Source organism: Aquarana catesbeiana, linkage group LG02, assembly GCF_042186555.1.
Source record: "Aquarana catesbeiana isolate 2022-GZ linkage group LG02, ASM4218655v1, whole genome shotgun sequence".
In the NCBI taxonomy this organism is placed as follows: Eukaryota; Metazoa; Chordata; class Amphibia; order Anura; family Ranidae; genus Aquarana; species Aquarana catesbeiana.
In genome coordinates, this window is record NC_133325.1 from 795,041,849 (window position 1) to 795,113,937 (window position 72,089).

General features: G+C 44.9%; 2 protein-coding genes across 2 annotated transcripts; one reads left to right on the forward strand and one right to left on the reverse strand.

Moving 5' to 3' along the window:
* Window positions 1-1,314: 1,314 nt before the first annotated feature.
* LOC141130141 (uncharacterized) lies at window positions 1,315-12,496 on the forward strand. Its single transcript, XM_073618091.1, has 4 exons — window positions 1,315-1,643; window positions 3,004-3,267; window positions 4,738-4,823; window positions 12,164-12,496. Exons 1-4 carry the CDS (start codon window positions 1,319-1,321, stop codon window positions 12,353-12,355), a joined length of 867 nt encoding a protein of 288 aa, XP_073474192.1. The 5' UTR covers window positions 1,315-1,318; the 3' UTR covers window positions 12,356-12,496.
* Window positions 12,497-30,380: 17,884 nt separating this feature from the next.
* On the reverse strand, window positions 30,381-54,446 carry FBXO40 (F-box protein 40). The gene is made up of 4 exons (XM_073618092.1): window positions 54,230-54,446; window positions 41,202-41,278; window positions 32,876-34,777; window positions 30,381-31,214 (listed from the first exon to the last, which is right to left on the reverse strand). The coding sequence occupies exons 2-4, from the start codon at window positions 41,202-41,204 to the stop codon at window positions 31,017-31,019; spliced, it is 2,103 nt and encodes a 700-aa protein (XP_073474193.1). The 5' UTR covers window positions 41,205-41,278; window positions 54,230-54,446; the 3' UTR covers window positions 30,381-31,016.
* Between the last annotated feature and the right edge of the window lie 17,643 nt (window positions 54,447-72,089).

Consider the following 72,089-nt stretch of genomic DNA (forward strand, 5'->3'; position numbering starts at 1 on the left):
TGACACTTACACTACCTACGTGACATCTACAGTGACCTACGTGACACCTACGCGACCTACGTGACACCTACACGACCTACCTGACACCTACACCGACCTACCTGACACCTACACGACCTACGTGACACCTACACCGACCTACCTGACATCTACAGTGACCTACGTGACTATTACACTGACACATACACTCACCCACCTACCTGAAACCTACACTGACCCCCCTTCCTGACACCTACCTGACACATACACTGACACCTACACTGAACCCCCTTCCTGACACCTACCTGCCACATACACTGACACATACACAGACCCCCTTGACTTCTACTTCCTGCACTACTCACCCCCCCTCCCCTCCCCCACACAGCTCGGTGCAGATCCATCCTCCTCCTTACCTCTGCTCTTTGTGGCTTCATCAAACATCGTCAGGGCTCCCCTCAGCACTGGGTGTGCAGAATTGCTTAGGAGTCCCCTCCAGTGCCATCCACCCGCTCCATGATCTCCCCGCTGGGGCCAGGCCAGCGCCATCCACCCGCTCCATGATCTCCCCGCCAGGGCCAGGCCAGCGCCATCCACCCGCTCCATGATCTCCCCGCCAGGACCAGGCCAGCATCATCCACCCGCTCCATTGTGTCCCCGCTGGGCGGGAGGTCAGCTAACAGACACTGCACCTCCAATGCTCCCATCTCCACCAAGCCCCACCCCTCCGCTCCGCTACACACAGCACCACACCAGAGGGACAGGCTGGAGCAAAGGAGTCCCGGAGCGGTGGTGAGTATTTATTGTGTGAGGAGGTGTCACAGCGCAGCGTGGTGCTCAGCGGGACACATGGGGGATAGGTGGCGGCACACAATGGATGTGTTCCTGGCACTGAATGGGGCGAGCGATCAGGAGAGGAGAGCCAGCTCACACACGCCTGGAGCTTCCCCAGGACAGAGGCCGTGGTTGCACCCTAGGCGGCTGCCTACTTCGCCTAGTGGTAGCGCCGGCCCTGGATTTGGGGGTACATTGGATATTGGGCTGTATATACATGTTTATGGGAAACAAGAACGACCCTGTAAAGAAACATGTGGAATACTTACCTTTCTAAATATTTGTTAGGTGAAATGTCAGCTGTCTTGAACATCTGGGGCACTGCTGCTCTCTGATCCCTGCAGATGTGTGCATTAGCCCTCCCAGGTGCTGTGGTACCTCCCAGAGACTGCTGTCTTCTAGTGATATAGTTATCATTGGACGGGATCCCCCCCAATGGGGGATACACCCTCCTACACACTGAAGATAAGAATATTGCTTTTCTTCTCCCCCAGGTCTCCTATGGATGGTCGGGGTCCGGTCTGCCTTTCCAGATACAGTGTATGTGAAGACAGGGTCAGACTTGGGTCTTTGTGACATGAAGTGTCCTCATAGGTCCGGTGTTCTTCAACTCTTCCCACCCTGTCAAATGAGCCTCGCCGAGGTCCATTGTGACAGCCTGAAGGTCGGAGGTCACCCGGAGCCCCGATTCCAGTTGAACATGAGCAGCGGGTGCTGGAAGATGAGAGACCTCAGGAAGGAAGATTCCTGTGAATACATTGTTTGGTATCGCCCACACAATGGCCGGCATCAACTGCGCCATCTGAGCTCCACACACATCTCTGTACTAGGTAATTTACTTTCTTCAAGGGGAATTTGGTAGTAACCTCTATAGTTTATCTACTGTAGCTGAGCAACTCCAGGCAAATTGTAATGATCAGCCTTGAACGTTCATCATCTGACCGTTGCTACTAAGCACTGCAGCTCAGACCCACATAGTACACACCTACCCTAATCATAGAAGTGTCCAAATAGACTGCTGGACGTTCCGCCTGATAAGTAGATAAATCTGTTTCCTCATATTGCAGCTTACCAGTCAACTGGTAATCCTGCAAATGACTTATTTCCTCTCATAGGTTGGCCATACTTATTCATTTTGTGGTATCTACAGAGCAAGCCATGGTTATCACACAAGGTGTACGAACATGTCTTCTTCTGTTCATCTCCATTAGGTGTAAAGAGGGGGAGGAGGAGTCCTTTTTAAGGCACTGTATATCTATTCTAAGTTGGAGTAGTACTGATTAGCTACTACAACCTAATCATTTTCCCCATTGCTTGGGCATGAGTAATGCAGGGCTTGAGATAGAAGTAGACATGTTCAGAACAAAAAAAATAGTTTAGTTAAATTTAATTTCAAATCAATTTGTTAAGTTACTAATTTCGCTTCTTTGCATTTGTAACTACATTAATTTCATTAATTTAATTTTTAAGTTTTGCTTATTTGTTTTTGACTGGATTAGAATTTTTTCAATGGATTTGGACTTCGAATCGAAAATATCGAATTGATCCAAATTCATTGTGAGGAATAGCTGGTTCTATTCTATTTAAAGCAGGAGTCTTGCAAATTTTTTTTTAAAAAGTCAGCAGCTACAAATATTGTAGCTGCTGACTTTTAAAATGAGGACACTTACCTGTCCAGGGTCCAGCGATGTCGGCACCCGAGACCGAACTGTCCCTTGGTCCTCGGATGCTGCCCCGCCATCTTCGGTAAGGGAATCAGAAAAAGAAGCCTTGTGGCTTCACTTCCCGGTTCCCTACTGTGCATGCGCGAGTCACGCTGCACAATACGAATGGTCCCTGCTGTCTCTGGGACCCGTGTGTGTCCCAGCAGACAGCGCTGGGGGACGGGAAGTGGCGTAGACTCCCGTTGGATTCTATGCCGGAAGTGGGTGCAAATACCTGTCTTAGACAGGTATCTGCACCCCCCTCCCCCCTGAAAGGTGCCAAATGTGAGACCGGAGGGGGGGAGGGTTCCGAAAAGCGGAGGTTCAATTTTTGTGTGAACCTCCGCTTTAAAATTAGAATTTTGGATCATGGTTATATTCTATTTTTTTATATTCTATTTTTTCTATTCTATTCTTTTATTTTCTACTCTATTCTATTAAAATAATCAGAATTGTATACCTATTCTAATTCTCGCAATTATTCCAGATCCGGTTCCCATCTTCAACATCTCCAGTAACTTCAGCCGGTTGGGTGAGGAGATGGCGTTGAGTGTCCAGTTCTCTGGAGAAGAGAGCGCTGTGACCTGGGAGGTGGACGGGGAGCCTCTCCCTGAAAGATACCGGCTGATAGATGACAATAGGACGCTGATTATCCCCAGTGTGCAGAGAGACGACACCGAGAGGAGATTCCGGGTCAGGATCACCAACCCGGTCAGTGAGGAGATCCGGGAATACCGGCTGGAAATTGGAGGTGAGAGGTGCAATTATTGGGGTAATAATCTGATCTGTATAGAGAAAGCATCCTTGAATCGATTTTATGAAAAAAAAAATTAAACCAACATCATCAGCATTGACACAGCCCTCATAAATTCTGACTGTATTATGCTTAACCATTTCAGCCCCGGAAGGATTGACCCCCTTCCTGACCAGAGCACTTTTTGCGATTCAGCACTGCGTCAGTTTAACTGACAATTGCGCGGTTGTGCGACGTGGCACCCAAACAAAATTGACGTCCTTTTTTCCCCACAAATAGAGCTTTGTTTTGATGGTATTTGATCACCTCCGCGGTTTTTAGTTTTTGCGCTATAAACAAAAAAAAGAACGACAATTTTGAAAAAAAAAGCAATATTTTTTTTACTTTTTGCTAAAATATCCCCAAAAAATATATAAAAAGACACATTTCTTCCTCAGTTTAGGCCGATATGTATTCTTCTACATATTTTTGGTAAAAAAAAAAATCGCAATAACCGTATATTGATAAGTTTGCGCAAAAGTTATAGCACCTACAAAATAGGGGATAGCTTTATGGCATTTTTATTATTATTTTTTTTATTAGTAATGGCGGCAATCTGCGATTTTTATTGTGACTGCGACATTGCAGCGGACAGATCGGACACTTTTGACACTATATTGGCACCGGTGACATTTAAACAGCGATCAGTGCTATAAAAATGCATTGATTACTGTGTAAATGTTAATGGCAGGGAAAGGTTTAAACACTAGGGGCGATCAAGGGGTTAAATGTGTTCCCTCAGTGTGTTCTAACTGTAGGGGGATGGGCTCACTAGAACATGACTGGGAGCAGTAGATCCCTGTCATGTTGCTAGGCAGAATAGGAAAATGCCTTGTTTACATCGCATCGCATCTCCCAGTTCTGCCTCTCTGTGTCACGATCGCGGGCCACCGGTGGACATTGAGTCCGTGGGGCACGCTCACGTGCCCACGTACGGGTACGCCCATTTGCGCAGCCGTGCCATTGTGCCAACGTATATAGTCGTGCGCTGGAAGGCAAGCGGTTAATAAAGTGATTTCCTATGATTGTCAGAGCCCTCTAGTGGCCATAATGTGGTATTTTTCCTAAATTTTAGCTATTTCAGGAAAAATACAACATTATAGTCACTATGGCTCCGACGATTATGGGAAATCACTGAATTAAACAAAATACAAACAAAATTTGTGAGGTTTGGGTGAATCCTTGTGACAACAAATTTTAAATAGACGCTTTAGCGTGATTGTGACACCAACTGGTAACATTGTGACATGTTGTCTCTCTTTCTCTGTTCTGCCTTCAATCAGGGATATTACAGGTCAGTGTAGAGTTTATGTATTATTCATGCAGAGACATGCTTTATATTGCATGGTCACGTACTGATACATTGTATATTTGTTGTTGTGTAATCCTGCATACAGATATCTTCTATACATTGTATTTTTTTGACAGAGACTGATTCATTAAATGGAAGATCAAGAGTACCTATCCTTGCTGCTGTGGTCTGTGTTGGGGTGATGACTTACCTTATCTATCAGGTGTGTAATCTTTCCATCTCTTCTATTTAATCACTGTGGTGTCCAGTGGCATCTCCAGCTTTCATATTTAGGGGGGCACAGGGACAAAAGTAAAAGTAAGGGGGCCAACTATAACATGCAATAATATATATATATATATATATAAATAGATATAGATATAGATATAGATATAGATACAGATATATATATATATATATATATATATATATATATATATATATATATATATATATATATATACACACATATATACACAGTGTCTTAATGTATTGGTGGTTGCAGAGAAGTGGAAGGGAGGACAGAGTAGAGCAGCCAGGTGTGGGGGGGGAGGGTGAATGCAGCCAGGTGGAGGGGAGGACAGAGTGGAGAAGCCAGATGGAGGGGAGGACTGAGTGGAGCAGCCAAGTGGAAGGGAAGACCAAGTGGATGCAGCCAGGTGGAGGGGAGGACAGAGTGAATGAAGCCAGGTGGAGGGGAGGACAGAGTGGATGCAGCCAGGTGGAGGGGAGGACAGAGTGAATGAAGCCAGGTGGAGGGGAGGACAGAGTGGATGCAGCCAGGTGGAGGGGAGGACAGAATGGGGCAGCCAGGTGGAAGGGAGGACAGGGTGAAAACAGCCAGGTGGAGGGGAGGACAGGGTGAAAACAGCCAGGTGGAGGGGAGGACAGGGTGAATACAGCCAGGTGGAGGGAAGGACAGGGTGAATGCAGCCAGGTGGAGGGGAGGACAGGGTGAATACAGCCAGGTGGAGGGGAGGACAGGGTGAAAACAGCCAGGTGGAGGGGAGGACAGGGTGAATACAGCCAGGTGGAGGGAAGGACAGGGTGAATGCAGCCAGGTGGAGGGGAGGACAGAGTGGAGCAGCCAGGTGGAGGGGAGGACAGAGTGGAGCGGCCAGGTGAAGGGGAGACAGAGTGGAGCAGCCAGGTGGGGAGGGGGAGGACAGAGTGGAGCAGCCAGGTGGGGGGTAGGACAGAGTAGAAGCAGCCAGGTGGAGGGGTTACACAGTCACACCAGTGATAAGGGCCTGTCCCTCTATGGAAGCCTTCATCCCTGGTCCCCACATATTTTCCATTAGCCCTTAATGTGGCCAATAGGAGCAGGGATTGCTGGGCGGGTGAAAGAGAGCCACTTGGCTCGAGGAAGAGGAGCAGAGGTGGAAATTCCCCGCAGCTGCCACTCTGTCTGTGTTCCTTCACAGAGCCTGTCCGTTTCGGCACCGCTACCCTGTGCCATGGGTCAGCTGCGGCTGATGGAGGTCAGCACCCGCTACCCAAAAAGAGGCATTTTAATTGGGGGGGCACATGAGGGGGCACAGTATAATGTTGTTGGGGCCATGGCCCCCTCTGCCCCCCCAGTGACGCCACTGGTGGTGTCAGCCTATATATGGGGCCTATTGCTGGAAACAGAAGGCTGAATTGGATGAGATTACCATGGAGCACCAAGGTTGTCTTTTTTGGGGTGGGAATGAATGTGATATATATCTGGACCCCACAAGGATGGAACATAAGTCTGGTCGGGGCAGTGACACCGGTACAGATACAGCTGTGTAGGTGACACTCCAAGGCTGTGATTGGGGGAGTAGAAGGGGAAACACCCCTGAGCAAAGTTTGAGAAATGCTGACCAATGGTAATAGCTATTATATGGGAAGATCGGCATTGGGATGTAAGGTCTATAGACAGAAGCAAGTTTGATCTATATGACTGGCCTGCTGCATTCTGAACACAGGAAGTCAGCTGCTTGGCAAGGGGAACATTCAGCGATCGCTTTGCATTTTATCAATAAGTTCAAAGCATTCTCTAATTCAGAGATCCCCCAACCTTTTTGGCACCAGAAACCCATTTACCGGAAGATAGTGGCGCACCGAAATGAAAATTCTTGTGCTGTGACCGAAAATTCAGGATGCACTTGGCCGAAAACCAAAAAAAAAAAGGCATTTAGTTAAAGCAGAGGTCCACCCTAAAAAAAATACATAAACACGCTCCTTAAAATAGATTAAAAAACATTTGAAAAAATCAATGTTTTAATTACCAGAAATGGCTGTTGCTAGGCAGATCGTCCTAATCTGCCACTTCCTACTCCGCGGTGCTTGTCCTCCTCGCGTTGTCTCCTGGAAGATGGGGCGCGATGTCTTCTGGGACATGTGTGTGTCCCAGTAGACAGGCGTCCAGTAACAAAGCGTCGCGTGACTCACACATGCGCAGTAGGAAACGGGCAGTGAAGCTGCAAGACTCCACTGCCTGTTTCCTTTCGTTAGGATGGCGGCACCGGCACCCGATCCGGTGGGCGGATTGGCCTTGTGAGGGGGGGGACATCGCGGGCTTGCTGGACAGGTAAGTGTCCCTATTAAAAGTCAGCAGCTACAGTGTTTGTAGTTGCTGACTTTAAAAAAAAAATACGGCCGGACCTCCGAAATAATGTGGCTGGTGTTTTTGCATTGAAGTCAGTGGGACGCAATATTGCATTGACGACACTAGGGGGCGTTTTTGCATTGAAGTCAATGGGACTTGATTTTACATTAAAGTCACTAGGGGGCATTTTTGCATTGATATCAATAAAACGCTATTTTGCATTGAAGTCGCTAGGGGGCGCTTTTGCATTGAAGTGACTAGGGGGCGCTTTTGCATTGAAGTCACTAGAGGGGGCTTTTACATTGAAGTCACTGGGACGTACTTTTGTATTGAAGTCAATAGGGGGCGTTTTTGTTTTGAAGTCAATAGGATACGATTTTGCATTGAAGTCAATGAGAAGCAGCATTTTTTCTATTGGCAAAACGCAGATAATCCTATTTTCAGACGATAATTTTCGGTAGCCGATATATCGGTGTATCCCTGACAGAAGACAATTGTCCCACGGAAAGGGGGGGCAGTGGTTTGGGTCACTGGGTTGGTGTCAGGATCTGGATGATTCCAGCATTTATTGTGTACTTTATTTCTATACAAGCAAGCAGCAATCCTCTCCTATGAGAATGGAGGACTCCAAGTATTTTTCTGATTACAGTTTGGACACTGTAAGTTGTGGTAGTTCCCTGAATATTGGAATGCTGCCTATACAGCAATGGTGACAGCAAGACCCCGGTCGCCAGTGTGGCCTAACATGGAAGCTGATCTGTGCACACACAACACCTGATTAGGGGCCATGAGCAGTAGATTTCTCATTCCTGTCGAATCTCCGACCTTTATTGCATAATCACATTGGTCCAGCTTGGCACAATGTAAAAACACTATATTGTCAAAAGTATTGTGACACCTGCCTTTATATAACTATAACAGCTTCAACTGGGAAGGCTGTCCACGAGGTTTAGGAGGGTGTCTATGGGAATGTTTGAACATTATTCCAAAAGAGCATTTGTGAGGTCAGACACTGAGGTTGGACCTGGCCTCCCAGTCTCTGCTTTAATTCATCCCAAAGGTGTTCTATTGGGTTGAGGTCAGGACTCCATGCAGGCCAGTCAAATTCCTCCACCCCAAACTCGCTCATCCATGTCTTTATGGAAATTGCTTTGTGCACTGGTGGGCAGTCATGTTGGAACAGGAAGGGGCCATCCCCAAACTGTTCCCACAAAGTTGGGAACATGAAATTGTCGAAAATGTCTTGGTATGCTGACACCTTAAGAGTTCCCTTCACTGGAACTAAGGGGCCAAGCCCAACCCCTAAAAAGCAACCCCACACCATAATCCCCCCTCCACCAAATGATTTGGACCAGTGCACAAAGCAAGGTCCATAAATACATAGATGAGTGAGTTTGGGGTGAAGGAACTTGACTGACCTGCACCTCAACCCAACAGAATACCTTTGGGATGAATTAGAGCGGAGACTGCGAGCCAGGTCTTCCCGCCCAACATTGGTGCCTGACCTCACAAATGCGCTTCAGGTCAAACATTCCCATAGACACACTCCTAAACCTTGTGGACAGCCTTCCCAGAAGAGTTGAAGCTGTTATAGCTGCAAAGGGTGGGCCAACTCAATATTGAACCCTACAGACTAAGACTGGGATGCCATTAAATTTCATGTTCGTGTAAAGGCAAGCGTCCCAATACTTTTAACAAAATACAGCAGTGTATATGCATTCCATACCAGTGGGACCACTCTGGAAACTGACTGTAGTTGGCGCTACTACAGTGATGGCCTTGATCTTCCAGGGTCCTCTGAAATATTTTCGTATAAAGTACACGGCAGTTCCAAAATATTTTCCTTTGTCCTCTCTCCATAAATCCGTGGCAACTTCTACATCAAACTTGGGCGTACTGCTTCGCCTCCCCATGCTTAGTGTCATACTAGGGTTCCTTGACTCTAGTTTTCTTCCTCCATGAGTGCCTTGGGGGTCCTACCCCAGGGGGAAGCTCTACAGATTCCCTATGTCTCATATGCAGCACAGTGGTGTAGTGGATAGCACTTTCATTTAGCAGCAAAAAGGGTCAAGGGTTTGTATCCCAACCATGACACCTCTGCCTGGAGTTTGCATGTTCTCCCTGTGCCTGCGTGGGTTTCCTCCGGTTTTCTTCCACACTCTAAAGACATGCTGGTAGGTTAATCGGATCCTATCTAAATTGACCCTAGTGTACGTATGAATGTGAGTTAGGGACCTTAGGTTGTAAGCTCCTTGAGGGCAGGGACTGATGTGAATGTACAATGTACAGTCAGGTCCATAAATATTGGGACATCGACACAATTCTAATCTTTTTGGCTCTATACACCACCACAATGGATTTGAAATGAAACTAACAAGAGGTGCTTTAACTGCAGACTTTCAGGTTTAATTTGAGGGTATTTACATCCAAATCAGGTGAAGGGTGTAGGAATTACAACAGTTTGTATATGTGCCTCCCACTTTTTAAGGGACCAAAAGTAATGGGACAATTGGCTGCTCAGCTGTTCCATGGCCAGGTGTGTGTTATTCCTTCATTATCCCATTTACAAGGAGCAGATAAAAGGTCCAGAGTTCATTTCAAGTGTGCTATTTGGAATCTGTTGCTGTCAACTCTCAATATGAGATCCAAAGAGCTGTCACTATCAGTGAAGCAAGCCATCATTAGGCTGAAAAAACAAAACAAACCCATCAGAGAGATAGCAAAAACATTAGGTGTGGCCAAATCAACTGTTTGGAACATCCTTAAAAAGAAAGAAAGCACCGGTGAGCTCAGCAACACCAAAAGACCCGGAAGACCACGGAAAACAACTGTGGTGGATGACCGAAAAATTATTTCCCTGGTGAAGAAAACACCCTTTACAACAGTTGGCCAGATCAAGAACACTCTCCAGGAGGTAGGTGTATGTGTGTCAAAGTCAAGAATCAAGAGAAGACTTCACCAGAGTGAATACGAAGGGTTCACCACAAGATGTAAACCATTGGTGAGCCTCAAAAACAGGAAGGCCAGATTAGGGTTTGCCAAACAACATCTAAAAAAGCCTTCACAGTTCTGGAACAACATCCTATGGACAGAGGAGACCAAATCAACTTGTACCAGAGTGATGGGAAGAGAAGAGTATGGAGAAGGAAAGGAACTGCTCATGATCCAAAGCATACCACCTCATCAGTGAAGCATGGTGGTGGTAGTGTCATGGCGTGGGCATGTATGGCTGCCAATGGAACTGGTTCTCTTGTATTTATTGATGATGTGACTGCTGACAAAAGCAGCAGGATGAATTCTGAAGTGTTTCGGGCAATATTATCTGCTCATATTCAGCAAAATGCTCCAGAACTGATTGGACGGCGCTTCACAGTGCAGATGGACAATGACCCGAAGCATACTGTGAAAGCAACCATAGAGTTTTTTAAGGGAAAGAAGTGGAATGTTATGTAATGGCCAAGTCAATCACCTGACCTGAATCCGATTGAGCGTGCATTTCACTTGCTGAAGACAAAACTGAAGGGAAAATGCCCCAAGAACAAGCAGGAACTGAAGACAGTTGCAGTAGAGGCCTGGCAGAGCATTACCAGGGATGAAACCCAGCGTCTGGTGATGTCTATGTGTTCCAGACTTCAGGCTGTAATTAACTGCAAAGGATTTGCAACCAAGTATTAAAAAGTGAAAGTTTGATGGATGATTGTTAATCTGTCCCATTACTTTTGGTCCCTTAAAAAGTGGGAGGCACATATACAAACTGTTGTAATTCCTACACCGTTCACCTGATTTGGATGTAAATACCCTCAAATTAAAGCTGAAAGTCTGCAGTTAAAGCACATCTTCTTTGTTTCATTTCAAATCCATTGTGGTGGTGTATAGAGCCAAAAAGATTAGATTTGTGTCGATGTGCCAATATTTATGGCCCTGACTGTATATGTAAAGCGCTGCGTAAATTGACGGTGCTATATAAGTACCTGAAATAAATAATAAATAAATATGCTGCTGGATTCAGCACTATTTTCCCATAAGACCCCGCTCTCCTTCCCTGCAGGGAAAAATATATAAAGAGGAGGCTCACCCCCCTACAACTCCCAGGGGTGGGGCTTCTGCTTACATACTGAATGGAAGAGAGAGCACAGTGACAAAGTGAGCGCATTCTTAATAATAATATTAATAATAATAATAATAATAATAATACATTTTATTTATAGTACCCTTTACATCAAAAGATCTCAAAGTGCTACAGGTTAAAACAAAAAAGTAAAATAAGCAGTTTATACGATGAAATGAACATCTAAAATAGTCAAAAAGCTTTGCTAAAAAGAAATGTCTTAAGACCTTTTTTTAAAACAGTCCGTAGATTGAAGAGCCCTTAAGGTGTCAGGTAGGGTATTCAACGGGCGCGGGGCAGCTGCACAAAAGGCTCCATCTCCCGTTTGTCCTGAGTCTAGTTCTGGGTATATGAAGAAAGGTTGAGTGAATGGAGCGGAGGGGACGTGTTGTGTTTAGTGGTTTGAGAAGTTCTTTGAGGTGGGGGGGGGCATGTCCATGAATACATTGGTGTGTGAGGAGGGAAACCTTGTACTCAATCCTAGTGGAGATAGGAAGCCAGTGGAGTGAATTAAGAATGGGGGTAATGTGCTCATGTTTTCGCACTCTCATCAGGATCCTTGCTGCAGAGTTTTGGATGTATTGAAGCCTCTGCAGACTCTTTCTAGAAATCCCAATGAGAAGTGCGTTACAGTAGTCCAGTCTGGAGGAGACAAAAGCAGTCACGGGGGTTGAGGTGGGAAGAAGACTTGTCAGTGAAAGTGATTCTACATCTGAGAAAAATCAGGTCTGTCCCCTGTGGGGCAGGGCTGTGTAAATCCTGGAACTGGGTGAACAAAAAGAAAATTCTTTGACAGATAAGACAGCTCCTATAAATCGTCCTTGTAATGGAAGAATAGGGATATCCTGAGTAAGACACCTGATTTGCTTTATATTTTCAGTGCTATCGTAAAAAGGAGAGCCAAGATCATCAAAGTCCTGAGATTCCTGAACATGAACCTCTAGGTGTCACAGTGAATGGTCATGGGCAACCCATCCAGAATGGATCCAAAGCCACCAGAGAGAATGGATTCCAGTCCAGCAAAGAGAATGGATCTGTGTTGGACAAGGAGAATGGATCCCACTCCGTTTAAAGTGATGTTTGTGAACATACTGTATACAAGTTTCTTTATTTTACTTTACGTTGCACTGTCAATACTCATAGATGAGGGGTGGACTATACAGTACAGAGGTCCCCTTAGGTTAACTCAGGTTTGTATCTATGAGCCCCCCTTTTTTAAAGGGGTTGTAAAGGTACATTTAAAAAAAAAAAAAATAACAAACATGTTATACTTACCTTCACTGTGCAGCCCGAACCTGGTCTTCTGGGGTCCCTCGGCGGCTGTTTCAGCTCCTCCTCGCAAGCATTAACCACCTTAATGTGAGCTCCCTTGCATGGTGGTGAGTGCTTGCGGGCGCGCTCCTGTGATACAGCCGGCGGCTATAGCCGCTCACTGTATCACTCGGCCCCGCCCCCCAGCGCGCCGCGTCATTGGATGTGATTGACAGCAGCGCGAGCCAATGGCTGCGCTGCTTCCAATCCATCCACTGTAGCCAATCAGCGGCCAGGGTGAGCGGAGGAATAGCTGTCGGGAACGCGAAGCTGACTTTCGAGGCGTCAGGTAAGTAAAACGGGGGGGCTGGGGGCGGCGGTATTGTCAGAAGTTTTTTCACCTTAATGCATAGAATGCATTAAGGTGAAAAAATGTTTACCTTTACAACCCCTTTAACTTTCTTAATTTCCATTAGAAGCACAGTGGTCCTCACTGTTAACCAATAGGAAGGAGTGTTAGGAAAATTTTAGCAAATAGCTCGTACATCTCCCATGCTAGATTTAAGCTGAATGGACAGCAGCCACCCTAAGTAAGGAAGGATCAGGAAAAAGGTTTGACGGGAGATCTTGCTTTAAATAATAAAATCATGTCCGTGATCTGATCTGAGGACTGGTAATAGAGGCATATAATATAGAACAGCCCTCAAAATTTCCACTCGCCTGCTTGCATTTGGTGAGTGGAAATTAGCTGAGGGCGAGTGAAGAGCCGTATTGGACGGGGGGGGGGGGCAGGTGCTGCCAGCATGCATGGTTGAATGGGAGACGATTCTGCAAACAGCCAGAAAACTGTGGGGAAGGGAGAAGAGAGCAAGAGGAGAGCCGGACGGATCACACAAAGAGGGGAACTCCTTTGTCAACAAAGTCCCGCCTCCTGGACCAGCTCCTATGATAGACAGCACATTGGACCAATGCCGGGAAATTGAAGTAGTGTGATGTCTATAATAGGAGCCTGTCCAGGAGGTGGGACTCTCTGTGTGATCAGGCCAGCTCTGCTCTTCCTCTCCTCTGCCTTCCCCACAGTTTCCTGGCCGATCGGTTAGGGAAGAATCGGCTCCCATTAAGGCTGCGCTGATGGGCACTGGTAGGCTGCGCTGATGGGCACTGGTAGGCTGCGCTGATGGGCAATGGTAGGCTGCATTGATGGGCACTGATGAGGCTGTGTATAAAACAGAACACTGGATTGCGGCACTTAGGACTTTCATGCAACTTACACTTCCAATTATTTATTTCATCAGTATATTTAAAATGCCCAAACTAAAATTGGGAAAATAAACAAAAAATAATACAAGGGCATAAGAGGAAACAAAAAACACCATATTGTTGGTCCGGAAAAAAGAGCCCAGTAGATTGTAACAACATATATCTTCCTCTAATGCAGATTAAACAATAAATGGGGTATCTCCCACAATGAGGGGGGCCTCAAACAACGAGTTCTAATTTTATACTCTACATCAGTGGTCTCCAAACTGTGGCCCTGGGGCCAGATGTGGCCCTTTGCTTGCTTTAATCCGGCCCTTGGGGCACTATTTTTATCTACTGATACCAACAATGGGGCATAATCCCCCCACAGACACCAATGAAAGGGCAGAATTCTTTCCAATTACACCAACGATGGGGCACAACATTTCCCAATAACACCAAATTTTGGGGTACAATTCCTCCCAATGGTACCAACAATGGGGCCCATGAAACCAATGATGCGGTGAAATTCCTCCCACTGACAAAAAAAAAAAAGGCGTTACTCCTCCCACTAATACTAAAGACGGGACATTGTTTATTCCCACTGATGTTGGGACCTTTTCTACTCCCAATGGCCACAGTCCGGCCCCCCTTAAGTCCGAAGGACGGTAAACTGGCCCCTTGTTTCCAAAGTTTGAAGACCCCTGCTCTACATGTTTTGCGGGGTATCCGCTTCTTCAGGAGTTGTATTCATGAGGAATATAATCTAAAAAGGAATATACAAAAAGGGAAACAAAATAATACATAGAGACACAAGTTCAAAACATCCTTCTGATCATAAATAAGTGTAGAAAAAGCATGTATGTATGTATGTGTATATATTATAATATAATTTTAAAGGTTGCTTGAAAGTCAACCATAAATAGTGAGCAGGCCCTCGACAATTCCGAAACAGTACACTGCCAACAAATCATATAAACATGACGTTTATATGGTTTGTTGGCAGTGTACTGTTTGGGAATTGTCAAGGGCCTGCTCACTATTTGTGGTTGACTTTCAAGCAACCTTTAAAATTATATATATATATATATATATATATGCTTTTTTACATTTATATATGATCATAAGGATGTTTTGAACTTGTGTCATTATGTATTATTTGGCTTCCCTTTTTGTATATTCCTTTTGTATATTATATCCCTAATGAATACAACTCCTAAAGAAGCGGATACCCCACGGAACATGTAGCGTATAAGATTGGAACTCATTGTTTGAGGTCCCCTCTCATTGTGGGAGATACCCCATTATTGTTTAATCTGCATTAGAGGAAGATATATTTTATTACAATCTACTGGGCCCTTTTTCTGGACCAACAATTTAGTGTCTTTTATATCTTCTTATGCACTTGTATTATTTTTACCATGATTATTACCATGAATGTCCTATGTGCCTAAATCCAGTGTTCTGTTTTTATATGCAATATTATAGGATGTTGGTACAATTATCTAGCGTATTGGTGTAGCACTACTGTACACCGATGAGGCTGCACTGATGGGCACCGATGAGGCTGCACTGATGGGCACCGATGTGGCTGCACTGATGGGCCCTGATGAGGCTGCACTGATGGGCACCGATGAGGCTGCACTGATGAGGCTGCACTGATGAGCACTGATGAGGCTGTATTGATGAGGCTGCACTGATATGCTGCACTGATGGGCACTGATATGCTGCAGTGATGAGGCTGCACTGATGGGCACTTATAGGCTGCACTGATAAAGTTGTTGTTGTTAATATTTATTTTTGTAACTTAATTCTTCATAAAACATTTAACAGGGTAATTTCATGAGATCATTTATGAAGGAGTGTTTAGGGATGGAATTAGGGGCGGGGCAGGGTAGGAGTTAGGTGGGACAACTGGTGACGAGTAATGCCCCGTACACACGGTCGGATTTTCCGACGGAAAATGTGTGATAGGACCTTGTTGTCGGAAATTCCGACCGTGTGTGGGCTCCATCACACATTTTCCATCAGATTTTCCGACACACAAAGTTTGAGAGCAGGATATAAAATTTTCCAACAACAAAATCCGTTGTCAGAAATTCCGATCGTGTGTACACAAATCCGACGGACAAAGTGCCACGCATGCTCAGAATAAATAAAGAGATGAAAGCTATTGGCCACTGCCCTGTTTATAGTCCCGACGTACGTGTTTTACGTCACCGCGTTCAGAATGATCGGATTTTCTGACAACTTTGTGTGACCGTGTGTATGCAAGACAAGTTTGAGCCAACATCCGTCGGAAAAAATCCTAGGACTTTGTTGTCGGAATGTCCGAACAAAGTCCGACCGTGTGTACGGGCCATAACTCTTAAGTCCTGGCTAATAGCTCAGGACTTGATATTTCGAGCCCTGTTAGAGGAGGTGCAGATTTGCATTATGCGCCTTTTTGTAGCCAGTGAATCGGGCCATAGATGGATCGAAATTCGACGGATTTAGCATGGACTGGCTGCATTTTAATCCATTTACAGCCATTGCCACGCAACATAATCAATCAAAGTTAAATTCTGTCACACGGGACTGTTGGAAAACGTATGTCCATCAGCGGTGATCAGTGTATTCTGACAGCAGAGGAGTCCCTGCTGGCAGAACACAATGGCACAGAGGGGAGGATTCCTCCATCTACATCGCTTGTGTGGATGGGGGAATCCATTCAAGACATCTATGGCTAGTCTAATGCCCCGTACACACGGTCGGATTTTCCGATGGAAAATGTGTGATAGGACCTTGTTGTCGGAAATTCCGACCGTGTGTAGGCTCCATCACACATTTTCCATCGGATTTTCCGACACACAAAGTTTGAGAGCAGGAGATAAAATTTTCCGATAACAAAATCCGTTGTTGGAAATTCCGATCGTGTGTACACAAATCCGACGGACAAAGTGCCACGCATGCTCAGAATAAATAAAGAGATGAAAGCTATTGGCCACTGCCCCGTTTATAGTCCCGACGTACGTGTTTTACGTCACCGCGTTTAGAACGATCGGATTTTCCGACAACTTTGTGTGACCGTGTGTATGCAAGACAAGTTTGAGCCAACATCCGTCTGAAAAAATCCTAGGATTTTGTTGTCGGAATGTCCGAACAAAGTCCGACCGTGTGTACGGGGCATAAGAGTTTTTTGAAATGTTGTTAGCCGCTGTGTGGTGTCATCCTCACCTTGTCCTTCACCCTGAATTCTTGTTTATTATAGCCAGGGTGTAAATGGTAAGATTCAGTAGTAACACCCAATCCTAGATGCTGGCAAATAATATCAAAGAGAATGGAAAGGCTGCTTATTGTATTTAGACCGATAATGGAGAATATTAGTATTAGTGTGCTCCATTCACTGATGCAATTTTCTAAGCCAGTGGGAGGAGGAAATGCCCAAAGCTCGGTGGTCTTTGGGAGTAAAATATGCCCCCTGGATTAAAAATGGCCTAGTGCCTGTGGATAGTGTGAGGAATAGTGCTATTGTTAGTGTTTAACGAGGAGGACATTACAGTGATAAGGTACCTGATAAGGTAAAGCCTGCCAAGTCCCATGTTGTGGATAAGACTGTTTTTGTGCCTTTCACTGATGCTGACAATGTGCCTAAATACAATCAGGCTGCTAATCCTGTGTGCAGCAATGTTGTGCCTGCTGATGCTGCAATGCAGCAAGAGTTACATTTAAAAAATGTCATTTCTATGGAGGAACTACAGGTGTCAGCACAGCCCATTAACCCTTCTTTATCTGAGTCCAAAGCTGTTTGCCCCACTGCTGCTGAAAACTCTACAGCGCAGCATCAGAAGACAGCTGGTATTGCAGCAGTAACTGTGACCATTCCTGATGGGAAATTGAATATTTCTGTGACTGATAACAATCACCCCAGTACCAGTGTGATGGACAATCGTCCTGCTACAGATTCTGCCAATTCAGTTCAAACAGTTGATAATGATAATAATAATAATAATCAGACTAATGTGACATCAGTGTGGGGCCTTGGCCAAGATAAGCCTACCTTTGCTCAGGTGGTCAGCTCTGCTACTGGTAGCTCCGCTCCCAAGCAGGGTTTTCCCCTACAGACTACCACTTTGAGCACCCCAGGATCTGGTCTTGGGTCTCTGGCTTCTGCTGGGGGACCCAGACGTAATGTAGATATTCTGAAATGGGAAGGTGGTGGAATCCCTCCAGCGCGGCGTGCAGTGGTGGATTTGATTTTGGAGATGGGTTTTGGGGCAAATGACCTGTATGCCTTTATACATGTAGCTGGGACATGGGATTATACGGTTAGCTTCACCAGGCCAGAGGGTCTTGACCTGTTCTGGGAGCGATATGAGGCTCGGTGCAGGTTAAGACCTGAATGAGAAGGTCTGGCCCCAGTTGCGGTTTCTCAGAGGTCAACAGTAAGAAAAATCAAAATTATCCTCACTAATGAGATCGTCCCTCTAGAGGTTTGGTTAAGGAACTATGGAGAAGTTTTGACCAAGCCCAATAAAATCCTTGATGAGCGTAACATCTGGACTGGGGGATGGTCAGTAACAGTCAGGTTGGCCAGGGATGGGAATGTTGTCCGTCACCTGTCCTCCTCAGCTTTCATAGGGAGGGATAGGATGACTGTTTTTTACCCTGGTCAGCCGAAGCTGTGTAACCGTTGTGGAGAAAAGGGGCATTTGAGCTCCTCCTGTTCAGCCTTGATGTGTTCAGTGTGTCGGGGTCAGGGTCATATGGCTAAGGACTGCACTAAAATGATCAGGTGCAACCTGTGCCTGCGCCTTGGCCACCCCTACAGCAGATGTCCTGAAGCCTGGCACAATATGGCGAAGGAGGTACTAGATGACTTGTCAAGGCTGGAGAGGTTGGAGGGTGAGGCCCCTGGTGTACCATCCTCCTCTGTGGTGACCGACTGCCTTGGTCCTGCTCAGGATCCCTCTCCTGTTCCTGTGGCCACCCCTCCTGTGTCTGTAAGTATTCCTTATGTATCTGTCTCTGTGTCCCCCCAGCCTACTGTACCCTCTCCTCTTGTGTCAGAACCTTCCAAGTCTGTGCCCCCCGAGTAAGTTCCCCCCAGGAGTCTACCCCTCCTAAGTCTGACTCAAAGGGAGCACCCCCCCCCCACCAGGAGTGGTAGCGTGTACTAAAAAGGTCGCTTCTTCCTCTGTAAAGGAGTCTTCTGTAAAGACTTTAAAGAAAAAAATAAGAGATGAGGGCATCTCTGAAGTTGACCTACAGTACCTGGAGGAGAGAAGGAAGGTTGGGAAGCGGAAGAAGCAGGCGGTGAGGATGGAACGGGCTCCAGTGCCTGTCTCCAACTGTCATAGGTCCTCTAAGTGGGATATTTCCTCATCTGGAGCTTCCAATTCTAAGATGGAATTTGAGGCGGCCTCAAGAAAGAGAGGCTTCTGGTGATGAGCAGCAGAGGGGAGCTAAGAAGCAATCCACCCAATAACCCAAATAGCGGTTCCCCCTCCGTTAAAAGTGGTGACAATAAATGTTGCCAGCATTAAGTCAGTAAGAGCTCGTTCTATGGCCTTCTTTTTGTTCAGCCAATTAGATGCTGAAATTTTATTTTTGCAAGAGACTAGGCTCACCTCCTTGGCAGATATTCATATGGCCAAGAGAGAGTGGAGGTATGGTCCATCTTACTGGTCTCTTGCGGCCGAGCCTTACGGCGGTGTGGCAGTGTTGTTTAAAACCGGCATGGTAACTGTCTGGCGGGTTATTGAGGTGGAGATTGGGAGATGTATGGTCTTAGACATCCTTGTGGGAAGGCAGGACCTGCGCCTAATTAATGTTTATGGGCCGCACACAAAGTGGGACAGGAAATACCTTTTTACAAGGATCAAGCCATTTCTTTTTACATCCCGGCAAGTGGTCTTTGGAGGTGACTTTAATACAGTAACTAGGCTCAAGGACAGGAAGGACTTCAAGGACAGGCTGGGATATGATAGCGTTTTTTTAAATAGTATGGTTAGGGATGCTGGTCTTGTGGATGTGCACATTAAGCACCTCCCGGATGACACTGGGTTCACCTTTCATCGAGGTAATAGTCAGAGTAGAATAGGTAGTTTTTTTTTTTAAGGACACCTCTGCTTTCTCACCCCCAGTGGTGCAGGCAGTAGAGTTCTCTGATCACTGTATGCTATCTGTGGTCCTGAATGCTTCAGACGCCCCTCAGAGGGGCAAGGGCATTTGGAGATTGAATTAGACTCTACTCAAGGAAGAACATGTTAGACAATCCTTTGAGGAATTCTTTCAGGCTCAGGTGACCATCTTGGACTTTTGTAGCAGCAAGGCTGAGTGGTGGGAGCTGACCAAAAAGAGGATCGCTGGATTCTTCAGGGGCCTAGCCAATAGAAAACAGTTTAATAAATACATGACCTACCAACATTTACGGAGGAAGCTGGATATTCTTGTCTTGAGAGGAGGAGATCCTGGGGCAATCTCCGAAGTGAAACTCCTTCTCAGGAAGTGTCAATATGACCGGCATGCCTCTTTGGTTCTGGAGAGGGACTATGGGAAGTACCACTCGCCTGACCCTTACCAGAACGGCAAACAAGGTGTAGCTGTTAAAACGGTCATTGGCCTTAAGGACAGTACAGGTTCCTTGACAAAGCCCAGGTCAGGGATTCTGGAGGTCATGAGGTCCTTTTATGCTGACCTTCTTGGGAGGAAAAGAGCTTGACCGTGACAAGATGGAAAGCTTTTTGGACTCTACTCCAGGTCTAAATGGTGAAGATGTTCCATTGATGAATTTGACAGAGGAGATCACAGTTGAAGAGGTGATGAGGGCAATTGAACAGCTTGCCATCAAAAAGTCACCTGGACCGGATGGCTTGACGGCTGAGTTTTACAAAGCATTTAAGTCTATTGTGACCCCGCATTTGGTAGAGGTTTTTAACAGTTGCTTTGCTGAGGGGGTGCTTTGTCCTTCCATGAGGCACTCGGCTGTGATTCTTCTTTCAAAAGATAAAGATCCTTCGATGATTGAGAATTGGCGCCCCATCAGCCTTCTTAATGTTGATAGAAAGATACTGGCAAAGATATTTTTCTGGCGCCTATCGTCAGTAGCAGAGTCTTTGCTTTCTCGCCATCAGCACTGTTCGGTCCAGGGTAGGAGCACCTTCACAGCGGTTTTAGCTGTCCGGGAGGCCTTGGAGCGGTGCAGGGCTGCAGGCTGGGGAAAATATTTGCTGACATTGGATCAGGCAAAGGCTTTTGATCGTGTTAACCATGAGTACCTGTGCTTGCTCCTTAGTAAGTACGGTCTGCCGGGTGGTTTTGTCAATTGGTTGAAAGTCTTGTATAAGGGGGCAGAAAGCTTTACTCTTGTTAATGGTTGGGTGTTTGCAATCGACCCCTTCATCAGGAGGCTAGAGAGCGGCATGTTGTGTTGGGGTACCAGTGGGGCTCCTGGGTAAGCCACCTTTGAGGGTTGTTGCCTATGCGGACGATGTGTTGGTGATTATCATTGGGACCGATGAAGCAGAGGAAGTGGTATCTCTGATATCACGTTACTCTGAAGCATCAGGCTCCAAGATTAATCAGGAAAAGAGTAAAGTTTTCTGGATGGGAAAGGAAGGTGAGGGGTTTGATCTCCTGGACACCTTTCCAGTGCCCAAGGAAAGAATTAAGATTCTAGGCATTGAATTCGGACCCGGCAATTATGGCCTCAAAAACTAAGAAGGCAGACTGGAAATTGCCAATACTAAGGTGATAAGCTAGAAGAGATGGAAGTTATCTCTGAGGGAAAGGGTTGATCTGATTAAGACTTACCTGATTCCGATCTTCTTGTATGTCAGCTTTGTCTGCATCTTGCCAGTGTCTCTCTATGCTAGGGTCAGTAGTGTGTTCTTCCAGATGCTGTGGGGGAACAGACTGAACCCCATCAAGAGGAATGTCACCTATGTATCCAGGAGGGAGGGTGGCTTAGGTATGGTCAACCCAGTTCTTTTCGCTGCTTTTTCTCAAGTTTAACATGTTGCTTCCATGGGAAGCTCTATGTTCGGAAATTCCGCAGTGAGATGGAGCGTAGCTGTCCTCGGGAGGAGTGTGCAGGTGAGGAGGAGACTATGGACCATTTTCTGCTTCATTGCCCTTTTAACATAGAGGTGTACAAACAGGTGGGATGGGCCCTCGGTGTTCCTTTCCTCTCCAGGATGGGTTATGCTGAGTGGGTGAACGGAGCATTCAATACTGGTGGGGTTTTTTGTTTGGATACACTTTTTCTAGTTAGCTTAGTAGTCCGTTATTTCACCTGGAACGCACGGTGTCAGGTCTGCACTCGGCATAAAATCCTTCCTGTTGAGGTGGTGGTGTATGACATTTTGCATGGGGTGGAGAAGAATCGGGTGCTTGAGAGAGACAAGCGGAGTCGGGGGGCTTGGTTGAAGGAATGGAGGGGTTTCAAGCCTCCCTGACTGCCAGGAGGAATTTTTGATAAATGGCTGCGTACATAGGTTGTGCCTCTTAGGCCCTCTCTGCTGCTTTATGTAAATAGTTTTCTAAAAATGTGTTGGCAATGGATTATGTATATATTGTAAATATTCTGAACATGGATGTGATTCCTTTGATTTCTGTTGAAGTTTTCTACTATGGTTTTGTTTTTTACTTTTGTATAAAATTGGTTGCTTGATTCTTTTCAATAAAAGATCAATAATGCCTCTTTATTAGGGTCAGTGGGAGGAATAGTACCCCAATGGAAGGTTAAAGGCAAGCAATGGATTACTGAACAGAGCCAAGGTCAATACATGTTGTGTTAAGGCATTCCTTTCAGTTGATTTGAAGACAGATAGGCCTGATACATGGTAGGCTATGACAAGAGGATCCTCTAATATCATTGGCTTGGAAAATGTACATACGTTTAAAGTGGTTTCAAGCCCTTTACACAGAGCAACATAAGTACCCAACTAGATCTCCTTGTGCTTTAGGGACCAGAACAATGAACTTTCATTGTTTCGTATTTGGTAAACTTTTCTGAAGGCAGAAGGAGCATTCTATGCATTAAGATTAAAAGCTTCTGTGTGCAGCAGCCCTCCTAATACTTACCTGAGCCCCATCTCTCTCCAGCGGTGTCCAAAAATGTCTCGGCTGTCCGGGACTCTCCCTCCTGATTGGCTGAGACACAGCATTGGTGCCCTTGGCTCCAGCTGCTGTCCATCAAAGTCAGTTAGCCAATTAGGAGAGAGAGGGGGTGGGGCCGAACCAGGGCTCCATATCTGAATGGACACAGGGAGCTGTGACTCGGCTCAGGTGCCCCATTGTAAGTTGCTTGCTGTAGGGGGCACTCAACAGGGGCCAGGAGTGCCAAAGAGGGACCTGAGAAGAGGGGAGGATCCAGGCTGCTCTGTTGCTCTGTGCAAAACCAACTGGACAGAGCAGGTAAGTATAACATGTTTGTTATTTTTAGAGAAAAAAACCTGAGAGTTTACAATCACTTTAACCGCCTCCGGACCAGCCGCCGCAGTTTTACTGCGGCAGGCTGGCTCCCCTGAGCGAAATCACGTTACTGTACGTGGTCTCACGGGGTCAGGATAGCAGGCGCATGCGTGCTTGCTGCACAGCGGGGGGTGCCGATGCTCGTGGCCGATATGACCGGCCACAAGCGATCGTGACCAGGAGACACAGAACAGGGACGAGTGTGTGTAAACACACACTTCCCTGTTCTGACAGGAGTGACAGATCGTGTGTTCCTATTAGCTAGGAACCACGATCTGTCACTTCCTGTAGTTAATCCCCTCCCCCTTCAGTTAGAATCACCTCCCAGGGAACATAGTTGACCCCTTCACCGCCCCCTAGTGTTAACCCCTTCACTGCAGTGACATTTTTACAGTAATCAATGCATTTTTATAGCACTGATCGCTGTATAAATGACCATGGTCCCTAAAATGTGTCAAAATTGTCCGATGTGTCCGCCATAATGTCGCAGTCACGACAAAAATCGCAGATCGTTGCCATTACTAGTAAATAAAAATAATAATAAAAATGCTATAAATCTATCCCCAATTTTGTAGACGCTATAACTTTTGCGCAAACCAATCAATATACGCTTATTGCGTTTTTTTTTAAACCAAAAATATGTAGAAGAATACATATCGGCCTAAACTGAGGAAAAAAATAGTTTTTTTTTATATATTTTCGGGGGATATTTATTATAGCAAAAAGTAAAAAAATAATGCGTTTTTTTTTCAAAATGGACGCTTTTTTTGTTTATAGCGCAAAAAATAAAAACCGCAGAGGCGATCAAATACCACCAAAAGAAAGCTCAGTTTGTGGAAAGAAAAGGACGTCAATTTTGTTTGGGTACAACATCGCACGGCCGCGCAATTGTCAGTTAAAGCGACGCAGTGCCGAATCGCAAAAAGTGTTCTGGTCAGGAAGGGGGTAAAATCTTCCGGGGCTGAAGTGGTTAAGGTTTCATCTCGGGAATTCTACTCTTTGTTGGAAAGTGCCACATATATTTTAATGTACGTTTGTATGTAAAGTCTTAGTTTGATGTTGGATGAGAAGACCTGGCTCACCATCAGCATTACAGTTCACCCCAAAGGTGTTCAAGTAGGGTTGAGGTCAGGGCTCTATGTTGGCCACTCCAGTTCCTTCACACCAAACTGGACATACCATGTCTATATGGAGCTAGGTGTGTTCACAGGGGCACATCATGCTGGAACAGAAAAGGGTCTTCACCAAACTGTTACCACGAGGTTTGAAGTGCAAAATCAACTAAAATATCTTTGTATGCTGTAGTATTAATGGCATCCTCCTGTAGAAACACCTGAACGCCATGATTTGAATGGGGGCTTCATATGATTGGCCATAAATTGTACACTTTGTACCACATTCCCCAATATTGGAGTGCAGGAGATGCTTGCAGTTGACCGAAATGGACAACCGGCAGTTTAAGAGAATGTGGTAGACATGTGCACTGCTGAAAAATGTGTTTGTTTTCGTTTCGTTTGTCTTTTGTTTTTTAGTAAATTCAAAAATTTGTAAATTTGAAAATTCGGAATTCGTAAATTAGAAAAATTTGAAAATTCGTAAATTTGAAATTCCGGAATTCATAAATTCGAAATTCGTAAATTTGTAAATTCATAAATTCGAAAATTCGGATATTCGTAAAAATTCAGATATTCGGAATTAACGAATTTGTCTAAATTCGTTACAAAACAAATTTGGAACTAAACTAACTGCACATGTCTAGAATGTAGTTAAGAAATAATGATGGTGTATATCAGCCAGAAGTACTCGGTTAAATTCAACTGAACTCGTTCTACAATGCAGAAGACTTTTTTGCCGTTTCATTAAGCAACTTTGTAAGCTCTGACTGCCAGGAACATACTCCAGGATTGCTAGTAGCGGGTTGGACCCCTTTTTGCCTTCATTCTTGGTGGGATAGATACAACAAGGTGTTGGAAACATTCCTCAGAGATTTTGCTCCATAGTGACATGATAGCATCATGCATTTTGTTGCAGATTAGTTGACTGCACATCCATGATGCACATCCATGATGCCAATCTCCCGTTCCACCACATCCCAAAGGTGCTCTATTGGATGAGATGTGGTGAGTGTGGAGGCCATTGGAGTACAGGGACCTCATTGTCCAGTGGTGAGATGATTGGAGCTTTGTGACATGGTGCATTATCCTGCTGGAAGGAGCCATCAGAAGATGGGGACACTGTAGTCATAAAGGGATGGACATGGCCAGCAACAATACTCAGGTAGGTCGTGGTGTTTAAACCATGATCAATTGTTACTAAGGGGCCCAAAGTGTGCCAAGAAAATATCCCCCCCACCATTACACCCCCACCACCAGTCTGAACCGGTGATACAAGGCAGGATGGATCCATGCTCCAAATTCTGACCCCACCATCTGAATGTCGCAGCTGAAATCCAGACTCATCAGACCAGGCAACGTTTTTCCAACCGTCTATCATTCATTTTTGCTGAGCCTGTGTGAATTGAAGCCTCAGTTTCCTGTTCTTACCTGACAGGAGTGGCACCCGGTGTGGTCTTCTGCTGCTGTAGCCCATCTGCTTCAAGGTTGGATGTGTTGTGCGTTCAGAGATGGTATTCTGCATACCTTGGGTGTAATGAGTGGTTATTGGAGTTACTGTTGCCTTTCTATCATCTGGAACTAGTCTGCCCATTCTCCTCTGACCTCAACAAGGCATTTTCCTCCACACAACTGCCGCTCACTGGATATTTTCTCTTCTTTCCACCATTCCCTGTAAACCCGAGAGATGGTTGTGTGTGTGAAAATCACAGAAATACTCAGACCAGCCCTGTCTGGCACCAACAACCACGCCACATTCAAAGTCACTTGTATCCTCTTTCTTCCCCCATTATGATGCTCGGTTTGAACTTCAGCAAGTTGTCTTCACCGCGTCTAGATGCCTAAATGCATTGAGTTGCTGCCATGTGATTGGCTGATTAGCAATTTGTGTCAAGCTAATAAAGAAGAGGCCGGTGAGTGTATATGTGTGTATATAAATACACACACACAGCATATACAGTATATATATATATACACTCATTGAAGCTAAAGAAGTTTTGGATGAGCACCAAAACATCTCCAACATCACAGAACGATTCCAGTTGAATGTGATTAGTTACTACCTACTATATTATGACTTGGAGAACCTTTACAAACATGGTTGTTTTTACAATGTATTATCTTTTTATTCTTTTATATGTATTTTTTCAGGATAACATTGTTGTTTATGTTTAAATGTGAGCTGTACCTGGGCTAAAAAAAAGTCCTGCCAAGTCCAGTCTTCAGGTTAGGACCATTGTCCTTGTGGAGCCCCCTTGTATCCCAGGCTCAGGATTTTATTGAAATTGTTACCATGAATTAAGCAAGGAAATGCAGCAAGAAATATTGCACAGCTTCTCTAGCCACTTCCGGACCGCCGCACACCGATGTACGTCCCTACTTTGAGGATGGATATCGTTGTTATGGCAGCAGCTAGCTGCCATAATCCCGGTATCCCTGTGTTCGGCCGGCGGTCCGGTACAAGACAAAAGTGGTCTCTGTGGCGGATTTGCCACAAGATCACTTTTATCGGTGGCGGGAGAGGGCCCCCCCTCCCGCCGCGATCCGGTGCCCTCCGCCGCTTACCGGAGCCACTGGCAGCGGTGGAGGAGATTGCGTCTGTCCCCTGCGCTGACATGGAGATGAGTGAGGGAGAAGATGGCCCCCAGCCGTCTCCAACACACTGCAGGGCGGAAGCGACGTCAAAACGTCACTTCCGCCCATAGCTCTTAAAGGGCCATTTTATTTATTTATTTTTTTTTTAAATGACTTTTTTTTTTTTATAGCATTTTAGTGTAAATATGAGATGTGAGGTCTTTTTGACCTCCAGATCTCATATTTAAGAGGTCCTGTCATGCTTTTTTTTGTATTCCTTGTAATAGGAATAAAAGTGACACTTTTTTTTTTAAACAGTGTAAAAATAAAAAGTAATAGGTAAAATAAATAAGAAAATTTTTTTTTTAAATGCGCCCCATCCCGCCGAGCTCGCGCGCAGAAGCGAACGCATACGTGAGCAGCGCCCGCATATGAAAACGGTGTTCAAACCACACATGTGAGGTATCGCCGCGATCGGTAGAGCAAGAGCAATAATTCTAGCCCTAGACCTCCTCCGTAACGCAAAACATGCAACCGGTAGAATTTTTTAAACGTCGCCTATGGAGATTTTTAAGGGTAAAAGTTTGTCGCCATTCCACGAGCGGGCGCAATTTGGAAGCGTGACATGTTGGGTATCAATTTACTCGCCGTAACATTATCTTTCACAATATAAAAAAAATCGGGCTAACTTTACTGTTGTCTTATTTTTTTAATTGAAAAAAGTGTATTTTTTCAAAAAAAAGTGCGCTTGTAAGACTACTGCGCAAATGCGGTGTGACAGAAAGTATTGCAACGACCACCATTTTATTCTCTAGGATGTTAGAAAAAAAATGTATAATGTTTGGGGGTTCTAAGTAATTTTTTAGCAAAAAAAAAATGTTTTTAACTTGTAAACACCACATCTAAAAAAGAGGCCTGGTCTTAAAGTGGCTAGAGAGCTTTTCATTTGTGTGCATATACCTTGTGATGTGAATAATTCTCGACCAAGAATGTCTGGATGACATAACACAGCATTTTATAAATGGAAAATGTACAACAAGGACACAAACCGTTAAGTGTTCCTGTCTACAGACATTGGATGCATTGGAGTCCAAGACCAAGCATATTCATTTAGATTTGCCAGTGAGGCTTCCCTTGTGTGTATAAGACAGGTACACTTTAATTTTAAATAAAACATTGAGAAAATCAAGGTTCAAAGTTATGATTCTTTATTTTATTTAGCAGAACATTTTCACCCCTTCCCGCCTGCCCCAGCGTCCCTTTAAATAGTTCTGAACACCCAGGAGGTGGGAACGATCAGCGGTCATATGATCACTGCCACGGTGGTGGCATGATTGGAAGCTGCTCCTGCCAGCCACCAATTAGACAAAAAATTCATTTGTTTTCATTTTTGTTTCATTTGTTTTTTTGGTACATTCGAAAATTCACAAATTCAAAAATTCGGAATTCGAAAATTCAGAAATTCAAAAAAGAACAAGCTGACAGGAGAGAGCATAAAGATTAGCTCATCAGTCTTCTACTTCTCCTTTAGGCTGTTTTCCCCACATTCAATTCGCATAGCAGGAGATTGTTACTGGCTCTCTATGGAGCCGTTTCACATACAGTATCTCACAATAGTGAGTACAACCCTTAGTCACATTTTTGTAAATATTTTCTTCTATCTTCTCATGTGACAACACTGAAGAAATGACACTTGTCTACAATGTAAAGTAGTGAGTGTACAGCTTGTAAAGCAGTGTAAATTTGCTGTCCCCTCAAAATAACTCAACACACAGCCATTAATGTCTAAACCGCTGGCAACAAAAGTGAGTACACCCCTAAGTGAAAATGTCAAAATTGGGCCCAATTAGCCATTTTCCCTCTTCGGTGTCATGTGACTCGTTAGTGTTACAAGGTCTCAGGTGTGAAAGGGGAGCAGGTGTGTTAAATTTGGTGTTATCGCTCTCACTCTCTCATACTGGTCACTGGAAGTTTAACATGGCACCTCATGGCAAAGAACTCTCTGAGGATCTGAAAAAAAGAATTGTTGCTCTACACAAAGATGACCTAGGCTATAAGAAGATTGCCAAGACCCTGAAACTAAGCTGCAGCACGGTGGCCAAGACCATACAGAGATATAACAGGACAGGTTCCACTCAGAACAGGCCTCGCCATGGTCCACCAAAGAAGTTGAGTGCACGTGCTCAGCATCATATCCAGAGGTTGTCTTTGGGAAATAGACGTATGAGTACCACCAGCATTGCTGCAGAGGTTGAAGGGGTGGGGGGGGTCAGCCTGTCAGTGTTTAGACCACACACTGCACACTGCATCAAATTGGTCTGCATGGCTGTCATCCCAGAAGGAAGCCTCTTCTAAAGATGATGCACAAGAAAGCCTGCAAACAGTTTGCTGAAGACAAGCAGACTAAGGACATGGATTGATAAATTGGAAGATAAATGTATTTGGTTCAGATGGTGACAAGTGTGTGTGGCGGCAACCAGGTGAGGAGTACAAAGACAATTGTGTCTTGCCTACAGTCAAGCATGGTGGTGGGAGTGTCATGGTCTGGGGCTGCATGAGTGCTGCCGACACTGGGGAGCTACAGTTCATTGAGGGAACCATGAATGACAACAGGGTTTTTTTTTTTCAGAAAATAGGTGCAGGAACTCAACCACGACCCCCCCCCCCCCACACACACACACACACCACTCCCCTCCAAACTGCATTAAATATTGGGAGTGCAGAGTTTAGGGGTGTGCTGCATACAGAGTTCAGGGGTTCTCTACACACAAGGTGCAGAGTTCAGGAGTGCTCTACACAGAGTGCAGAGTTTAGGGTTGTGCTGCATACAGAGTGCAGAGTTCAGGGGTGCGCTACACGCAGAATGCAGCCTTCTTCCACAGCTGCCTCTGTATCCCCCATCCGCATCTCACTTTCACCCTTCTTTAGCTCTGACCTCTGCATGCAACCCCCCTCCACTGCCCCCATCTCCACCCCCCCTTAAAAGATCCACCATCCTCCACATGTCTTACTTTTGTTGCTGTATTAAGCTGAAGCTTCCAGCCGGCTTTAGTACCTCGCCACACACTTTAGCTGGCTCCTCCTCTTTCACTTGCAGGGAGATCCTTCAATGGGGGTGTCGGCATCCACACTCCACCCTTGGCACCTGCATCTTCCTTGTCTTCATCCTGAACTCAGTGGGAGACACTGAGGAGATCAGACCTGTGGGAACCATTGGGAGACAAGCTGTCACTTGTAAACTCAGAAGCCAGACTTCTGTGTTTACAAATGATAGTGGTAAGCGGGGAGCAGTGGGCCTGAGCCAGAGGTGGTGGAACTGAGTTCCACCAAGTTCCAGCTGAAAAAAAGGCCTCAATGGCTGTATGTTGAGTTATTTTGGGGGGACAGCAAATTTACACTGTTATACAAGCTGTACACTCACTACTTTACATTGTAGCAAAGTGTAATTTCTTCAGTGTTGTCACATGAAAAGATAGAAGAAAATATTTTGCAAAAATGTGAGATACTGTACACGTGAACCTTTTGACTATTTCAACTATTTGAGTTTAAACTCTCCGGCATCCACCAAATACTATAATATCAGAATCTTTTAAGTCAATATTCACCCCAACAGAACCTGCTTTTTTTCTAAAATATATGCATACTCCCTAACCACCACACTGTGAGTAGCTCCATGATAAATATCACTTTATTATATGACCTTCCTAAATACATTCTCTGATCTATAATAATTTCTTATACCGTTTCAAAAAAACACACCCAGATCTAATATGTCCTAAAGTATAAACTCAATGTGAAATAATTCTGGTTTTCATTCAGACCTTTGCTACTGTACCACTCTCTGTATACCTTCATTACGGCCTTTGGAGAAATGCCAAGCTGGGGCAACCTGGAACATGCAAGTTCTCTGGAGCCTATATTGCTTACAAAGTGTACTACGACTAGCCTTCTATATATTATATAAATGTCCTCACATTGCCGGGCTTATCAAATCCTAATGAGTGTCAGCTCTGGAGAAAACTGCGTGGTGGTTAGTTTGCTTTAAATTCTCAAACAATCTTTATCCAGATGCTCGTTAATGGTTTAAAACGAGGCCCCCATCTACAGCTTTCTTGGAAGGTTTAGAAGGCTGTTCTTCTTCTCCTCCTTCTGAGAAGCATACAAGCTCGGCAGCTGGAATGGCTCTTTCCTTCTCTCTGGGGAATTGAAAGGACAGGCCTTGAGGTGTTCAGACATGGAAGAGATATCATCGAAGATCCACCGATGGACCGGAGAGAATAGTCTGCTGAAATTCCAGACCTGGAGGAAGACCAGAGAGCAAAGGTGAGGAATTGGGCTGGAGGTCAGCTACAGCCCTAGAACCTTCATTACACACTTTACCAAATGTCATATTAGGACCACCACCAGATCAACACCCTACATCTGTAACTTCCAACATACATTTACAAGCAGCAGTTCCAAAGTGAAGAACAAAAGTTTGCCTTTTCATTCAACTCTTACAATAGCACATCAGATTCCATTCATTCACCCAACTGGGAGAGCTGGGAAATCCTCAGGGTCCGTTGTATGCAATGTATGAGTCTACTTTACATTTGATTCAGGCTTGATTCACACTTCTGTTTTTCGGTGATGTGTGTGTTACTCATTACAATCATTGCTGTGTTGCAGTGCCATTCATTTTGAATGGTACCTTGCTGCACTTAGGAAGGGGTCTCCAAACTTTCTAAACAGAGGGCCAGTTTACTGTCCTTCAGACTTTAGGGGGGCTGGTCTAGGGCCATTGGGAGTAGAAAATGTCTTGGCATCCAGTGGGAGGAATTGTGCCCAATCAATGGTGGCTTCTAAATTTAAAAACATTTGGCGGTGGTAATACACTAGGTATTTGCACCATAGTTATAGTATATAGTCATTGTTACATAGTAGGTGAGGTTAAAAAAGACACAGGTCCATCAAGTCCAACCTATGTGTGTGATTATATGTCAGTATTACATTGTATATCCCTGTATGTTGTGGCCGTTGCTTATCTAATAGATTTTTGAAACTATTGATGCTCCCCGCTGAGACCACCGCCTGTGGAAGGGAATTCCACATCCTTGCCGATCTCACAGTAAAGAACCCTCTACGTAGTTTAAGGTTAAACCTCTTTTCTTCTAATTTTAATGAGTTTTAAACTCCCTTCCACTGAAAAGTTTTATCCCTATTATGGGGTCACCAGTACAGTATTTGTAAATTTAAATCATATCCCCTCTCAAGCGTCTCTTCTCCAGAGAGAATAAGTTCAGTGTTTGTAACTTTTCTTCATAACTAATATCCTCCAGACCCTTTATTAGCTTTGTTGCCCTTCTATGTGCTCGCTCCATTTCCAGCACATCCTTCCTGAGGACTGGTGCCCAGAACTGGAGAGCATACTCCATGCTTTCCACTGGGCATATGACATCATGATCTCCACCTCCTCTCCACTGGGCATATGACATCAAAGTCTCCACCTACTCTCCACTGGGCATATGACATTGTGATCTCCACCTCAGCCAATTAGAGGAAGCCTTGCATTTCTTCACAAAATAAAAGGCTTCCTGTGAATGGTAGTGCATTGCTCAGTCCAACTCGATTTTGATCCAGGAATGGGACAGGAAAGTCCCTGTCCTGCTGCCGGAACACAGTGCTGTATACTTAATGTAGCTGATGGTACATACAATTTTTTCTCTAACAGCCACCAGTTAAGCTTTAAAATTTCTGTCAGGTTTCTTTTTTCAGAAAGTATCTCTCTTGGAGAAATTTCACTTTTTTAACATTTAAGGGTGCCACTTGGGACATGAATTGAGTTAAAATCACCCCAATGAGACACAGACAACAATAAAAATTTTGTAAACCTTCACTACTCCATTCTAAAACAAAACATGTAGGGTTTTTAACCTTTGCCTATCAATCTGATGCTATAACCACTCAAACAAAGCCCTTACCTTTTTTCGACACCTCCATGAACTTCCACCGTGGGAGTAAGTCTTCTTCTCCCAGAGAAGATGGACCATCCCCTTCTCTTGCAATAATGAGGCACAGACATCTCTCATAAGGGAAGAGACTTGGGACAGCTGGCAGAGACTGAAGCTGTCCAAGAACCCAGCAATGTGTTGTAGGAGCTCAAGTGGAAGGTTGGAGAGGGAGTCTTTGCTCTTGCCTCGATTGCTCCTTGAAAGATTGGGTCTTACTCCCTCATACAAACTACAGTCCATCAGTGGCTTCACTGCAAATGTCTTGAGTTGTTTGCTGTAGATGACCTGTGACTTCACTCCCGCAGGACGAAACCGATTTTGCATGAAGGTGCAGCCCAAGTAGGAAAGTGGGCAACGTTGCTGGAACCAGCCACCGAGGCTGGACTGTATGTCACAATGGGCATTTTTAAAATGTGAGGAGAACTCATCTCTACGGAAGAAGAGTTGGCACGAAAAGGTAAAGGATGAATTACTCTTGTTATGTCTGCTACATACACTCTCACTCAGGATATCCAGTTTAAGACCTAAACGTCTCATTTCCTTCTCTGTCATAATATCCAATAAAATAGTTTTTTTAGTGAAGGGATCTTGACCAAAATTATAAGTTTGAGTTCCAAAATCAATGAGCAGCCCATCTAGGGCCTTCATCTGTGATACCTCATGACCTTTAAGCTCCCTTTCAAGGGCACACATCAAGATTGTGTCAATAGTCTTAGATTGTGACAAGTCTTCTTCAGGGAGGCCTAGGTCAGATGTGTCCACCAATTTCTCAGCTCTCTCCTTCCTGGGATTTTCTTCCCCGAGTTTGGCTCTACGGCCACAGTAGCTTGTTGGTACTTTAAAGGTGCACACAGTCTTTACCGTCTGGGCTTCCAGGTTTCCATACACAAAGTCCTTCTCTTTGGGAGTGCATGCCGCCATCTGTCCAAATCGGATTAGCATGCGGCCATGATGCACAATGTACATGTTGTAGCTGCCGCAGTCCATTTCTGTTTTCAGTCTTTCCAAGACCCCCTCTTGCCATGGAGCAAAGCCAGTCTTTTCTGATAGTTCTGTATATCTTCTCTTGCATTCCTCGTCATTTTCGCCCTCATTAGTTGGATTTTTCCCTTCTTTTGCATTGGGATTACCACCTGGTGCTTTGCTGGCTCCAGCTGATGTACTGGTGCTTTGATCTCCTGCTTCCGCTAGATATTCGGCTGCTTTCTTCTCTTTGCTAAAAATAGCCTCCCACTTGGAAAACTTATCAAAATCATGGTTGAGTTGACCCCGAGCTAAAGCTTCTCGCTGAAAGTCAGTCAGGCCATCCAGTTCCACACTGCTATGGTTTGCTACATTAGATGAGAGATCAGTTCCTCCTACAGCACCGGCCTCCTCGTCTTCCTCGGGCCTCTTCAAGTTTATTGTGTTTTGAGGGTCTTCAGAGAGTTCTGGGAAAAGTTCAGCCAGTTTAAGAGATTTAAAGAGAATCTTTTGATCCCGTAGAGATAAGGCCAAGTCCAGGCATTCCTCACTTTCTTCCTCCTTCAGAACATTCTCGTAAAGTGTTTGATCCTGATTTAGATTGGGCCAGCGGTTCCAGTCCATGGAACAGCAAACCACACTAGCTGGGCATATCTTGAGGTGCCTGGCCTGCTTACACCTACTCATGTAGAACGGGCATCCAAAAACTGAATTGAGGCATTGCACCCATTCATTAGGGCATAGCAGCTGATGTTCCTCCTCCTTGCACATATGGAACATGGCACCACAGTGTAAGCGGCAGCTTATCATTACACAGGAAATGCCAGTGTTGATGGGAGCTTGGCATCTTTTGCTAAAGCAGTTCTGGCAGTGCCTGTGCTCACCAGGACGAGGCTTTATCGCCTTTCCCTTTAAAAAAAAAAACACATATTGATAAGTAGTTCAGAGGCTGCCCAACCCCACAACCCCACAACCTCACAAGCACCAGTCCATACACACTGCCTCCAGTAACTCAGTCAGGGCCGTCTTTAATGCAGGGCAAACATGGCACCTGCCCTGAGCCCAATCTTTGTTGGGGGGCCCAAAGCATTGAGCCCAAGCTACCCACGAATTGGGGCCCCAATGGCACTTTGCAGAGTGCACAGAGGACACGGGAGGCTGTATTCCCGTGCTAGCCAGCAGAGAGGGGGCGGGGCCCGGGAGCTCCACTGACGCTCTGACCCCGCCCTATGCATCCTGTATGCTCGGAACAGAGCGGCTGTAGTGAGAGCAGTGATCAGAGTGGGAGTGTCAATGGAGCTTCAAGCCCCACCCGCTCTATACTGGCTGGGGAATACAGAGGTCTGGGGGCTGGGAGCTCCACTGATGCTCTAACCCAGCCCCATGCCTGTATGCTCAGGGTGTAGCAGTAGTAGTGAGAGCAGAGAGTGGAAGCCCCACCCCCGGACCTCTGGCTGTATGCAGAGAGCTCGGCTGGCCAGGTGTGTCCTTACACCCATAAAATGCCTGACTGCTGAAACCCTGAGCTGTTTTATTCAACTGTAAAGCTGTTCATTGCTGAAAGTTCTCTGACCATCTCCTGTAAAATGTCTGCAGTCTCTGATTGTCACCTGTAGCATTTCCGCAGTCTCTTATTGTCACCTGTAGCATGTACGCAGTCTCTTATTGTCACCTGTAGCATGTCCGCAGTCTCCGATTGTCACCTGTAGCATGTCCACAGTCTCTGATTGTCACTTGTAGCATGTCCGCAGTCTCTTATTGTCACCTGTAGCATGTCCACAGTCTCTGATTGTCTCCTGTAGCATGTCAGCAGTCTCTGTTTGTCACCTGAAGCATGTCAGCAGTCTCTGATTGTCACCTGAAGCATGTCCGCAGTCTCTGATTGTCACCTGTAGCATGTCCGCAGTCTCTCATTGTCACCTGTAGCATGTCCGCAGTCTCTCATTGTCACCTGTAGCATTTCTGCAGTCTCTGATTGTCACCTGTAGCATTTCTGCCGTCTCTGATTGTCTCCTGTAGCATCTCCGCAGTCTCTGGTCATCTCCTGCAGTATACTTGCCATCTCTGATGCTCTCCTGCAGAATATTTGCAGTCTCTGATCATCTCCTGTAGTATTTGTATTAATGTGCCGCTTTACTTGCTCAATTATTTGGGATTGCTCCACTTCTCAGTGAGTGGTAATAATGTGGTTTAACCTGTAGCAACCAATCAGTGAACAGTAGTGATCTGCTGTAACCCCTAGCAACCAGTGAGCGCTAATAATGTGCACCAACCTCTAGCAACCAATCGGCAAGCAGAGATTATGCATTGTAACCTCTAGCAACCAGCCAATGAGGGGTAAGGATAGGCTGTAACCTCTGGCAACCAATTGGAATAGCTGTGTGATCTGCTGCAGTAAACTGATTCTGAGTCCACCTGATATTTTTTGTATTTCTCGGGGGGGCCCAAGAAAATGTTTGCCCAGGGCCCAATCAATATTAAAGACGGACCTGAACTCAGTCTAGGGGATGTCTTTTTGATATTTATTGCTTGAAGAACATTAAACAGGAGAGGGGTTAGGGCTTGGGATACTCCAAAACACTGCCAGTAACAGGATAATTTTCCCCAGAATCTCATTCAGGGAATCTGCTGTGGACAGGGGGCGGGGGGGGGGGGGGGGTGTCCAGTATTATGAAACCCTATGATAGCAGTCTAGCAGTCTCAGCCCATAGCTACATCTAACTCTTATATCCAAAACCACACAGTCACCAATCAATTCAGGGTTACTACTTACAAGTCCCCAGGACAGCTGCACACCTTCCAGCTTCCTCTGGACATGATCCAGTGATGAAGACAATCCTTCTCCAGATCAGAGCCATTTTTGGTGGAGTCCCACAGCTGGTGTTTTAATAAATATTGTTCCAGGCTTCAGGACCCCAGCTCTGCCACAGCTGAGACCTTAAATAGCACCAACTCAATCCTTCAATCCTCCTAGGGCAGCAGCCCCAGAAGCGTTGGAACCCTCCCTGTCAAGGAAAGAACAATCTCTCCAGAGCCTCAAACTATTTATCACCTCCCCAACTACCTTCTGCACACTCCTCTCCAAGGATGAGCCAGGGCATGATAAAAATTCAGACTGGTCATTTGAATCTCCCTCCCTATGTTCTGGAAGCTTTTTTCAGAAACATGTGAAAGCAATCAAACTCCCAGCCTGTGAAAACCTGAACAGACCAGGACAAGCAATCACAGCTCCCTTGAGTACAGAAGGACCCCAAAAACTAAATTTACCTAGCATCCTACGCTAGGAGGGTGCTACACAACAAAGATTTTAGATAACATGGATCTAGCATTAGATATTTTTCTTTGTGTGGCGTGCTAGGTAATGTGAGTGTGTGTAATGCCGCGTAGACACGAACGGACTTTACGGCAGACTTGGTCCGGCGGACTTTCTGAATGAACGGACTTGCCTACACACAATCAACCAAAGTCCGACGGATTCGTACGTGATGACGTACAACCGGACTAAAACAAGGAAGTTCATTGCCAGTAGCCAATAGCTGCCCTAGTGTCGGTTTTTGTCTGTCGGACTAGCATACAGACGAGCAGACTTTTCGACCGGACTCGAGTCCGTTGGAAAGATTTGAAACATGTTTCATTTCTAGGTCCGTCCAACTTTTGGGAAAAAAAGTCAGCTGGAATTGTCCGATGGACTCTGATCAAGTCTGCCGTAAAGTCCGCTCATGTGTACGCGGCATAAGACTTCCAGCTGCTGTATGTATTTCAATACTCCCTCTGATGATGCCGTTTCTCCAGAAGGACAGAGCCGTCTTTGTTCAGGCATCATTGAGTTTCACCACTGAGACTGAGATGCCATCTCAGAGATGACACAATCATGCAAATCCTGGTGCCTGTTCAGTTCTTGGTTGTGCTCATAAATATCAATCACATTCATACAGGACACTATGGCTCTAGTGAGACTGCTCCAAAGTTTGGAATCTAGATAAATTAAGTCTAATGAGAACACCAGACCAAGTGTAGCACCCTCCTAGTTAGGCTTCTGGCTAGCCTAGGTAAATTTAGTTCTTTTAGCGGTACTGTAATCAGTTGAGTGTCTTGTGATTATTTTGGGCTGTTGTGTGTCTCACCGGTTGCAGGATTAACTGCTTCCCCCTGACTTTCAGAGGGTTCCGGAATGTAGAGGGCTGGGGGAGTCAAATAAGCATCCTGAATATTTATGTGGTCCCAGCCAATCCTTGAGGGAGGGTGCCCAGTAGGTTGCTGGGAAGGAGCATAAATAGTTTGAGGCCTGAAGCAAATGGGGTTCTTGTCCAAGAGAAGACCCCCAGCCTGAAGGGATGCTGCCCTTCTGGGCAATCAAGCTGTGCTTCTTCATTCGCTCATCGAGGTTCCGGCTGGGTCATCTGGGGGGGCCTATTCTACTGAACTTTGCTGGAGCTGATCGAGGGATTTATTCTTGGGAACCTGGTCTGGAGAGCCCACAGGAGACATGTCTGGCTGATAATGGAAGGAGGCATCCAAATATCAAAGGACATTTGTGAGTGTAGAGATCCCAGTGACTGTGTGCTACTGCTAACCCTCTGGAATTTGGGTCAGCCTATGCATAGGCAGGCCATACACGGTGCAAATTTCTTTCCCACAACCACAATTCCCCCATCAATACAGACAGTGCTGACAGGGGAATCAGCAATTGTCTTTTTCCAGCAGGGGGGTGGTAAGCCAAAGAATCTGACAGGCTTATTGTAAATCGGTTGATCTACTTGCTCATTAACAGGTCTTTAGGAACTGGCTGAGATTCAAACCATGTATGGACTGCCTTAAAAGTGGACATTCCTTATGGTGGGCCTTTGTAGCCCAGTTCATCATTTGCTGCTGCAAGGAATGCGCTAGGAAGTTTGAGAAAGTGAGAAGTGGCCTCAAGTTGTTACTTTGTCCTCCATACTGGGTGCACGGGCACGCCCCCCCTATCCAAACGTCTGGCCCCCTAATCTACATGCGGGGCGTGGTACGCATGGATTCCAATCAGGGTTTTTTTTTAAGCAGGTGATTAGAGCCAGAGGCTCTAATAGGCTTCAAAAAAGGGTGGGCTTGGGACGCAGAGCACTGTGCCCCGAGCCCACCCAGTTGTGTCACTATAGCGAATGAATATTGCTTGTGGGTGACCTGACCGGGGAGGGGTGGCTGTGGGTGCACTTTTTGCCCCCCCCACCCCAGAAATATACCACCAGCCGCTACTGATCCCACAGTTACCTTGCACCTATCCAAGTTCAAGTTTAGACTGTTTAACGAGCCAGAATAGTGACTCTGACTGTGTGCCCGGCTAATAGCAGTCTAACTGGGGAAAGAACCTTGGGACTAAATCAGTAGGCCCTTCAAGGGTGAGCACTACACAAGGAGCTAAGAGTCAAACAAAATCTGTTAATACTGGTGTTATTCCATAACAAGAAGACATAAAACCACCAATGCGTTTTGAGGCTCAGAGATTTCCCCCCCAGGGCTACAAGACAAATACAAGGGTGGTTGTAAGAATATGAAATACTACAATACAAATGACATAATAGACCTGATTTGTGTAGAATTGTGTACTGTTGCAACCACCCTCGCTTGTGTCTTGTAGCCCTGAAGAAGGGGGAGATCATTAAGTCCCAAAATGCATTGGCCGTTTTGTCTTCTTGGGATTAAATATCAGTATTAAAAGATTTTTTTTTTTAGGTTGCTGCTAACTCCATCCTCCACGTTGGCATATGTGCTGAAGGCTAGATGGGAGGAGAATGTGGGAGCAACAGAGGATGAGGAATAGAGTGATGCCCTAGACACATGCAAACTAGTACCCCCCTAAACTTTCTGACCGCCTCACACAGATCTATATACTCCACCGTTCATACCTTACTCCACTTGGAATATCTAGGTACAAACGCGACCAAAATGCTCTTTGCCCCGATGTGTAACCAGAAAGCAGGCACATTCTATCACTTGATTTGGAGCTGTCCTAGGGTACAAGGCTTCTGGACACAAGTTGTACAGTTCCTGCATGATACAATAGGCTCTCCTCTTACACTACACCCCAAACCTTGCCTTCTGGGGAGATGTTCAGAAACAGATATAGATAAATTCACTAAAATCTTCCTAAATAAAAATGATTTTTTTCTGCGTGGAAAGTCCTGGCAAGACAGTGGAATGAGGATTAATTCACCTGACTTCAGTACATGGATAGCAGAAGTGAATAGCAGCTTACCATATAAAAAACTCATATATAAGCATAGAGGCTGTCCGTCAAAATACACTAAAATCTGGGATAGGTGGCTACAAACCTCAGAAACTCTTATGCCCCGTACACACGATCGGACATTGATCGGACATTCCGACAACAAAATCCTAGGATTTTTTCCAATGGATGTTGGCTGAAACTTGTCTTGCATACACACGGTCACGCAAAGTTGTCGGAAAATCCGATCGTTTTAAACGCGGTGACGTAAAACATGTACGTCGGGACTATAAACGGGCCAGTGGCCAATAGCTTTCATCTCTTTATTTATTCTGAGCATGCGTGGCAATTTGTGCGTCGGATTTGTGTACACACGATCGGAATTTCCGACAATGGATTTTGTTGTCGGAAAATTTTATCTCCTGCTCTCCAACTTTGTGTGTCGGAAAATCCGATGGAAAATGTGTGATGGAGCCCACACACGGTCGGAATTTCCGACAACATGCTCCGATCGGACATTTTTCATCGGAAAATCTGACCGTGTGTACGGGGCATAGGTTAGTAAGGTGAACCTTTCTCTTTTTACCTGTGAATTGCCCTCCACCAATCATTTTTGTTATTTAGTGGCGACTCAGTAGTTCTGAGGGCGGGGGCAATGGATTCCCTTAATTTGCATAGATTTCCTCTCACTTCCTGTTTGGCTATGGGCAGGGCTGCTGATAGAAATCATGGGGCCCCATACAGCCTACCTGATGGGGCCCCTTTTAGCCCGACCCCTGGTCCTGCCCCCAGTCCCTCCATCAGCCCCACCCCTGGCCCCGCCCCTATACCGAGAGGCTAGGCTAGGGTAGCTCACAGTGTGCAGTGAAATCAGAGGAAGCCATTTCAGTCCAGAAGAGGAGCCGGTACAACTGTGCAAGACTGGAGGGGAGGTCGGGTTTAAGGATATAAAATCTCCTGAGAGTTGAAATCATCTAAACAATAATAAAAGTATAGGTCGGGGGCCCATCCCAACAATCCCAACAATAACAATTAAAAAGATATGCAAGTTAAATTCTTTTCATTTGTCCGATGTTTTGATTGTCGGGTACATGTTATATTGTATAACTGGGAATCTCCAGTATTACTCACCATTATGAAGAATAGGTCAGTCTGTGCCCAGCGCTCTGATGGTTGGGGGTCGAAGAATTATCCTCCAGTCATTAGTGCTGGGATGAGATAAGAAGAAGTGAATTAGGAAAATCTGACATTAAACAATCACTGTGATTCATAAAAAAATATTTCAGGAAACAATTTTATGTTGCAATTTTAATTAAAGGATCTTGTAGGAAAATAAGACTCTTAAAGAATGTTCTACGGCAGGGGAATCCAAACTCTCTAAACAAAGGGTCCGTTTATTGTCCTTCAGACTTTAGGGGGGCCAGACTGTGGCAGTCTAAAATGTCCAGGCATCAGTTGGAGCAAACAATACCCCATCTTTGGTGTCATTGGTAGGAATTGTGTCCCATAATTGGTGTCATCGGTACGGATTGTGTCCCATCATTGTGTCTTTGAGAGGAATTGTGCCCCATCATTAGTGTTATTTAGAGGAATTGTACCCCATCATTGGTGTTATTGGTAGGGATTGTGTCCCATCATTGGTGTCATTGGCTGGAATTGTGTCCAATCATTGTGTCATTGAGAGGAATTGTGCCCTATCATTAGTGTTATTTAGAGGAATTGTACCCCATCATTGGTGTTATTGGGCCCCATCGTTGGTGTCATTGGTAGGAATTGTGTCCCATCATTGGTGTTATTGAGACAAATTGGGCCCCATCATTGGTGTCATTGGGCCCCATAGTTGATCTAATTGGTAGGAATTGTGCCCCATCATTGGTGTTATTGAGAAGAATTGAGCCCCATCATTGGTGTCATTAGTAGGAATTGTGCCCCATCATTGGTGTTATTGAGAGGAATTGTGCCCCATCATTGGTGTTATTGAGACGAATTGGGCCCCATCATTGGTGTCATTGGGCCCCATAGTTGATCTAATTGGTAGGAATTGTGCCCCATCATTGGTGTTATTGAGAAGAATTGGGCCCCATCATTGGTGTCATTAGTAGGAATTGTGCCCCATCATTGGTGTTATTGAGAGGAATTGTGCCCCATCATTGGTGTTATTCGGCCCCATCCTTGATGTCATTTGTAGGAATTGTGTCCCATCATTGGTGTCATTGTGCCCCATTGTTGGTGTTATTGGTAGGAATTGTGTCCCATCATTGGTGTCATTGGGGCCCAACGTTGGTGTCATTGGTAGGAATTGTGCCCCATCATTGGTGTCATTGGCTGGAATTGTGTCCAATCATTGGTGTCATTGGTAGGAATTGTGTCCCATCATTGGTGTCATTGGTAGGAATTGTGTCCCATCATTAGTGTTATTTAGAGGAATTGTACCCCATCATTGGTGTTATTGGGACCCATCATTGGTGTCATTGATAGGAATTGTGTCCCATCATTGGTGTCATTTGGGGCCTAACGTTGGTGTCATTGGTAGGAATTGTGCCCAATCATTGGTGTTATTGAGAGGAATTGGGCCCCATCATTGGTGTCATTAGGCCCCATCGTTGATGTAATTGGTAGGAATTGTGCCCCATCATTGGTGTCATTGAGACGAATTGGGCCCCATCATTGGTGTCATTGTGCCCCATTGTTGGTTTCATTAGTAGGAATTGTGCCCCATTATTGGTGTTATTGAGAGGAATTGTGCCCCATCATTGGTGTCATTGTGCCTTATTGTTGGTATCATTAATAGGAATTGTGCCCCATCATTGGTGTTTTTGGGCCCCATCGTTGGTGTCATTGGTTGGAATTGTGTCCCATCATTGGTGTTATTGAGAGGAATTGGGCCCCATCGTTGATGTCATTGGTAGGAACTGTGTCCCATCATTGGTGTTATTGGGCCCCATCGTTGGTGTCATTGTGCCCCATTGTTGGTGTCATTGAGAGGAATTGTACCCCATCATTGGTGTTATTGGGCCCCATAGTTGGTGTCATTGGTAGGAATTGTGTCCCATCATTGGTGTCATTGGGCCCCATTGTAGGTGTAATTAGTAGGAATTGTGTCCCATCATTGTGTCATTGAGAGGAATTGTGCCCCATCATTAGTGTTTATTTAGCGGAATTGTATCCCATCATTGGTAGGAATTGTGCCCCATCATTGGTGTTATTGAGAGGAATTGTACCCCATCATTGGTGTCATTGGGCCCCATCGTTGATGTAATTGGTAGGAATTGTGCCCCATCATAGGTGTTATTGAGACTATTGGGCCCCATCATTGGTGTCATTGTGCCCCATTGTTGGTGTCATTAGTAGGAATTGTGTCCCATCATTGGTGTTATTGAGAGGATTTGTGCCCCATCATTGGTGTTATTGGGCCCCATCCTTGATGTCATTTGTAGGAATTGTGTCCCATCATTGGTGTCATTGTGCCCCATTGTTGGTGTCATTGGTAGCAATTGTGTCCCATCATTGGTGTCATTGTGCCCCATTGTTGGTGTCATTGGTAGGAATTGTGTCCCATCATTGGTGTCATTGGGGCCCAACATTGGTGTCATTGGTAGGAATTGTGCCCCATCATTGGTGTTATTGAGAGGATATGGGCCCCATCATTGATGTCATTGGTAGGAATTGTGTCCCATCGTTTGTGTCATTAGGCCCCATTGTTGGTGTCATTAGTAGGAATTGTGCCCCATCGTTGGTGTTATTGGGAGGAATGGTACCCCATCATTGGTGTTATTGGGCCCCATAGTTGGTGTCATTGGTAGGAATTGTGTCCCATCGTTTGTGTCATTAGGCCCCATCATTGGTGTTATTGAGAGGAATTGGGCCCCATCATTGGTGTCATTGGGCACCACTTTTGGTGTCATTGGTAGGAATTGTGCCCCATCATTGGTGTTATTGAGAGGAATTGGGCCCCATCATTGGTGTCATTGGGCCCCATCATTGGTGTCATTGGTAGGAATTGGGCCCCATCATTGGTGTCATTGGTAGGAATTGTGTCCCATCATTGGTGTCATTAGGCCCCATTGTTTGTGTCATTGGTAGGAATTGTGCCCCATTATTGGTGTCATTGGGAGGAGTTGTGCCCCATCATTGGTGTCAGTGCATGAAATAGTGCCCCTAGGGCCAGATAAAAGCAAGCGAAGGGCCATATCCGGCCCCTGGGCTGCAGTTTGGAGACCTCTGTTATGGGCTTTCTTCAACCCTAACTATATGAGTGTTTAGTAGCTTCTGGAGCCATTAATCCCCTGATCAGGGGGTACCTACAGATCATGGGGTCCCATAACAAAATTTTGAGGCCCCCCCATGACTTCTCTCTGTGGCATCTGGCACTGACATCTGTGACAACAGGTAGGAGGATAACTGTCAACACAACATTCAGAGCTTCTCATTCTACAAAACTAAATGTATTTTTGTTCTGTGCAAATGCCGGTAAAATCAAATATCATTTCTCTGCTTTCTCACAAAGTTCGATGTTCTTCTATTATAAGAAGGATGTGAATCTGGAAATCGCACATTATGGCTATTAGATGGAACAGACGATCGTAGGAAATAAGTACTGGTTGTCGGCTCCATCTAGTGGTTATAATGCGTTATTTCCTGAATTTATTTATTACAGGTATTTATTTATTACAAGTGCTTTACATATACAGTATATTGTACATTCACATCAGTCCCTGACCTCAAGGAGCTTACAATCTAATGTCCCTAACTCACATTCATGCACATACTAAGGACAATATGGACAGAAGCCAATTAACCTCCCAGCATGTCTTTGGAGTGTGGGAGGAAACCGGAGTACCCGGAGGAAACCCACACAGGCGCGGGGAGAACATGCAAACTCCAGGCAGGTGGCGCTGTGGTTGGGATTGGAACTGATTCCCATTATTCTTATGAATGAATAACATCCAACCACATGAGAAACATTCGATTTCACCGACATTTGCACAGAACGAATGTACATGTAGATGCGCAGGATGAAAAGTTCTGCACATTTTATTTATAAATATATTTTTATTGTATTTGTCTGACAAAAAAAAAAGAAGGCCGTCTGCAGTACATCTCTGTAATGCAGTCACATGTCCTCAGATTTTATCCCTGTATATTTATTAGGCCAAACAGCAGCAAATAAGAGATGCTCATTGTTCGGGTTTACTTTAAAGTGTTTGTAAAGCCAAAATCTATTTTCTCCGGATGTTCGGCACCATTATATACGGTTATCATTAGTAAATCATTTTCTTGTGAATCTGTTGCACAGTTTGTTGTCAGTATTGTCACTTCCTGTTTTAGGCTGACAACATTAAAAGTGGTTTTAAACCCTCACATATACCCAGTGAAGGGACCGGCCTCAGGTGATACACAGAGATGATACAAAACCTCCTACATAAGTTGTACCTGTTTATCTACATCATTCTCCTTTCTACATTCATTTAAAGTGCAGAACTTATAAAGTTTGTCTGGGCTTTCAGAAAAAAGGGGGCAATTCGTTTAGTTCCAAATTCATTTTTTTGACAAATTCGTTAATCTTGAAATTTCAAATTTCTGCAATTCAAAATTTCCAAATTTCTGAAAATCCAAATTTCGGAAAATTTTAAATTTCGGAAATTCGGAATTCGGAAATTGGAAAATTGGAAATTTTGGAAATTGGAACATTTCGAGAATTGGAAAATTCGAATTTAGGAATTGAAAACTTCGGAAGTTTGGAAATTTGGAAATTTGGAAATTTGAAAATTCGAAATTTAGGAAATTTGAAAATTCTAAAATGAGAATGAAAATCTGAAAACTCAAAAACCCGAAAATGTGAAATAATAACTAGCTAATAATAACTATTAAATTATAGGTATTGGAATTTCCTTTCAAATGTGGCTGTTAATGAACGTAATAAGTACAAATTTATCCAAAGTTATGAATTATCTGAAATAACAAATGCCGTATCTAAACGAAAGGAACGTAACGATCTAATAATAATAAATAACAATAATAAAACCTTTTTATTATTATTATTATTAATTTGTTCCATTCCATTTGTTTACATGTGGCATTCTTTATTTCAGATAATTCGTAACTTCAGATAAATTCGTATTCGTTACAGTCTCTAACAGCCAAATTTAATTCCAATACCTATAATTTAATAGTTATTAATATTAGTTATTATTTCGAATTTTACTGATTTTCTTTCTTTTTTTCAGATCTTCGAATTTTCGGATTTTCTAATTTTTGAATTTCCAAATTTTTGAATTTTCGAAAAAAGCAACAAAAATGAATGAAACGAAAACAAACAATTTTTTGGTCAGTGCACATGTCTAGCTGCTATTACACTCTGCAGAGCTCAGTGGGGAGAACTCTGAGAGCTGATTGGAGGGAAGGGACACTCCCCCCTTCACACAGCACACAGGAACAGAGCTGAGGCTGTCAATCAGCTGGAGCTCCTCCCCTGTCACCATTTTTCTCTGGGTGTCAGGAAAACTTGTCAGGAGTGACTCATGCTGATAGCAGAGGAAGGAGGCAGCAGACAGAAATTACATTTAGTGCTCTGGAGTGAGTCAAGTACACACTATAGAGGGATATGCTTTGTTCATATTTCATGCCTGAGGTTTACACCCACTTAAAAGTGATTGTAAAGTCTTGTTTAAAAAATAAAAATAAAAAAAATATAAACAAGTTCTACTTACCTCCTCTGTACAGTTGGATTTGCACAGGGCAGCCCAGATCCTCCTCTTCTCGGGTCCCTCCCTCCTGTCGAGTGCTCCCACAGCAAGTAGCTTGCATTGGGGCACCCGAGTCGAGCTGCAGCTTCCTGTGTCCATTCAGACATGGAGCTGCCGTTCGGCCCCACTACCTCTCTCTCTCCTGATTGGCTAACTGACTTTGATTGACAGCCGTGGGAGCCAATGACGCTGCTGCTGTGTCTCAGCCAATCAGGAGGGAGAGTCCCGGATGGCCGGGGGACTCGTGGACATCGCTGGACAGAAATGGGGCTCAGGTAAGTATTAGGGGGGCTGAGGGGGGGCTGCTGCCCACAGAAGGCTTTTTATCGCAATGATCCTTCTGCCTTTACACCCACTGTAAGTCACTGCCTTGCAAAAAGTAGCAGTGTTGTCAGCCTGTCATGTGAACTTACTTGGTTGGCCATTCGTCTGCTTATCCAGTAGATCTGGAAGGCACTGCTAATTACAAAGCAGCATCTTAGGGGTGTATTAATCAAAACTACATATAAATAAATTCTGAATGAATGGGGCAAAATCAAATATTCTCAGGTTATACTCTCGAAAGATAACTGTTATTCACTGAAAAAAATTGTGTGAATAGGGAAAATACTGCATTATGGCCACTGTGAAGGGCTGAAGAGCACAATTATTTACTGTATTACTCCTGTATTGCCATCTAGTGGCCATAATGTGGTATTTTTCCAATTCACACTCTTTTTTTTTTTTTTTTCATTGATCGATATTCGATCTGTATAGAATATAGCCTGAGAACATTTGATTTTGCCCCATTCACACAGAACAAATTTACATGCAGATTCAATGGACAAACAGCTATGTGAATTGTTTTATGAATACACCCCTTAGTGTTGTCAGCCTGCAACAGGAAGTGTTGTTACTGGCAGAATCTCCAGGATCTTAACCTCTTCCCGCCCGCCGGCCATCAAATGATGGCTGGGCGGCGCGGCTCTTGTTCTGAGTGGACGTCATATGATGGCCTCCCAGAACAGGCGTTCTTGCACGCAGCGCGGCGTTTGCTTGGACACGGCGCAACCCCTATCTGTGTAAAGAGCCGCGGCTCTTTAACCACTTCAATACCAGGCACTTAGACACCTTCCCGCCCAGGCCAATTTTCACCTTTCAGCGCTGTCGCAATTTGAATGACAATTGCGCGGTCATGCTACACTGTACCCAAACACATTTTTTAGCATTTTGTTCCCACAAATAGAGCTTTCTTTTGGTGGTATTTGATCACCTCTGCGGTTTTTATTTTTTGCGCAACAAATAAAAAAAGACCGAAAATTTCGAAAAAAAAACACGTTTTTCTTTGTTTCTGTTAAAATTTTTTGTAAATAAGTACGCTTTCTTCTTCAATGATGGGCACTGATATGGCTGCACTGATGGGCACTGATACGGCGGCACTGATGGGCACCGATGAGGTGGCACTGATGAGGTGGCACTAACGGGCACTGATGATGGGCATTGATAGGCGGCACTGATGGGCACTGATAGGTGGCACTGATGGGCACTGATAGGTGGCACTGGTATGCGGCACTGATGGGCACTCATAGGTGGCACCGATGGGCACTCATAGGCGGCACTGATGGGCACTCGTAGGTGGTATTGATTGGTACATATGGGTGGCACTGATGGGTACTTATGGGTGGCACTGATGTGTGGCACTGATGGGCACTGATAGGTGGGCACTGATGGGCACAGATGGGCACTGACAGGTAGCACCGATGGGCAATGACAGGTGGCACCGATGGGCAATGACAGGTGGCACTGATAAAACATTGCTGGGCAGATCTGGGCATTGCTGGGCAGATCAGTGACATAATGGTGCCAATCAGTGCCCATTTGTGGACACTGATTGGGCACATGTGGATGGCCATGGGGTACATAACTGGCCATCCACATTGCCCCTTCCCTGGTGGTACTAGTGGCATCCCTGGTGGTCCAGTGTGGTGATCTGAGGGGGGCTGCGCTGATAATCAATCAGCGCAGACCCCCCCTGCCAGGAGAGCCGCCAATCGGCTCTCCTCTACTCGCGTCTGTCAGATGCAAGTGAGGAAGAGCTGATCAACGGCTCTTCCCATTGACAGCGTGATCAGCTGCTGGAGGCTCTTTACCAAGATCGGTGGAGCGGTGTGTCAGGCTGACACACCGCTCCACCGATCGCCGCGATGCTTGCCCTCAGGGGCGCGCTGCGCCATGTTATCCTGCTGGACGTCATATGACGCCCAGTCAGGATAACAGAACCACTTCCCGGACGTCAATCCGCTATAGGGCGGGTGGGAAGTGGTCAACCATGTGATCAGCTTTGTCCAATCACAGCCGGTCACATATAAACACGGAGATGCCAGTAATCGGCGCTCCTGGCTTTACACTGACAGAGTGTGAGGAGAGGAGAGCCGATCAGCGGCATCCCCTCACAGGGGTCAACAAAACATGTAATCAGGGCACTGATCATCAATGCCCTGATTACATTATAGCACCACCAGTGTCACCAATCAGTGCCAGCAATCAGTGCCCACCATTGCCAACCAGTGCCAGCAATTAGTGCCCACAAGTGCCACCAACCAGTGTCCATTAGTGAAGCCAGTCAGTGCTGGCTATCAGTGCTGCCTATCAGTGCTGCCCATTAATGCCTGTCACTGCTGTCCATCAATGCCCATCAGTGCCACCCATCAGTGCCCATCAGTGCCGCCTATCCATGCCACCTATCAGTGTCCAGCAGTGTCACCTAACAGTGCCATCCATCAGTGCTCATCAGTGCCGTTCATCAGTGCCAATCAGTGTCGCCTATCAGTGCCCATATTTGTGCCCATCAGGGCCACCTATGAGTGCAGCATATTTGTGCCTCATCAGTGCCACCTAATCAGTGCCCATAAGTGCCACCTCATCAATGCCCACCGGTTCAGCCTATCAGTGCCCATCAGTGCTACTTCATCAGCGCACATCAGTGAAGGAGAAAAATTACTTATTTACTAAATTTACTGACAAAGTGCCACCAATCAGTGCCCATTAGTGAAGCTAGTCAGTGCTAGCTATCAGTGCTGCCCATTAATGCCTGTCATTGCTGTCCATCAATGCCCATCAGTGTTGCCCATCAGTGCCACCCATCAGTGCCCATCAGTGCCGCCTATCTGTGTCACCTATCAGTGCCCACCAGTGCCACCTATCAGTGTCGCCCATCAGTGCTCATCAGTGCCGCTCATCAGTGCCCATCAGGGCCACCTAATCAGTGCCCATAAGTGCCACCTCATCAATGCCCACCAGTTCAGCCTATCAGTGCCCATTAGTGCCGCCTCATCAGCGCACATCAGTGAAGGAGAAAAGTTACTTATTTACTAAATTTACTGACAAACTAAGTAAAACATTTTTTTTTAGTAAAAAATAAAGAACCCAGCAGTGATTAAATACCACCAAAAGAAATCTCTATTTGTGTGAAGAAAATTATAAAAAATTCATCTGGGTACAGTGTTGCATGACCGCGCAATTGTCATTCAAAGTGCGACTGCGCTGAAAGCTGAAAAGCGGCCTGGGCAGGAGGGGGGAGGGGAGTGCCCGGGAGGCAAGTGGTTTAAGAAACACACGGTAAGTACAAAGACCTCAGCATTGGCCGTTCTAAAATGAAACATTTGAATAAATGAGTCTACACAACAAAAGCCAATTATTTATCAATTTCTATTGAAATGAAAACTGTCACTTTTATTGGTAAATACGGCATCAGAAAACACGTCCTTCCTTATTCTGGTAATAGGAAACTTCCTCTTTATTTGGATACTTTGTAGTCTGTTATGTCTCTGCAGTGTTGTGAGGAGTCATCTCTGCACTGTACAGCATATTAAAGCTTCCGTCTGAGATGAACACATCTGTGGACATCTGATATCTCCGATATCTCTGTCAATCACCAGACTTCTAATAATTGATAATCATGCGGTTGGATGTGACCTCTGCTGGCTGCACATGCCGAACGATTTCACCTTTTTCACCTTGAGGCCTTGTTCACGCATCGAGCGTCTCCAAGTGTTTCACTGCCTTTTCCAGAGCTGTTTCCCATCGCAGCGTTATGCTGAGAGCATCGGAAGTAAAAATATCCAGCAAGAGACAAGAGTGACGTACAGGATCCGGATAATCAAAGTTCTTCATGTCTGCGAACTTTTACAACATTTTTGATGCAAAGGCAAATAGACGGTGCACTTTGCAATGTGCAGTTGCGCCAGAGCTTAGTAATTGAACAGAAGCTCTGCTGACTTCCATCATCCAATCATGTGCAAGCAATAATGCTGTGCTTTTTTTTTTATTTCCCTTGCATGTATTCTTTGCAAAGTGAAGCATTACCTCATTTGCTAATCTACGGAGCAACTGCACTTGCAGAGTGCACAATCTATTTGCCTTTAGTAAATAAACCCCCATGTCACGATATAGAGGAATGTATCTGAACTGCACTGATCCTGCAAACATTGCTGGCTCTATAAACCTCAGGCTGGCTATACATTAGCAGAATGGGAGTAGATGCTTAGGGGTTGATTTACTAAAGAAAAATAGACTGTGCACTCTGCAGTTGCTCCAGAGCTTAGTAAATAAGCAGAAACTCTGCTGACTTCCATTATCCAATCATATGCAAGCAAAAAAGCTGTTTTTTTTATTTCCTTGTACTTGATTGGGTATTTTTTGCAAATAGAAACCTTACCTCATTTACTAAGCTCTGGAGCAACTGCACCTTGTAAAGTGCACAGCCTATTTGCCTGTATTAACCCCTTCAGTTTCGCACTATAGCCAAATGACGGCTACAGACGTCCTCCCCTTTGCGCGCTCCCCACGCGTCCCCTGCAGGGTGAGACTCGGGTGATCACAGATCGGCGTAAGGGGCCAATCCTCGCCCCTTACCACGTCATCAGCTGTCAGCCAATGACAGCTGATCATGTGATATAAACTGAAGATCGGGAATCGAAAAAAAAGCCGATCACCGCTTCTGTGCAAGGGACAGTCCCGAAGAGGAAGAGGCGAAGCCACTTCATATGTGCCCACCAGTACCGCCTGCCAGTGCCCACAGTGCCACGAATCAGTGCCCACTAGTGCATAAGTGCCAGCAATCAGTGCCACCTATCAATGCCCACCAGTGGTGCCAATCAGTGCCACCTAGTATTGCTGCCTATCAGTGTCACCTACCAGTGCCGATCAGTGCCCATCACTGCCACTCATCAGTGCCCATCACTGCCACCCATCAGTGCCCATCACTGCCAGTTATTAGAGCCACCTATCAGTGCCCTTCAAGTGCCACCTATCAATGCCCATCAGTGCAACCCATCAGTGCCACCTTTCAGTGACACCTATTAGTGCCCTTCAGTGCCACCTATCAATGCCCATCAGTGCCACCCATCAGTGCCACCTCTCAGTACCCACCAATGCCACCTTTCAGTGCCCACCAGAGCCACCTCATCAGTGCCCACCAGTGCCACCTATTAGTGCCCATCAGTGCCGCCTTATCAGTGCCCATCAATGCAGCCTCATCAGCGTACATCAATGAAGGAAAAAAATTACCCATTTGCAAAATTTATTAACCACTTGCCGACCGGGCCATAGCCGAAAGAAGGCTACAGCGCAGTCGGCGTATTCTGGGTGAACGTCCGTGGGATGTCATTCCAGAATGTTGCTCCCGCGCGCCCCCCTGGGGCACGCACCTGGGAACATCCATGACCGCCGGGTCCGGAGGAGCCAGCGCATCATGGATCACGGTAAATAGCTGCTGATCGTGGCCATTTACCACGTGATCGTTCCGTCAAATGACGGAGCGATCACTTGTAAACAAACCGGCGTCACGTCATGACGCCGGTTCCTCCCTCCCCTCTGTGTACCGATCGGTACAGTGCGAGGGGAGAGGGGAAGAAGGGGAGAGATGGCAGCAGCGCTGTGGGCTGTATGTTTAGTGCCCACAGCGCTGCTCAATGTAAATACTCTGCAACACTCTGCAAAACTGCAATACTCTGCAACATTGCAATACTCTGCAAAACTGCAACACTGTGCAATACTCTGCAACCCTGTGCAATACTTTGCAACACTGTGCAATACTCTGCAACATTGTGCAATACTCTGCAACACTGTGCAATACTCTGCAACACTGTGCAATACTCTGAAACATTGTGCAATACTCTGAAACATTGTGCAATACTCTGCAACACTGTGCAATACTCTGCAACACTGTGCAATACTCTGCCAATATTCTGCCAATACTCTGCAATAAATTTTAACAGAAACAAAGAATTTTTTTTTTTTTTATCAAATTTTCAGTCTTTTTTGATTTATAGCGCAAAAAATGAAAAACCCAGCGGTGATTAAATACCACCGAAAGAAAGCTCTATTTGTGTAAAAAAAAGGACAAAAATTTCATATGGGTACAGTGTTGCATGACTGAGTAATTGTCATTCAAAATGTGAGAGCACCGAAAGCTGAAAATTGGTCTGGTTATTAAGGGGGTTTAAGTGACAAGTTGTCAAGTGGTTAACAAAATATAAAACGGTTTTGCACTTTTTTTTTTTTAAATATCGGTCTTTTTAAATTTTTTTAACAAAAAAGAAAAAACCCAGAGGTGATCAAAAACCACCAAAAGAAAGCTCTATTTGTGGGAAAAAAATGATAAAAATTTCATTTGAGTACAGTGTTGTATGACCGCGCAATTGTCATTCAAAGTGTGACAGCACTAAAAGCTGAAAATTGGTCTGGATAGGAGGGGGGTTTAGGTGCCCGGTAAGCAAGTGGTTAAATCAACCCCTTAGTTTTAGGAAAATTCAATCAATTTTCTAATGATTATTGGGGTAAAATCAACATTCCTTAGCTGAAATGATGAGAACATTCAACAGAGCGGGATGGTAATGTTTCATGAATGAACAAATTTCTAACAGTGAATGTGGTTTTCGTTCGGTAAAGTCCATTCACTCCAAAAGTGAATGTTAAAAGCAAACTGCATGTAAGTACTTTTGAATGACCTTCGTCAAGTCATTGAGAATTGTCCTACAAATGTTGGTAGGAATGTCTGTTGGAGAATCTAGTGTATGGCCAGCTTTAGACTGACCATAGACTTTAGAAAAGAGATTTACTAAAACGGGTGCACACAGAATCTGGTGCAGCTCTGCAGAGTAACCAATCAGCTTCCAGGTTTTATTGTCAAAGCTTAGCTTAATGAGCTGAATTTAGAAGCTGATTGGTTACTATGTACAGCTTCACCAATAAATCTCCCCCATACTGTACAGATATACACTGGAAGAGTTTAGTATTGTATTCTCAGCTCTCTCTGGATGTTTACATCCAGCTTGGCAGTGGAGCCTTACATTGAGTGTGGCACTACAAGTCCCAGCAGCACCAGAAAGCAGGCACAGTGCCCGTTCCTGGCCGATATTGCGAAGAACTTACCTGGGATTAGCTGGGAGGGTGACCCCGTCTTGTAATGGTCTGTGAAGGCCCTTGTGGTGTGTCGCAGAGGACTCCTGTCATGTGGTCGGTTATAAATAGACGGCTATGGGCAGCGAACCCAACCGAACTATCCTTGTTAGTGTGTCCCTACACAGCACTCCGACCTTAAAGGGAAACTCCACTTGTATCCTCTTTGTTTATTACTCATCTCACACTTTATTTTGCTGTAGGGATACAATCAATTGTGTATCATCTGGTATGGAAGAATCCTAGTTTGTTTGAAAAATAAATAAATAAATAAAAATAAAATAGTTACACAAGCCATTGTAAGGTCTGGTTCACACCTATGCTTTTTTTATTTTTTGTGCATTTTGCAGAACCATTTAAAGGAGTTGTAAAGGCAGAAAGAAAAAAGCAGAGAACATTCCATTCTCAACTCACCAACCAGTCTGCTTACCAACTGAATTAACCTGTCCAACAGTAAGCATTAAAAATAGGGGTTTAGTTAGCACACATTTGCAAACGCATTCATAAGCTGCAAGGCCCCTTCACAGCACCCTGTATTACTTGCAGTCCTAACCTAAATTGTAAAAAACAGATTTTTTTATCTTAATGCATTCTATCGTATGCCTGCAAAAAAAATACTTACCTGAGCCCCATCTAGATCCAGCAATGTTGCAAGAGAGACTCGGCTGTCCAAGATTCTCCCTCCTCATTGGCCGAGACACAGCAGCGGCCACCATTGGCTCCTGCTGCTGTCAATCAAAGTCAGTGAGCCAATGAGGAGAGAGAGGGGACAGGGCCGAGCCTGGGCTCCATGTCTGAATGGACACAGGGAGCAGTGGCTTGACTCGGGTGCCCCCAGAGCAAGCTGCTTGCTCTGGGGGCACTCAGCAGAAATGAGGGACCGGGAGCGTCGGCGAGGGACCCGAGAAGAGGAGGATTGGGGCTCCTCTGTGCAAAACCAACTGCACAGAGGAGGTAATGCTTTTTTTTTTTTTTTACACAGTATTTGAAGATATACAGTTTTGTTGGTGCAGGTGTATATATGCACAATGCACTAGCATATAATTATTATAAGTATAACATGTTTGTTATTTTAAAAAAAATAGACTTTAATGTGTTTTTTTATGGGACAAGTTCACATCTATGCGATTTTTAGCCACTGCGTTTTTTGGAAAGGTTCAGGGACTTTTTGAAGCAGTATGTCACTTTTAATGGGCAATACCACCAAATGGACCCGACCCATTTAAGCATTTACTGTAGCCACTGCAAAAAATAAACAGCATTTTGCATCCAGCAGGTGGTACCACAGCAGAACGCAAACAATTTAAAGAGTCAATTCCATTTCATTGTCAAGAAATTAAAAAAACTTCCCCTCTGGGTGATCGATGTACACTGCAGGGATTTTAACAAACTTTGTTGCAGATTCCGACCTTTTGTTATTCTGAAGACATAGTTGTTTGTTTCTCTGTGTGAATGTGTATGGGAGTGATTTTATAATTATCAATCAGCTGCTGCACCTGCAGGGCTCTAATGAGGAAAGTGGCAGGGTCTGAATACCTTTAGACTACACTATAATTATCAATCAGCTGCTACACTGGCAGGGTTCTAATGAGGAACGTGGCAGGGTCTGAATCCCTTTAGACTACACTATAATTATCAAACAGCTGCTACACCGGCAGGGTTCTAATGAGGAAAGTGGCAGGGTCTGAATCCCTTTAGACTACACTATAATTATCAATCAGCTGCTACACCGGCAGGGTTCTAATGAGGAAAGTGGCAGGGTCTGAATCCCTTTAGACTATGAAAAACTGGTTAATATTATTACAATCCCGTGCTACCTATATACGCCCTCTTTAGTGATAAATAATGTTAAATAATGAGCGGCTGCAAACAAATAAATTGTGTTCTCATAATATATATAAATAAGTGAAATAAAAAATATTTTGTGCTGCTCTGACCCCAAAAACTTTTAAGTTTTATAAAAAAATCATATGGTAAAATACAATACACTAAATAAATACATATAACCATCAAAATAATATTGTGACTGATATGCAATATTCATTTATACAATATAGGGTATGCAATAATAAGTTTGAAGCCTCCTTTTTTATATATAAAATTGCACTTACATGGATAAAGAAAAAGAATGTACTTGTAGGAAGGGGAACTGAGGAAGTCAAGTAAACCATGACGACACGCATAGGGTGGAGCTGGGTGACGTGTTTGCTGAAATCAGAGTGACGAGGGAGCCACAGCCCCACTGTCATTTTGTTATATGTATTCTTTTTCTTTATCCATGTAAGTGGAATTTTTATATATGAATAAAAGGAGGCTTTTAACTTACTACACTATTTGGGACCCCTGTGCTGTGTGAACTTGGCTGCAGGGAGAACCGCAATCTCTTAAAGGACCATACACCCAATTAAAGTAGATACAGCTCATTTTGCCCTAAGAGTCTATAGGAGGAAAAAATTGGAGAGATGCTTTGGTGGAGTGGAATTAGAGTACAGTCCCGGAGAAGGGAAAGCATGTGTGACCTGAATATTAGCAGGTCTATATCTGGAGCTGAGCGCATGAGTGTGATGGTGGTGGGAGTCACTGCACAATACATCTATGGAAGATTAACTGAGAGGTGAATTTGGAGTCACGTTATAAAGGCGAACAAATACAGACACTGAAATATTCACAGGATGATCCACAATCAACTGCTGGGACTCTCGGTGGAATTATAACTGCGCCTTAACCAGGGGCGGATCCAGGGGGGGCAACGAGGCAATTGCCCCCTCTGAGAATGCGGGTGAGTGAGAGAGCCGGCAGGTGGCACCGCGGGTAAGAGAGCCGGTAGGTGGCACCGCGGGTGAGAGAGCCGGCGGGCGGCTCCATGGGTGAGAGAGCCGGCGGGCGGCTCCATGGATGAGAGAGACACCGGGCGGCTCTGCAGGTGAGAGAGCTGGCGGGCGGCTCCGCAGGAGGGAGACGGCGGGCGGGCCCGGCATCTCAGTTGGTGAGCGGGAAGGTGAAAGAGCGGATAAGCAGCTGTGAGGCTCGATGTGTTTGCGGGCTGCTGGCCAATCAGGGAGCTGGCGGGCGGGGGAGCAGAGAGGTGACATCATCTCTCTGCTGCCTGACTCTGGGACACAAGATACCACCTTAGCAGGAAAGTGACCCAGCAAGTGACTGTCAATCTGCAACGTGTGGCAGGTGACGTGGCAAGTGACAATCCGCATTTGGTGGCAGGTGACGTGGCAAGTGAAATCTGCATCTGGTGACAGCGACGTGGCAAGTGACATGGCAAGTGACAATCTGCATTTGGTGGCAGGTGATGTGGCAAGTGACAATCTGCATCTGGTGACAGGTGACGTGGCAAGTGACACACTCGGGGCTCCCACTGATTCTGCATTATGGTAAGTTAAACTATTTAATTTTTTATAACAATGTAATAATAGTAATAATGTGCTTCAATCATCCTGACACCATAACAACCATGGTGCCATGTTGATTGAAGCGCCAACACCAGCAATTTCCCCGATAGATGTACGCCAAAAAAATATATTTTCTGGCAGTGCCGCTCCCGAGACTAGACTCTGGATCCGCCCCTGGCCTAAACCCAATATACCTATGGGATGGATGGATGCCAAGAGCAAGGGTTCCAAGATGGATAGACTGTGCAGTCAAAACAGTCCAGCACGCAATGAGAAGGGGAAGCAGAGGAGGAACTCATAGTGTAGTATGTGGTTTAATACATATGTGCAAGTAATAAAAAATCCACTCCCTAAAGTTAGGGAGACCAACATCCACTTTCGAGTGGTCCTTCTGTACCACTTATTCCAGTCAACACCATATGCTTAATAAATGAATGAGGAAACACTGGACAATTCTGAAGAGTGATCCTGTCCTGGGCCCAGTATTGCCTAAGGACCCTAAAGTTATTTTCAGAAAGGCCCCCACACTCAGATGCAGTGGCGTAGCGTGGGGGGTGCAGGGGGTGCCGTGGCCCCGGGCGCGATATTTAGGGGGGCCCCAGTATGTGTCACTGGCTATACAATTTAAAGGCTGCGCTGCTAGTGCAAATACATGATCATATTAACTGAAAATACCATAATTATAAATGAACACAAGTGAATTGTTTCATAACAAAAAAAAAAAAAAAAAAATGCACATAAATCGCATGCAAAAAAAAAGAATCGCATGCAAAAAAAATGAGTGGAACATTCAGTAAACAAAAACGATTAAGTAGAGTCCATTTAGTCATAGATTGAAATGAACTGTAGGTCTTGTGGGTGTAGAAAATGGTTGGATAGAGGAAGAAAGACACCCTTCCTTCAAGTGATATAAAGATTATCTCCGTAGGGAGCGTGATGTTAAAATAGAGAGAAGATCCTCCACCTCAAGTAAGGTAAGCCCCTTACCAGATCCAAAGATCTCCTGTCACAGAGATCATGCACACATGTGGCTGTGTCCCCCAGCCACTGGGTCTCTGTCAGTGCGCAGATCGGAAGCCACCTCTCCAGGAAATCAATCCAAACGTGATTTATCCGCTCACCAGTATGGTGATTCAATGTCAGAAATGAGCATTAGGGACCAGTGAGTCCATATTGGCACTGCGCGCCTCGCCACCACACCAGTGGGTATTTTAAATATTGAGTGCGTTCTCAAGGTGCATAGTATTTGCACAATCTATCAGGACGTGCTCCTATTGTTTGCTCCCATTGGGTGGGACAAAACAGCTGATTAAAGACACTGCTTTTAGGCTAAATAGCCCAGGGAACAATGTCCCAGCGTTCCACCTCTGGTGAGACAGGTGTGTCCGCCTTGCGTGTGATGTCTGATCACTGGGGGGGGGGGGGGGGGGGCGAGAGAGAGACTGTAGGCAGGACAGTGTAGTGTAGTATAGTATGGAGGTCAGTGTAGTGTAGTGGTCACTATGGGGGGCAGTGTAGTGGACAGTATAGTGTAGTATAGTGGTCAGTATAGTGGTTAGTGTAGTATAGTATAGTGGTTAGCATAGTGGTCAGTATAGTGTAGTTTAGTATGGAGGTCAGTGTAGCGTAGTATAGTGGTTAGTATGGTGGTTAGTGTAGTGGACAGTGTAGTGTAGCATAGTGGTTAGCATAGTGGTCAGTATAGTGTAGTTTAGTATGGAGGTCAGTGTAGTGTAGTGGACAGTGTAGTATAGTGGTCAGTGTAGTATGGTGGTCAGTGTAGTATGGTGGTCAGTGTAGTGACTAGTGTAGTATAGTATACTGGTTAGTATAGTGGTCAGTATAGTGTAGTTTAGTATGGAGGTCAGTGTAGTGTAGTGGACAGTGTAGTATAGTGGTCAGTGTAGTATGGTGGTCAGTGTAGTATGGTGGTCAGTGTAGTACGGTGGTCAGTGTAGTATGGTGGTCAGTGTAGTATAGTGGACAGTGTAGTATGGTGGTCAGTGTAGTATAGTGGACAGTGTAGTATAGTGGTCAGTGTAGTATGGTGGTCAGTGTAGTATAGTGGACAGTGTAGTATGGTGGTCAGTGTAGTGTAGTATAGTGGACAGTGTAGTGTAGTGGTTAGTGTAGTGGACAGTATAGTATAGTGGACAGTATAGTGTAGTATAGTGGACCGTGTAGTATGGTGGTCAGTGTAGTGTGGTGGTCAGTGTAGTATAGTGGTCAGTGTAGTATAGTGGTCAGTGTAGTATGGTGGTCAGTGTAGTATAGTGGTCAGTGTAGTATAGTGGACAGTGTAGTATGGTGGTCAGTGTAGTGTAGTATAGTGGTCAGTGTAGTATGGTGGTCAGTATAGTGTAGTATAGTGGACAGTGTAGTGGTTAGTGTAGTGGACTGTACAGTATAGTGGACAGTGTAGTATAGTGGACAGTATAGTGTAGTATAGTGGACAGTGTAGTATGGTGTTCAGTGTAGTATAGTGGACAGTGTAGTATGGTGGTCAGTGTAGTTTAGTATAGTGGTCAGTGTAGTATAGTGGACAGTGTAGTATGGTGGTCAGTGTAGTTTAGTATAGTGGTCAGTGTAGTATAGTGGACAGTGTAGTATGGTGGTCAGTGTAGTTTAGTATAGTGGTCAGTGTAGTATGGTGGACAGTGTAGTATGGTGGTCAGTGTAGTGTAGTATAGTGGTCAGTGTAGTATAGTGGACAGTGTAGTATGGTGGTCAGTGTAGTTTAGTATAGTGGTCAGTGTAGTATAGTGGACAGTGTAGTATGGTGGTCAGTGTAGTTTAGTATAGTGGTCAGTGTAGTATAGTGGACAGTGTAGTATGGTGGTCAGTGTAGTGTAGTATAGTGGTCAGTGTAGTATAATGGACAGTGTAGTATGGTGATCAGTGTAGTATAGTGGACAGTGTAGTATGGTGGTCAGTGTAGTGTCATATAGTGGTCAGTGTAGTGTAGTATAGTGGACAGTGTAGTGGACAGTATAGTATAGTGGACAGTGTAGTATAGTGGTCAGTGTAGTATAATGGTCAGTGTAGTATGGTGGTCAGTGTAGTATAGTTGTCAGTGTAGTATGGTGGTCAGTGTAGTATAGTGGACAGTGTAGTATAGTGGTCAGTGTAGTGTAGTATAGTGGTTAGTGTAGTATGGTGGTCAGTATAGTGTAGTATAGTGGACAGTGTAGTATGGTGGTCAGTATAGTGGACAGTGTAGTATAGTGGGCAGTGTAGTATAGTGGACAGTGTAGTATGGTGGTCAGTATAGTGTAGTATAGTGGACAGTGTAGTGTAGTATAGTGGACAGTGTAGTATGGTGGTCAGTATAGTGTAGTATAGTGGACAGTGTAGTATAGTGGTCAGTGTAGTATAGTGGGCAGTGTAGTATAGTGGACAGTGTAGTATGGTGGTCAGTATAGTGTAGTATAGTGGACAGTGTAGTGTAGTATAGTGGACAGTGTAGTATGGTGGTCAGTATAGTGTAGTATAGTGGACAGTGAAGTGTAGTATAGTGGACAGTGTAGTATGGTGGTCAGTATAGTGTAGTATAGTGGTCAGTGTAGTATGGTGGTCAAGTGTAGTGTAGTATAGTGGTCAGTGTAATGTAGTATAGTGGACAGTGTAGTATGGTGGTCAGTATAGTGGACAGTGTAGTGGTCAGTGTAGTGGTAAGTGTAATATAGTGGACAGTATAGTATAGTGGTCAGTATAGTATAGTGGTCAGTGTAGTGGACAATGTAGTGTAGTGGTCAGTATAGGAATCAGGTAGGTCAGTACTATTGTATTTGAAGGGACTCAGGGATAGCTAAAATTCCACAGGTTAGGGGGGGCGCAAATTACTTGCCTTGCCCCGGGTGCTGACAACCCACGCTACGCCACTGCTCAGATGCACCTAATGTACTTGAGAGGCCTATACACCCGTCCTTTTTTGGTGATCTCCGTGGTTTATTCCCTTACCGCAGATGTCCTGTATGCAATATCATATTGGATATGGCATATCAATCACAATATTATTTTGATGGTTATATGTATATAATTTAGTGTATTGTATTTTACCATATGATTTTTTTATGATGAACATTTTTAAGTATGTTTTTGAAGTAGGCGTAATATTTTTTATATCCCTTTAGACATGATTTCCCTTTGGGAGTATCTCACCAAAAATGACATTCTTGTTGCAGGAGATTACCCTATAGGTGAAAAGGGCCACACTGCAACTGTGGAGACTGTAGAAAGTGGCACAGTGGTGTAGTGGGTTGCACTCTCGCCTAGCAGTAAAAAGAGTCGCTGGTTCGAATCCCAACCACAACACTACCTGCCTGAGTTTAAATGTTCTCCCTGTGCCTGCGTGGATTTCATCCCACATTCCAAAGACATGGTGGTGGGTAAATTGGCCCTAGTATATGAATGTGAGTTAGGAACCTTAGATTGTAAGCTCCTTATAATAATGATAAAAAAGGCCAGCGGATTCAAAATAAAACATGTAGCTTCAAACTGAAACATGTTCCCTGTCATCATCTAGGATCCACATATGTTGGCTGTGCTGCTTTTGGCTAGGATCTGTTTCTACATTTCTGACCACTACACCAGAAACTGAAGGAGAAACCAAAACGAATCCAGAGATTGACATGACATGCGTTTGCTTACCTGGCTTATAATTAACCGCTTGTATGCTTTTTTAAAACGTTTTTTTTTTTTTTTTTTACTGACACCCTCCTGCGCTCTCTACTCTTCCATTATTTATCTATCTGTGCAAGTCGGATCGTCTCCCAAGATCTCTCTTTTTTTTCGATGCTGCGGTCAGTGATATGTGCTCTCTCTGATTGAAGACATCTCTTCTCCTACTCTGTCCATACAGTCCTGGTCATCCACTGAGGATTGAGTCTCTGTTTGGACTTTTTTAAATATACATACAGTATTTAAATATTTTATTTTGGACTTCCATATGATATACTGTTTTGTATATATTTATTTTTGAACCCTTCATTTTTTCCTGAAGTCTTTTGTTTCTATATTATGTTATCTCCTTCCCTGTATGAGCAAGTTGGGTCATGAGTACTGGCAGTGCCGATCCTGACCTCCCTGGGGCCCTAAGCAAAATTCTGCTAAGGGGCCCTCTACCTGACCCATGATGCCTTGATCCCCAGAGAGCCTTCCCTTACATCAGCATGCCCAGAGAGCCTCCCCTTAAATCAGTGTCCTCAGAGAGTCTCCCCCTATATCAGGGTCCCCAGAGAGCCTCCCCCTACATTAGGGTCCCCAGAGAGCCTCCCTTACATCAGGGTGCCCAGAGAGCCTCCCCCTACATTAGGGTCCCCAGAGAGCCTCCCCTTACATCAGGGTCTCCAGAAAGCCCCTCCTTACATCAGGGTCCCCAGAGAGCCCCCCTTACATCAGTGTTCTCAGAGAGCCCCTCCTTACATCAGGGTCCCCAGAGAGCCTCCCTACTTACATCAGGGTCCCCTGAGAGTCTCCCCCTACATCAGGGTCCCCAGAGAGCCTCCTCTTACATCAGGGTCCCCAGAGAGCCTCCACTTACACCAGGGTCCCCAGAGAGCCCCCCTTACACCAGGGTCCCCAGAGAGCCACTCCTTAAATCAGGGTTCCCAGAGAGCCTCCCTACTTACACCAGGGTCCCCAGAGCGCCTCCCCTTACACTAGGGTCCCCAGAGAGCCTCCCCTTATACCAGGGCCCCCAGAGAGCCTCCACTTACACCAGGGTCCCCAGAGAGCCCCCCTTACACCAAGGTCCACAGAGAGCCACTCCTTACACCTGGGTCCCCAGAGAGCCTCCCCTTATACCAGGGTCCCCAGAGAGCCCCCCTTACACCAGGGTCCCCAGAAAGCCCCCACTTACACCAAGGTACCAAGAGAGCCTCCCCTTACATTAGTGTCCCCAGAGAGCCTTCCCTCTTAATTAGTGTCCCCAGAGCCCCTCCTTACACAGGGTCCCCAGAGAGCCCCTCCTTACACAGGGTCCCCAGAGAGCCCCAACTTTTACACTTTTACATTAGTGTCCCCAGAGGGCCCCCTCTTACATCAGTGTCCCCAGAGGGCCCCATCCTTACATTAGTGTCCCCAGAGAGCCCCCCCTTACATCAGTGTCCCCAGAGGGCCCCTTCCTTACATTGGTGTCCCCAGAAAGCCCCCCCTCTTACATCAGTGTCCCCAGAGGGCCCCGTCCTTACATTATTCTCCCCAGAGAGCCCCCCATCTTACATCAGGGTCCCCAGAGGGCCCCTTCCTTATATTAGTGTCCCCAGAAAGACCCCCTCTTACATCAGGGTCCCCAAACAGCTGACTCCCCCCCTTGCAGAGGTTCCCCTGTACCTGGCTGGTAGAGGTGGGAGGTGGCGATCGGCAGCTCTATGGTGTCCACAGGAAGGGGGATCTCCCCGGGGCTTGTAGTTCTATCTCGGAATGTAGAGTGGAGAGGGGAGGGGCCTCTGACCCGGGCATCAGCAACAGTGTTCAAGCAAAGTGAAAGTGAAACTGATACCTGCCCAGGTCAGAGGCCCCTCCCTTCTCCTCTCCACTGTATACACTGACACTCAAGAGAGTTCTACAAGCCCCAGGGAGATCCCACCGCCCACACAGGCACCATAGAGCTGCCTTCCACCTCCTCTCCCCACTGCACTCTAAACAGCCAGCCAGAGGTGCAGGGGGGATGTGGGTCCTGGGGGCCTCCCCACAGCGGTATAACGGAGAGAGGCCCAGTCGCAAATGTGACTGCAGCGACCCCTAAAGTTCCGCCACTGGATGTTGCAAACATTAATTGATGCGCTATGACACGAGAGGGAGGCGGGGCCTCGAATAATTTGTGGAGCCCTACTCAGCTTGCGTAGTGAGCGTATAGGGCGGATCGGCTCTGAGTACTGGTCCTTAATAGTGCTACAGTACATATATACAGCAGGTAAAATAATAAAGAAGAAAATGAAAAAAATATATAGAGAAAAAAATATATTTTATAAACATAAAGATGATAATGATGAATAATAGAGCAAAAATAAAGAAAAAAAATAGAATTAGAACTAAAAATAAATATAAAAATCTAAATAATAGAAAAGAAAGAAATATAAATAAAAATACAAATACAAAAATAAAAGTGAAAATGAAATATAATATAAAAATAGAATTAAAAATAAAATAAATATAGAGTGAAGTAATATAAATAGCATTGAAATTGTATATCTATATGTTTAAACGGTAGGCGTGAATAGGAGGTTCATTAGTTCCTCTGGTATACTTACAAATCGACATTGTGACAATCTCCTTGACAAACAAAATTCCTGTTGAGATATTATTTTAAAAAGTTGGTTTTAATATCAATCATTATATGGGGTTTGTTTTTTGCGGGAAATTTAGTTTCTAACTAATTATTAGCAGGACCAACATCCACACACATGCATATCTATGTGTGCGCATGCGCACACCTGTACCCATGAGGGAATTGAGTCATTATGCAGAAACTATGCAAACAACAAATCAATATGCGGGCATGTGGATAAACCGCAAGCACATGCGCATGCTTGACTGCACACGCGCATGCTTGACTGCACACATTATTGCTATACATGCTCGTCCCCAAAGCACTGTGGGCTAGAGTAGAGTTTCTGTGGTAAAGGTGACTGTGAGTGGCCCTTGGGCTCATAGCAATAATGGGGAAGCTTGAATGCCAGGATTTTTTTTTTTAGCCTAGGTTCACACTGATGGGATGTGGGAACTAGTGCGATTCCAGCATTGGTTCCCGCATCGCTCCTCTCCTGCAGGCAGTTCACAGAGCCTTCTGTGATCCACTGCGGGTGTCATTGCATTGTTAATGACACCCCCAGATCGGTTCACAGATCGCAGTGCAAACTGTGAACTCGCACAGGAATCGGATCGCATAGGTGAGAACACTTATGCGATCCGATTTTAGTGCGGAGGGGGGAAGTCCCTGCATTTTTGTTTTCCTGCAAATCTAATGTAAGTTCAGCCATACAACTGGCTAATGTGAGCTCTGAACTGGAATCTGGGGGAGAGCTTTGTACTTAGTGGGATGGAGAACTTGGATTTACACAGTCCTCAGTCCTGCACTCCATACAAAGTTTACCCCTCAACCCATTCCATACATAGCGCACCCCTCAAACCCGCATTCCATACATAGCGCACCCCTCAAACCCGCATTCCATATGTAGCCAAACCCCTTAATCCCGCATTCGATATGTAGCACACCCCTCAACCCTGCATTGCAAATGTAGCACACCCATCAACCCCGCATTCCATAGGTAGCGCACCCATCAACCCTGCACTCTATACAAAGTTTACCCCTCAACCCAGCACTCTGTATGTAGCTCACTCCTCAACCATGCACTCTGTACATAGCGCAATCTTCAACCCTGTACTTTATGTAGTGTTCTCCAGAACCCTGCAGTCTGTATATGGTGCACTTCTGAAATCCTGGTTTAGAACAATCCTTCACTGTTAGTGCAGTTTAGCCACACTCACAATTTGATGCAGAGGTAATGATGTGCCGTAACCTCTAGCAACCAATCAGTTAGCAGTAATGATTTGCAGTAACCTATAGCAGTCAATCAGTGAGCGGTAATGATGTACAGTAACTTCTAGCAACCAATCAACAAGCAGAAATGTGTTTTAGCTTTTAGCAACCAGTCAGTGAGTGGCAATGATATGCTGCAAGCTCTGGCAACCAATCGCAATTGCTGCCTGATCTGCTGCAGAAACCAGGTATGTGATCTGGCACAGAGCGACCATCCTGCTGCAGTAAAACTACGGTGGGCGGCCCGCAAGCAGTTAAAGTAGAACTAAAGGCATTTTTTTCAACTTGAATAGAGTAATGGAGGGTTATAACCCCTGCCAGGTTTGTTTTTGCCATCTGTATCCCATTTGGGAGATTTCCCTTCACTTCCTGTCCAATAACCAATTAACCAATGCAGGAAATGGAAGGGAGGAAATTATTGGGGGCTGGTTCACACCACAAAAACGCACTCCAAATCCATTCCGGATGCGTTTCTGCATGCACATTTTTGCTGTGTTTCGGTGTGTTTTTGTGTTCTACTTTTTTCTCCTGGAACTGACCACACTGGTGTGAACTATGCCATTTGGAAACCATAACCTACTTTCCATGTGTTTTTGATACAGAAAAGAACGCACTGGACTGCATGTGGTGTGAACTGGTCCTGGAAGTGAGGGAATCCTTGGTTGTCACTAAAACTAGTGTCCCCATTGGAAGACACTAATAATACACTCCCAGAGGGATATGACATGCAGGGGGGAGAGGGCTGTGTTAAGGAATTGACTCTTCCTGGAGTAATGAATGTTTCCAGAAAGTTCAGAAGCGCACTGCAAGTGAATTATATTTATGGGAAGAAAAAACACAGCAAAATAAGCATTTAAAATACTAAAACATTTTTTACTGCAATTTTATTGACAGAGTTTTATCACTGAATTCCATAGTAGCTAAAGATTTTATATTATTATTATACACGATTTATATAGCGTCAACAGTCTACGCAGCGTTTTACAATGTATAGGGACATTGGTTTATCATACTATAGCACCCCAAACTGGGCCCTCTGTCACCCCCCCCCAAAAAAAAAGATTTGTATATCAGAAGGCCCCAAATATATAAGTAATAATTGCCCTTATAGCTAACCTAAAATATCTACCAGGAACCCCAGTTCAGGAGATATAAATATGTTCAATAATCTATCAGGAATGTATCAGGAATGTTCCAATGTAGAAAAATGAAATGTCTATCTTGTAAATGGGCTGTATCTGGTCAGAAAACCTACAGGGCCGATGGAAGAACCTTCTGGATTCCTGAGCTTTTCAATTGTTCTACAGCAGGGGTCTCAAACTGGTGGTGCTCCAGCTGTTACAGAACTACAGTTCCCATGAGGCATTGCAAGTCTGACAGTTACAAGCATAACTCCCATAGGCAGAGGCATGATGGGACTTGTAGCTCTGCAACAGCTGGAGGGCCGCCAGTTTGAGACCCCCTGTTCTACAGAATTTGTGGTTAATTATTTAACTTGCCCTTGTGGCTTGTTATATGTGGGACGTACCATCACTCTGGAGAGCATCATAGACTGATTGAACAGGGTAATTGTGACCACAGTGTACCCAGAAATATTGTGGAGAAACATAAGGGGTCAACAAATGGTCTCTGGGTATGGAGACATCGAAGCTTTACCCAAACATCTCCCTGCCAAGCATTTTAACCCCTTCCCGCCACCGCCTCCCGGCCCTTTAAGGGCTTCAAAATGCTGGGAGACAGAGGCTGGCATTCGGGTCATGTGACCGCTATGATTGGCTGTCACAGTGGTCACATGATCAGACAGCTACCGACTGCAAGTATGCATTGGGAGCTTTCCGGTCCCCACCAGTGAGTGTGCTGGGAGCACGCAGGGCACACGCTCTCAGCCCAGAAAACTGTTTACATAAGGGTGCATACAGTATATGTGCCATGTAGGTGGGAAGAGAATAAAAAACTCAGCAAAAGAGAAACTTTTCGTAAATACAACCTAGATACTAGATAACCCAAAGGTCTAAATTAAAGCGGAGTTCCACACAAAAATGGAACTTCCGCTTTTCGGAACCCTCCCCCCCTCCGGTGTCACATTTGGCACCTTTCAGGGGGGAGGGGGGTGCAGATACCTGTCAAAGACAGGTATTTGCACCTACTTCCGGCATAGACTCCCATGGGAGTCTATGCCTCTTCCTGTCCCTCCGCGCTGTCTCCTGGGAACACACAGCTCCCAGCAGAGAGCGGGGACCACTAGGGACGCGCAGCGCGACTCGCGCATGCGCAGTAGGGAACCGGGAAGTGAAGCCGCAACGCTTCACTTCCTGATTCCCTCACCCAGGATGGCGGCGGCAGCTGCCGAGAACCGAAAGGGTTCTCGGCGTCCCCTGCCGACATCGCTGGACCCTGGGACAGGTAAGTGGCCATGTATTAAAAGTCAGCAGCTGCAGTATTTGTAGCTGCTGGATTTTAATATTTTTTTTTTTTGGCGGTGTGGGTGAACCCCCGCTTTAAGAACTTGAGCTCAACACTACCTTATACAATCTATTGGGTTTTTTTTTTTCAGTGTGATCTATTGGATAGATCTTCCCTTTTTTTCCCCTCTGGTACCATTTGAAGTGATTTATTTTAATATACATATGTATCTGTATAAATCATCATTCTCTGGCTACAAAATGATACTTTGTTTCCCTAACTGTATCTTTTTTGTTTAATACATTCTTTGCTTGTGAAAATTTAGCTCCATACCCCCCTCTACTGGCCACTTCTTATTCTAGCCTTTCCTCTACTCCAATGTTTGATGTCAGTATGTACAATATCTATCTATCTATCTATCTATCTATCTATCTATCTATCTATCTATCTATCTATCTATCTATCTATCTATCTATCTATCTATCTATCTATCTATCTATCTATCTATCTATCTCTCTATCTATCTCTTTAAGCTTGTCACTGTATTACCCAAAATTTCTCCTATTGCCCTGATGCTATGTATCCATGATAAAAGAGCCCCATTTTATATAAACAGAGGGAATCACAAATTAATTGTTTTTATAGTATATTTTTTATTTATTAATGTTTTTGTTATTTGGTAATAATGAGTCGCCTACATTCTTTTATTAGGTTTCTTCACAATTTGCAATGTTTTAAAACTTTTTGTAGTAATTGTAGCATTTTATGCACAGCTATGCTGAGTTCTGTATCTCCACCTTCCAATGTTTAAACATCTCCTACCACTTCCCAGACACAGACCCCACATGCTGGTGGTGCAGGACATCTGGGGGTACAATAGTCCATATTTTCTGGTTATGTCCATGGATCCGGCCCTTCTGACAGACTGTCTGTGCTTTTATTCAGGATCTGACTGGTTTGGCACTAGACAACAACCCAACTGCCTGCCTATTACATCTCAGCCCGCTATCCAAATGGAAGTACCGCCACTCTCTAATGAGACACCTCAGCATTGCAGCCAGGGCTCACATACCAGTCCTTTGGAAATCTGCATCACCTCCTACAGTGAGTCATTGGATTCATTAGGTTAATAATATTACTGTATGTATATGGAGGACCTCACCGCCTCTTTGATGAGAAAAGAGGCCCGGATTCACAAGACTTGGTATTACTGGACCCAATTCATTTTCTGACAAGTACAAGGAGGTCCATGACTCCAGCTCCAATTGGGAGGTCCAGGGAGGGGACCCTTATTATCATTTTTACCTCTCCTCTTCCTTTCCCCCTTTTTTATTTATTTTTCCTCCCCCTTCTTTCTGCCTTTATCTTGCTAACTCCTATCTTTCTTCAAAATTGGATGGAGTACATTGGTCCCCCGCCAGCATCTCCTGATTACTTTGTATCTATAGCTGTACTTTATTTGCGGTAGGCTTACAGTGTCTGGTCCTCTTGAAGTGTGTACCGTTTGTTTCCCTGGCTTTCTGAAGAACTGTCACATAATGTTTTGTACTTGATGTACTGTATACACTGTAATTATATAGAACCAGTTTTGCTGATGTGTTTGGTCGCTATAAATAAAGAATTTATTTAAAAAAAAAACAAATCTCTAAATACTGTTGCCAATTTCAGGCTTGAGAAAGGGGCAGAATCCTCAGAAACGCGTTGCCCGATTACTCTAAGAGTCTCAAATGTGGTCCTGAGGGGTGGTGTGGAGTCAGTCTGTGGAGTGAGATGTTCCTATTGCTCCAGTGCCGGATTTGTCTTTGACAGCCGGCCGGTGCTAAGCTCTGGATCTCCTCTGGGCTCCTCTGTACTTTTGTGATGTCCCATTTGGAGCTTTTTGCGCCATCCCCTCATTATCACATGACCCTGTGCTGTATTAGTCACACATTTTCAATCAGAGTGATGGATGGATTCCAAATGTACCCATTCAGAAGTCTACAAACCACAATGTAAGTGGATATTGTTTTTTATCAATATTAAAAAGTTTTTTTTTTTACTGACACCCTCCTGCGCTCTCTTTATTCTTCCATTATTTATTTATCTGTGCAAGTTGGATCATCTCCCAAGATCTGTTTTTTTTTTTCCGATGATGCAGTGGGTGATATGTATACTCTGACTCTGTCCATACAGTCCTAGCCATCCACTAAAGACTGAGTCTCTGGACTTTTTAAAATATACCTATTTACATAAGTTATTTTGGACTTCCATGTGATATATTATATATACTTATTTTTGAACCCTTCAATTTTTCCTGAAGTTTATATATTATGTTTAGTAATACCCCAGATGACGGCTTCTTAGCTGAAATATGTCGGGTGGATCCCTCACGATTACTATTTGACGTTTTGAGCTGTCTTTGATCTTCTAATATGTGAGTTTATTTTATTATTATTATGTTAATAAACCAGTGTTTATTAAATTTTATTTATTATTATTAATATTATATATTTATTTATTATTTTAATAAACCAGTGTTTTAACGTTATCACGCTATGTGAGTTTTTATTCCTCGCATGGCATATGAATTATTCGTTTGGCCTATGTCGGACCGTTTGTGGATGTGGAAGCTGTGTTGATATCCCTCTTCCTATTGCACGCTGAGGATACTTGACGAGTAGGGATGAGCTTCGTGTTCGAGTCGAACCCATGTTCGACTCGAACATCGGCTGTTCGATCGTTCGCCGAATTGCGAACGTTATGGGCCGTTCGCGCTAAATTCGTGTGGCGCGTCACGGCCCATAATTCACTGCGGCATCGCAGTGCATTGCTGGCTGATGATTGGCCAAGCATGCACTATGACCCGCATGCTTGGCCAATCACAGCGCCGTCAGTAGAGAGAGCTGTAATTGGCCAAAGCCAGGGTGGCTTTGGCCAATTATGGCTCAGGGGATTTAGTACACACCCCACACTATATAAGGCCGCCTGCACGGCGGCCCTGTGTAGTGTGTGTTCCGGTGTGCTGAGAGATAGAGAGAGAGAGAGACAGTGTCATTTGATTTGAGTTAGATAGATTAGGCAGAACAGTCAGTCAGTTAGCTGCACTTACAGTGTATTGTGTATATATATGCATCCCAGGTGTTGCATATATATATATACACTGTATTCAGTTTAGCTAGATCCGTTCCTGTTATCTTCTATCTAGACTATTTACATTTAATGCAGTGCGTCCTGCTCACAGTGTTCAGCTAGATCCGTTCCTGCTATTTACATTTAGTGCAGTGCGTCCTGCTCACAGTGTTCAGCTAGATCCGTTCCTGTTATCTTCTAGACTATTTACATTTAGTGCAGTGCGTCCTGCTCACAGTGTTCAGCTAGATCCGTTCCTGCAATTTACATTTAGTGCAGTGCGTCCTGCTCACAGTGTTCAGCTAGATCCGTTCCTGCTATTTACATTTAGTGCAGTGCGTCCTGCTCACAGTGTTCAGCTAGATCCGTTCCTGCT

What these genes read in the sequence shown, in the direction of transcription:
- LOC141130141 (XM_073618091.1), top strand. Translation starts at nt 1,319, where the DNA reads ATGGTCGGGGTCCGGTCTGCCTTTCCAGATACAGTGTATGTGAAGACA. An exon ending in ATACCGGCTGGAAATTGGAG is followed by an intron (nt 3,268 to 4,737) that starts GTGAGAGGTGCA and finishes TTTTTTTGACAG; the next exon opens with AGACTGATTCATTAAATGGA. An exon ending in TGACTTACCTTATCTATCAG is followed by an intron (nt 4,824 to 12,163) that starts GTGTGTAATCTT and finishes TTATATTTTCAG; the next exon opens with TGCTATCGTAAAAAGGAGAG.
- FBXO40 (XM_073618092.1), bottom strand. An exon ending in CATGGAGGTGTCGAAAAAAG is followed by an intron (nt 31,215 to 32,875) that starts GTAAGGGCTTTG and finishes GTCTTCCTCCAG; the next exon opens with GTCTGGAATTTCAGCAGACT.